Below are 72,089 nucleotides of genomic sequence, written 5' to 3' on the forward strand. Positions count from 1 at the left end.
ACTCGTGACTCAGAGTGTAATCACTATGGGATGCCAAATTTTCCCTAGCAACCAAATACAGTACCCTAGCAACAGAGTAAACAAAGCCTTATATCTCCGCATCAGAACATCGTAGAGACACGGGGGTTGGACCGTTTGACTCGTGACTGAGAGTGTAATCACTATGGGATGCCAATTGTTTCCCTAGCAACCAAATACAGTACCCTAGCAACAGAGTAAACAAAGCCTTATATCTCCGCATCAGAACATCGTAGAGACACGGGGGTTGGACCGTTTGACTCGTGACTCGGAGGGTAATCACTAGTGGATGCCATTTTTTTCCCTAGCAACCAAATACAGTACCCTAGCAACAGAGTAAACAAAGCCTTATATCTCAGCATCAGAAAATCGTTGAGACAGGGGGGTTGGACCCGTTGACTCGTGACTCAGTGTGTAATCACTATGGGATGCCAAATTTTTCCCTAGCAACCAAATACAGTACCCTAGCAACAGAGTAAACAAAGCCTTATATCTCCGCATCAGAACATCGTAGAGACACGGGGGTTGGACCGTTTGACTCGTGACTCGGAGTGTAATCATTATGGGATGCCAATTTTTTCCCTAGCAACCAAATACAGTACCCTAGCAACAGAGTAAACAAAGCCTTATATCTCCGCATCAGAACATCGTAGAGACACGGCGGTTGGACCATTTGACTTGTGACTCAGAGTGTAATCACTATGGGATGCCAATTTTTTCCCTAGCAACCAAATACAGTACCCTAGCAACAGAGTAAACAAAGCCTTATATCTCGGCATCAGAACATCGTAGAGACACGGGGGTTGGACCGTTTGACTTATGACTCGGCGTGTAATCACTATGGGATGCCAATTTTTTCCCTAGCAACCAAATACAGTACCCTAGCAACAGAGTAAACAAAGCCTTATATCTCCGCATCAGAACATCGTAGAGACACGGGGGTTGGACCATTTGACTCGTGACTCAGAGTGTAATCACTATGGGATGCAAATTTTTTCCCTAGCAACCAAATACAGTACCCTAGCAACAGAGTAAACAAAGCCTTATATCTCCGCATCAGAACATCGTAGAGACACGGGGGTTGGACCATTTGACTTGTGACTCAGAGTGTAATCACTATGGGATGCAATTTTTTTCCCTAGCAACCAAATACAGTACCCTAGCAACAGAGTAAACAAAGCCTTATATCTCCGCATCAGCACATCGTAGAAACACAGGTGTTGGACCATTTGACTCGTGACTCAGAGTGTAATCACTATGGGATGCCAATTTTTACCTAGCAACCAAATACAGTACCCTAGCAACAGAGTAAACAAAGCCTTATATCTCGGCATCAGAACATCGTAGAGACACGGGCGTTGGACCGTTTGACTCATGACTCGGCGTGTAATCACTATGGGATGCCAATTTTTTCCCTAGCAACCAAATACAGTACCCTAGCAACAGAGTAAACAAAGCCTTATATCTCCGCATCAGAACATCGTAGAGACACGGGGGTTGGACCATTTGACTCGTGACTCAGAGTGTAATCACTATGGGATGCAATTTTTTTCCCTAGCAACCAAATACAGTACCCTAGCAACAGAGTAAACAAAGCCTTATATCTCGGCATCAGAACATCGTACAGACACGGGAGTTGGATCGTTTTACTTTTGGCTTGGAGTATAATCATATATGGTCCCCAGAATTTTGCCACGGCAAGCACCACTCACATTTTCTTCAGGAAATGTACCTATCTAGTTATGTTGGCTTGAAAAAGCCAACATACTGTTATTGCTTTTAAACTTATTATGTTGGCTTTGAAAAAGCCAATATATTGTTATTGCTTTTAAACTTATTATTATTCTTTTTCTCCCCCCAAAATTTCTGACACTAACTCGTCCTAGGGCTTTCAAGCTACATGCACCAAATTTTCCACAGACCTTCAGACTGGTCTGACTTAGTGTGCTATATCTTTTCTAACTGATGGGACCTTCCGAATTCCTAAACGGGGGTCTCGAACACCCCAAAATTTCCATTGACTTAACATTGAGACAAACTTTGACGGGTCATAGCTGCGAGTGAGAAACTTGTAGAAACTTGTGGCTTACCACATTTAAGGAGGCTGACAGGCTCTGTAAGAACATACCTCACAATGGGGTATAAGCTGTACCCCTGGGGTGTAAGAGGCCCCCAAAATTTCCCATTGACTTATAATGGGGCAGGAAACATGCCCATATAAGGGAATAAAAGGGTCCCAGATGGAATATCTTTACTTTAGAGTGTCGTAGAGACATGGGGGTGGGCTCATTTTACTCAGTCATCCAATCAGTCTCTTAGGATTGCCCCAAAGCTAGTAAGCCACGCCCCTAGCAACAATTTTGGGTACCCTAGCAACATCTCCCATAGACTACCATTATAAAAAGCCCAGATGGATATCTTTACACCAGAGTGTCATAGAGACATACGGGTGGGCTCATTTTACTTAGGCATCCAATCAGTCTTAATAGGATTCTTATTGATGCATTAAGCCACGCCCCTAGCAACCAAATATGAGCACCCTAGCAACATAATAAACAAAGCCTTATATCTCTTGGTCTGAACATCATAGAGACATGGGGGTTGGGTCTTTGGGTCATGTTAGCTTCATGCTAGCTCCATGCTAAGTCATACTAGCTTCATGCTAGTTTCATGCTAGCTTTATGCTAATTTCATAATAAATCTTGCTAACTTCATGCTAAATCATGCTAACTTCATGCTTACTTCATGCTAATCATGCTAGCCTCATGCTAGCGTCATGCTAATCATGCTAGCTTCATGCTAATCATGCTAGAATCATGCTAGCTTCATGCTAATCATGTTAGAATCATGCTAGCTTCATGCTAATCATGTTAGAATCATGCTAGTTTCATGCTAGCTTCATGCTAATCATGCTAACATCATGCTAGCTTCATGCTAATCATGCTAGCATCATGCTAGCTTCATGCTAATCATGCTATCATCATGTTAGCTTCATGCTAATCATGCTATCATCATGCTAGCTTCATGCTAATCATGCTATCATCATGCTAGCTTCATGCTAATCATGCTAACATCATGCTAACTTCATGCTAATCATGCTAGCATCATGCTAGCTTCATGCTAACATCATGCTAGCTTCATGCTAATCATGCTAGCATCATGCTAGCTTCATGCTAATCATGCTAACATCATGCTAGCTTCATGCTAATCATGTTAGCATCATGCTAGCTTCATGCTAATCATGCTAGCATCATGCTAGCTTCATGTTAATCATGTTAGCATCATGCTAACTTCATGCTAGCTTCATGCTAATCATGCTAACATCATGCTAGCTTCATGCTAATCATGCTAACATCATGCTAGCTTCATGCTAATCATGCTAGCATCATGCTAGCTTCATGCTAATCATGTTAGCATCATGCTAGCTTCATGCTAATCATGTTAGCATCATGCTAGCTTCATGCTAATCATGCTAGCATCATGCTATCTTCAAGCTAATCATGCTAGCATCATGCTAGCTTCATGCTAATCATGCTAGCATCATGATAGCTTCATCCTAATCATGCTAGCATCATGCTAGCTTCATGCTAATCATGTTAGCATCATGCTAACTTCATGCTAATCATGCTAACATCATGCTAGCTTCATGCTAATCATGCTAACATCATGCTAGCTTCATGCTAATCATGCAAGCATCATGTTAGCTTCATGCTAATCATGCTAACATCATGCTAGCTTCATGCTAATCATGTTAGCATCATGCTAGCTTCATGCTAATCATGCTAGCATCATGCCTGCTTCATGTTAATCATGTTAGCATCATGCTAGCTTCATGCTAGCTTCATGCTAATCATGCTAACATCATGCTAGCTTCATGCTTATCATGCTAACATCATGCTAGCTTCATGCTAATCATGCTAGCATCATGCTAGCTTCATGCTAATCATGCTAACATCATGCTAGCTTCATGCTAATCATGTTAGCATCATGCTAGCTTCATGCTAATCATGCTAGCATCATGATAGCTTCATGTTAATCATGTTAGCATCATGTTAGCTTCATGCTAGCTTCATGCTAATCATGTTAGCATCATGTTAGCTTCATGCTAATCATGCTATCATCATAATGCTAGCTTCATGCTAATCATGCTAACATCATGCTAGCTTCATGCTAATCATGTTAGCATCATGCTAGCTTCATGCTAATCATGCTAGCATCATGCTAGCTTCATGTTAATCATGTTAGCATCATGCTAGCTTCATGCTAATCATGCTAGCATCATGCTAGCTTCATGTTAATCATGTTAGCATCATGCTAGCTTCATGCTAATCATGCTAGCATCATGCTAGCTTCATGCTAATCATGCTAGCATCATGATAGCTTCATCCTAATCATGCTAGCATCATGCTAGTTTCATGCTAATCATGTTAGCATCATGCTAGCTTCATGCTAATCATGCTAACATCATGCTATCTTCATGCTAATCATGCTAACATCATGCTAGCTTCATGCTAATCATGCAAGCATCATGCTAGCTTCATGCTAATCATGCTAACATCATGCTAGCTTCATGCTAATCATGTTAGCATCATGCTAGCTTCATGCTAATCATGCTAGCATCATGCTAGCTTCATGTTAATCATTTTAGCATCAAGCTAGCTTCATGCTAGCTTCATGCTAATCATGCTAACATCATGCTAGCTTCATGCTTATCATGCTAACATCATGCTAGCTTCATGCTAATCATGCTAGCATCATGCTAGCTTCATGCTAATCATGCTAACATCATGCTAGCTTCATGCTAATCATGTTAGCATCATGCTAGCTTCATGTTAATCATGTTAGCATCATGTTAGCTTCATGTTAGCTTCATGCTAATCATGCTAGCATCATGTTAGCTTCATGCTAATCATGCTATCATCATGCTAGCTTCATGCTAATCATGCTAGCATCATGCTAGCTTCATGCTAATCATGCTAGCATCATGCTAGCTTCATGCTAATCATGTTAGCATCATGCTAGCTTCATGCTAATCATGCTAGCATCATGCTAGCTTCATGTTAATCATGTTAGCATCATGCTAGCTTCATGTTAATCATGCTAGCATCATGCTAATCATGCTAGCATCATGCTAATCATGCTAACATCATGCTAGCTTCATGCTAATCATGCTAGCATCATGATAGCTTCATCCTAATCATGCTAGCATCATGCTAGCTTCATGCTAATCATGTTAGCATCATGCTAGCTTCATGCTAATCATGCTAACATCATGCTAGCTTCATGCTAATCATGCTAACATCATGCTAGCTTCATGCTAATCATGCAAGCATCATGCTAGCTTCATGCTAATCATGCTAACATCATGCTAGCTTCATGCTAATCATGTAAGCATCATGCTAGCTTCATGCTAATCATGCTAGCATCATGTTAGCTTCATGCTAATCATGCTATCATCATGCTAGCTTCATGCTAATCATGCTAGCATCATGCTAGCTTCATGCTAATCATGCTAGCATCATGCTAGCTTCATGCTAATCATGTTAGCATCATGCTAGCTTCATGCTAATCATGGTAGCATCATGCTAGCTTCATGCTAATCATGCTAGCATCATGCTAGCTTCATGCTAATCATGCTAGCATCATGTTAGCTTCATGCTAATCATGCTAACATCAGGCTAACTTCATGCTAATCATGCTACCTTCATACTTAAACATTCTAACAGCCAGATAGCCTACTAAACTAAACTTCTGTCAAACCGTTTTAAACGTTCAAGCTACGCTTTTTCAAGCCAACATAAAGTTTGTCTTCAAACTTTAATATCTAGTTATTATGTTGGCTTGAGAAAGCCAACATACTGTTGTTGCACTTAAACTTATTATTATTATTATTATTATTCTTTTTCTTCTGAGACTAAAATTTCTAACTCTAACTCGTCCTAGAGCTTTCAAGCTACAGCCATCAAACTTTGGACAGACTTTCGGTCTGATCTGACGAGGTGTGCTATATCTTTTCTAACTGATGGGACCTTCCGAATTCCTAAACGGGGCGCTGAAACACCCCAAAATTTCCATTGACTTAACATTGAGACAAACTTTGACGGGTCATAGCTGCGAGTGAGAAACTTGTAGAAACTTGTGGCTTACCACATTTAAGGAGGCTGACAGGCTGTGTAAGAACATACCTCACAATGGGGTGTAAGCTGTACCCCTGGGGTGTAAGAGGCCCCCAAAATTTCCCATTGACTTATAATGGGGCAGGAAACATGCCCATAAAAGGGAATAAAAGCGTCCCAGATGGAATATCTTCACTTTGGAGTGTCTTAGAGACATGGGGGTGGGCTCATTTTACTCAAGCATCCAATCAGTCTCTTAGGATCACCCCAGAGCTATTAAGCCACGCCCCTAGCAACAATTTTGGGTACCCTAGCAACATCTCCCATAGACTACCATTATAAAAAGCCCAGATGGATATCTTTGCACCAGAGTGTCATAGAGACATAGGGGTGGGCTCATTTTACTCAGGCATCCAATCAGTCTCTTAGGATTCTTATTGAGGTATTAAGCCACGCCCCTAGCAACAGAAAATGAAGACCCTAGCAACATAATAAACAAAGCCTTATATCTCCGCATCAGAACATTGTAGAGACACGGGGGTTGGACCGTTTTACTTGTGGCTTGAAGTGTGATCATTATGGGATGCCAATTTTCTCCCTAGCAACCAAACTTAGTACCCTAGCAACTCAATACATGTTAGCTTCATGCTAGCTTCCTGCTAATCATGCTAGCTTCATGCTAGCTTCATGCTAATCATGCTAGCTTCATGCTAATCATGCTAACTTCATGCTAGCTTCATGCTAATCATGCTAACTTCATGCTAGCTTCATGCTAATCATGTTAACATCATGCTAGCTTCATGCTAATCATGCTAGCATCATGCTAATCATGCTAGCATCATGCTAGCTTCATGCTAACTTCATGCTAATCATGCTAGCTTCATGCTAGCTTCATGCTAATCATGCTAGCATCATGCTAGCTTCATGCGTATCATGCTAGCATCATGCTAGCTTCATGCTAATCATGCTAGCATCATGTTAGCTTCATGCTAATCATGCTAACATCATGCTAGCTTCATGCTAATCATGCTAGCATCATGTTAGCTTCATGCTAATCATGTTAGCATCATGCTAGCTTCATGCTAATCATGCTAGCATCATGCTAGCTTCATGCTAGCTTCATGCTAATCATGCTAGCATCATGCTAGCTTCATGCTAATCATGCTAGCATCATGCTAGCTTCATGCTAATCATGCTAGCATCATGCTAGCTTCATGCTAATCATGCTAACATCATGCTAGCTTCATGCTAATCATGCTAGCATCATGCTAGCTTCATGCTAATCATGCTAGCATCATGCTAGCTTCATGCTAATCATGCTAACTTCATGCTAGCTTCATGCTAATCATGCTAGCATCATGCTAGCTTCATGCTAATCATGCTAGCATCATGCTAGCTTCATGCTAATCATGCTAGCATCATGCTAACTTCATGCTAATCATGCTAGCATCATGCTAGCTTCATGCTAATCATGCTAGCATCATGCTAGCTTCATGCTAATCATGCTAGCATCATGCTAGCTTCATGCTAATCATGCTAGCATCATGCTAGCTTCATGCTAGCTTCATGCTAATCATGCTAACTTCATGCTAATCATGCTAGCATCATGCTAGCTTCATGCTAATCATGCTAGCATCATGCTAGCTTCATGCTAATCATGCTAACATCATGCTAGCTTCATGGTAAATCATGCTACCTTCATACTTAAACATACTAACAGCCAGATAGCCTACTAAACTAAACTTACGTCAAACCGTTTTAAACGTTCAGGCTACGCTTTCTCAAGCCAACATAAAGTTTGTCTTCAAACTTTACTATCTAGTTATTATTCTTTCTTCTTTTCCCAAAATTTCTGACACTAACTCGTCCTAGCGCTTTCAAGCTACATGCACCAAATTTTCCACAGACCTTCAGACTGGTCTGACTTAGTGTGCTATATCTTTTCTAACTGATGGGACCTTCCGAATTCCTAAACGGGGGGCTCGAACACCCCAAAATTTCCATTGACTTAACATTGAGACAAACTTTGACGGGTCATAGCTGTGAGTGAGAAACTTGTAGAAACTTGTGGCTTACCACATTTAACGTGGCTGACAGGCTCTGTAAGAACATACATCACAATGGGGTGTAAGCTATACCCCTGGGGTGTAAGAGGCCCCCAAAATTTCCCATTGACTTATAATGGGGCAGGAAACATGCCCATATAAGGGAATAAAAGCGTCCCAGATGGAATATCTTTACTTTAGAGTGTCGTAGAGACATGGGGGTGGGCTCATTTTACTCAGTCATCCAATCAGTCTCTTAGGATCGCCCCAAAGCTATTTAGCCACGCCCCTAGCAACAATTTTGGGTACCCTAGCAACATCTCCCATAGAATACAATTATAAAAAGCCCAGATGGATATCTTTGCACCAGAGTGTCATAGAGACATAGGGGTGGGCTCATTTTACTCAGGCATCCAATCAGTCTTAATAGGATTCTTATTGAGGTGTTAAGCCACGCCCCTAGCAACCAAATATGAGCACCCTAGCAACATAATAAACAAAGCCTTATATCTTTGGATCTGAACATCATAGAGACATGGGGGTTGGGTCTTCGGGTCATGTTAGCTTCATGCTAGCTCCATGCTAAGTCATACTAGCTTCATGCTATTTTCATGCTAGCTTTATGCTAATTTCATAATATAGCTTGCTAACTTCATGCTAAATCATGCTAGCTTCATGTTAAATCTTGTTAGCTTCACGCTAAATAGTGCTAGCTTCATGCTAATCATGCTAGCATCATGCTAATCATGCTAGCTTCACGTTAAATCATGCTAACTTTATGCTTATCATGCTAACCTCATGTTTTCTTCATGCTAATCATGCTAGCCTCATGCTAGTTTCATGCTAATCATACTAGCATCATGCTAGCTTCATGCTATTCATGCTAACATCATGGTAGCTTCATGCTAATCATGCTAGAATCATGCTAGCTTCATGCTAATCATGCTAGCTTCATGCTAGCTTCATGCTAATCAATGCTAGCATAATGCAAGCTTCATGCTAATCAATGCTAGCATCATGCTAGCTTAATGCTAATCAATGCTAGCATCATGCTAGCTTCATGCTAATCATGCTAACATCATGCTAGCTTTATGCTAATCATGCTAGCATCATGCTAGCATCATGCTAACATCATGCTAGCTTTATGCTAACATCATGCTAGCTTCATGCTAATCATGCTAACTTCATGCTAGCTTAATGCTAATCTTGCTAGCATCATGCTAGCTTCATGCTAATCATGCTAACATCATGCTAGCTTCATGCTAATCATGCTAGCTTCATGCTAGCTTCATGCTAATCATGCTAGCTTCATGCTAATCAATGGTAGCATCATGCTAGCTTCATGCTAACCAATGTAAGCATCATGCTATCTTCATGCTAATCAATGCTAGCATCATGCTAGCTTCATGCTAATCAATGCTAGCATCATGCTAGCTTCATGCTAATCATGCTAGCTTCATGCTAATCAATGCTAGCATCATGCTAGCTTAATGCTAATCAATGCTAGCATCATGCTAGCTTCATGCTAATCATGCTAACATCATGCTAGATTTATGCTAATCATGCTAGCATCATGCTAACATCATGGTAACTTCATGCTAGCTTAATGCTAATCATGCTAGCATCATGTTAGCTTCATGCTAATCATGCTAACATCATGTTACCCTCATGCTAATCATGCTAACATCATGCTAGCTTCATGCTAGCTTCATGCTAGCTTCATGCTACCTTCATGCTAATCATGCTAGCTTCATGCTAATCATGCTAGCTTCATGCTAATCAATGGTAGCATCATGCTAGCTTCATGCTAATCAATGCTAGCATCATGCTAGCTTCTTGCTAATCAATGCTAGCATCATGCTAGCTTCATGCTAATCAATGCTAACATCATGCTAGCTTCATGCTAATCATGCTAGGATCATGCTAGCATCATGCCAATCATGCTAGCATCATGCTTGCTTCATGCTAATCATGCTAGCATCATGCTAGCTTCATGCTACGCTTTTTCAAGCCAACATAAAGTTTGTCTTCAAACTTTAATATCTAGTTATTATTATGTTGGCTTTGAAAAAGCCAATATATTGTTATTGCTATTAAACTTATTATTATGTTGGCTTGAGAATGCCAACATACTGTTGTTGCACTTAAACTTATTATTATTATTATTATTATTATTATTATGTTGGCTTGAGAAAGCCAACATACTGTTGTTGCACTTAAACTTATTATTATTATTATTCTTTTTCTTCTGAGACTAAAATTTCTAACTCTAACTCGTCCTAGAGCTTTCAAGCTACAGCCATCAAACTTTGGACAGACTTTCGGTCTGATCTGACGAGGTGTGCTATATCTTTTCTAACTGATGGGACCTTCCAAATTCCTAAACGGGGCGCTGAAACAACCCAAAATTTCCATTGACTTAACATTGAGACAAACTTTGACGGGTCAAAGCTGCGAGTGAGAAACTTGTAGAAACTTGTGGCTTACCACATTTAAGGAGGCTGACAGGCTGTGTAAGAACATACTTCACAATGGGGTGTAAGCTGTACCCCTGGGGTGTAAGAGGCCCCCAAATTTTCCCATTGACTTATAATGGGGCAGGAAACATGCCCATAAAAGGGAAAAAAAGCGTCCCAGATGGAATATCTTCACTTTAGAGTGTCTTAGAGACATGGGGGTGGGCTCGTTTTACTCAAGCATCCAATCAGTCTCTTAGGATCACCCCAGAGATATTAAGCCACGCCCCTAGCAACAATTTTGGGTACCCTAGCAACATCTCCCATAGACTACCATTATAAAAAGCCCAGATGGATATCTTTGCACCAGAGTGTCATAGAGACATAGGGGTGGGCTCATTTTACTCAGGCATCCAATCAGTCTCTTAGGATTCTTATTGAGGTATTAAGCCACGCCCCTAGCAACAAAATATGAAGACCCTAGCAACATAATAAACAAAGCCTTATATCTCTGGATCTGAACATCGTAGAGACACAGGGGTTGGACCGTTTTTCTTGTGGCTTGAAGTGTAATCATTATGGGATGCCAATTTTTTCCCTAGCAACCAAACTTAGTACCCTAGCAACGGAATAAACAAAGCCTTATATCTCCGCTTCAGAACATCATAGAGACACGGGGGTTGGACCGTTTTACTTGTGGCTTGAAGTGTGATCATTATGGGATGCCAATTTTCTCCCTAGCAACCAAACTTAGTACCCTAGCAACGGAATAAACAAAGCCTTATATCTCCGCATCAGAACATTGTAGAGACACGGGGGTTGGACCGTTTAACTTGTGGCTTGAAGGGTGATCATTATGGGATGCCAATTTTCTCCCTAGCAACCAAACTTAGTACCCTAGCAACGCAATAAATGTTAGCTTCATGCTAGCTTCTTGCTAATCATGCTAGCTTCATGCTAGCTTCATGCTAATCATGCTAACATCATGCTAGCTTCATGCTAATCATGCTAACTTCATGCTAGCTTCATGCTAATCATGCTAACTTCATGCTAGCTTCATGCTAATCATGCTAACTTCATGCTAGCTTCATGCTAATCATGCTAACATCATGCTAGCTTCATGCTAATCATGCTAGCATCATGCTAATCATACTAGCATCATGCTAGCTTCATGCTAACTTCATGCTAATCATGCTAGCTTCATGCTAGCTTCATGCTAATCATGCTAGCATCATGCTAGCTTCATGCTAATCATGCTAGCATCATGCTAGCTTCATGCTAATCATGCTAGCATCATGCTAGCTTCATGCTAATCATGCTAGCATCATGCTAGCTTCATGCAAATCATGCTAGCATCATGCTAGCTTCATGCTAATCATGCTATTATCATGCTAGCTTCATGCTAATCATGCTAGCATCATGCTAGCTTCATGCTAATCATGCTAACATCATGTTAGCATCATACTAGCTTCATGCTAATCATGCTAGCTTCATGCTAATCATGCTAGCATCATGCTAGCTTCATGCTAATCATGTTAGCATCATGCTAGCTTCATGTTTATCATGCTAGCTTCATGCTAATCATGCTAGCATCAAGCTAGCTTCATTCTAATCATGCTAACATCATGTTAGCTTCATGCTAATCATGCTAACATCATGCTAGCTTCATGGTAAATCATGCTACCTTCATACTTAAACATACTAACAGCCAGATAGCCTACTAAACTAAACTTATGTCAAACCGTTTTAAACGTTCAGGCTACGCTTTCTCAAGCCAACATAAAGTTTGTCTTCAAACTTTACTATCTAGTTATTCTTTTTCTTCTGAGACTAAAATTTCTAACTCTAACTCGTCCTAGAGCTTTCAAGCTACAGCCATCAAACTTTGGACAGACTTTCGGTCTGATCTGACGAGGTGTGCTATATCTTTTCTAACTGATGGGACCTTCCGAATTCCTAAACGGGGCACTGAAACACCCCAAAATTTCCATTGACTTAACATTGAGACAAACTTTGACGGGTCAAAGCTGCGAGTGAGAAACTTGTAGAAACTTGTGGCTTACCACATTTAAGGAGGCTGACAGGCTGTGTAAGAACATACCTCACAATGGGGTGTAAGCTGTACCCCTGGGGTGTAAGAGGCCCCCAAATTTTCCCATTGACTTATAATGGGGCAGGAAACATGCCCATAAAAGGGAAAAAAAGCGTCCCAGATGGAATATCTTCACTTTAGAGTGTCTTAGAGACATGGGGGTGGGCTCATTTTACTCAAGCATCCAATCAGTCTCTTAGGATCACCCCAGAGATATTAAGCCACGCCCCTAGCAACAATTTTGGGTACCCTAGCAACATCTCCCATAGACTACCATTATAAAAAGCCCAGATGGATATCTTTGCACCAGAGTGTCATAGAGACATAGGGGTGGGCTCATTTTACTCAGGCATCCAATCAGTCTCTTAGGATTCTTATTGAGGTATTAAGCCACGCCCCTAGCAACAAAATATAAAGACCCTAGCAACATAATAAACAAAGCCTTATATCTCTGGATCTGAACATCGTAGAGACACAGGGGTTGGACCGTTTTTCTTGTGGCTTGAAGTGTAATCATTATGGGATGCCAATTTTTTCCCTAGCAACCAAACTTAGTACCCTAGCAACATAATAAACAAAGCCTTATATCTCCGCTTCAGAACATCATAGAGACACGGGGGTTGGACCGTTTTACTTGTGGCTTGAAGTGTGATCATTATGGGATGCCAATTTTCTCCCTAGCAACCAAACTTAGTACCCTAGCAACGGAATAAACAAAGCCTTATATCTCCGCATCAGAACATTGTAGAGACACGGGGGTTGGACCGTTTAACTTGTGGCTTGAAGGGTGATCATTATGGGATGCCAATTTTCTCCCTAGCAACCAAACTTAGTACCCTAGCAACGCAATAAATGTTAGCTTCATGCTAGCTTCTTGCTAATCATGCTAGCTTCATGCTAGCTTTATGCTAATCATGCTAACATCATGCTAGCTTCATGCTAATCATGCTAACTTCATGCTAGCTTCATGCTAATCATGCTAACTTCATGCTAGCTTCATGCTAATCATGCTAACATCATGCTAGCTTCATGCTAATCATGCTAGCATCATGCTAGCTTCATGCTAATCATACTAGCATCATGCTAGCTTCATGCTAATCATGCTAGCATCATGCTAACTTCATACTAATCATGCTAACATCAAGCTAGCTTCATGCTAATCATGCTAGCATCATGCTAGCTTCATGCTAATCATGCTAGCATCATGCTAGCTTCATGCAAATCATGCTAGCATCATGCTAGCTTCATGCTAATCATGCTAGCATCATGCTAAATTCATGCTAATCATGCTAGCATCAAGCTAGCTTCATGCTAATCATGCTAGCATCATGCTAGCTTCATGCTAATCATGCTAGCATCATGCTAGCTTCATGCAAATCATGCTAGCATCATGCTAGCTTCATGCTAATCATGCTAGCATCATGCTAGCTTCATGCTAATCATGCTAGCATCATGCTAGCTTCATGCTAATCATGCTAGCATCATGCTAGCTTCATGCTAATCATGCTAGCATCATGCTAGCTTCATGCTAATCATGCTAGCATCATGCTAGCTTCATGCTTATCATGCTAGCTTCATGCTAATCATGCTAGCATCAAGCTAGCTTCATTCTAATCATGCTAGCATCATGCTAATCATGCTAACATCATGCTAGCTTCATGGTAAATCATGTTACCTTCATACTTAAACATACTAACAGCCAGATAGCCTACTAAACTAAACTTATGTCAAACCGTTTTAAACGTTCAGGCTACGCTTTCTCAAGCCAACATAAAGTTTGTCTTCAAACTTTACTATCTAGTTATTATTATTATTCTTTTTCTTCTGAGACTAAAATTTCTAACTCTAACTCGTCCTAGAGCTTTCAAGCTACAGCCATCAAACTTTGGACAGACTTTCGGTCTGATCTGACGAGGTGTGCTATATCTTTTCTAACTGATGGGACCTTCCGAATTCCTAAACGGGGCGCTGAAACACCCCAAAATTTCCATTGACTTAACATTGAGACAAACTTTGACGGGTCATAGCTGCGAGTGAGAAACTTGTAGAAACTTGTGGCTTACCACATTTAAGGAGGCTGACAGGCTGTGTAAGAACATACCTCACAATGGGGTGTAAGCTGTACCCCTGGGGTGTAAGAGGCCCCCAAAATTTCCCATTGACTTATAATGGGGCAGGAAACATGCCCATAAAAGGGAATAAAAGCGTCCCAGATGGAATATCTTCACTTTAGAGAGTCTTAGAGACATGGGGGTGGGCTCATTTTACTCAAGCATCCAATCAGTCTCTTAGGATCACCCCAGAGCTATTAAGCCACGCCCCTAGCAACAATTTTGGGTACCCTAGCAACATCTCCCATAGACTACCATTATAAAAAGCCCAGATGGATATCTTTGCACCAGAGTGTCATAGAGACATAGGGGTGGGCTCATTTTACTCAGGCATCCAATCAGTCTCTTAGGATTCTTATTGAGGTATTAAGCCACGCCCCTAGCAACAAAATATCAAGACCCTAGCAACATAATAAACAAAGCCTTATATCTCTGGATCTGAACATCGTAGAGACACAGGGGTTGGACCATTTTACTTGTGGCTTGAAGTGTAATCATTATGGGATGCCAATTTTCTCCCTAGCAACCAAACTTAGTACCCTAGCAACGGAATAAACAAAGCCTTATATCTCCGCTTCAGAACATCATAGAGACACAGGGGTTGGACCGTTTTACTTGTGGCTTGAAGTGTGATCATTATGGGATGCCAATTTTCTCCCTAGCAACCAAACTTAGTACCCTAGCAACGAAATAAACAAAGCCTTATATCTCTGCATCAGAACATTGTAGAGACACGGGGGTTGGACCGTTTTACTTGTGGCTTGAAGTGTGATCATTATGGGATGCCAATTTTCTCCCTAGCAACCAAACTTAGTACCCTAGTAACGGAATAAACAAAGCCTTATATCTCCGCATCAGAACATTGTAGAGACACGGGGGTTGGACCGTTTTACTTGTGGCTTGAAGGGTGATCATTATGGGATGCCAATTTTCTCCCTAGCAACCAAACTTAGTACCCTAGCAACGCAATAAATGTTAGCTTCATGCTAGCTTCCTGCTAATCATGCTAGCTTCATGCTAGCTTCATGCTAATCATGCTAACATCATTCTAGCTTCATGCTAATCATGCTAACTTCATGCTAGCTTCATGCTAATCATGCTAACTTCATGCTAGCTTCATGCTAATCATGCTAGCATCATGTTAGCTTCATGCTAGCATCGTGCTAGCTTCATGCTAATCATGCTAACTTCATGCTAGCTTCATGCTAATCATGCTAACTTCATGCTAGCTTCATGCTAATCATGCTAGCATCATGCTAGCTTCATGCTAACATCATGCTAGCTTCATGCTAATCATGCTAACATCGTGCTAGCTTCATACGAATCATGCTAGCATCGTGCTAGCTTCATGCTAATCATGCTAGCATCGTGCTAGCTTCATGCTAATCATGCTAGCATCATGTTAGCATCATGCTAATCATGCTAGCATCGTGCTAGCTTCATGCTAATCATGCTAGCATAGTGCTAGCTTCATGCTAATCATGCTAACATCATGCTAGCTTCATGCTAATCATGCTAGCATCATGCTAGCTTCATGCTAACATCATGCTAGCTTCATGCTAATCATGCTAACATCGTGCTAGCTTCATACGAATCATGCTAGCATCGTGCTAGCTTCATGCTAATCATGCTAGCATCGTGCTAGCTTCATGCTAATCATGCTAGCATCATGTTAGCATCATGCTAATCATGCTAGCATCGTGCTAGCTTCATGCTAATCATGCTAGCATAGTGCTAGCTTCATGCTAATCATGCTAACATCATGCTAGCTTCATGCTAATCATGCTAGCATCATGCTAGCTTCATGCTAATCATGCTAGCATCATGCTAGCTTCATGCTAATCATGCTAGCATCAAGCTAGCTTCATGCTAATCATGTTAGCATCATGCTAGCTTCATGCTAATCATGCTAACATCATGCTAGCTTCATGGTAAATCATGCTACCTTCATACTTAAACATACTAACAGCCAGATAGCCTACTAAACTAAACTTATGTCAAACCGTTTTAAACGTTCAGGCTACGCTTTCTCAAGCCAACATAAAGTTTGTCTTCAAACTTTACTATCTAGTTATTATTATTATTCTTTTTCTTCTGAGACTAAAATTTCTAACTCTAACTCGTCCTAGAGCTTTCAAGCTACAGCCATCAAACTTTGGACAGACTTTCGGTCTGATCTGACGAGGTGTGCTATATCTTTTCTAACTGATGGGACCTTCCGAATTCCTAAACGGGGCGCTGAAACACCCCAAAATTTCCATTGACTTAACATTGAGACAAACTTTGACGGGTCAAAGCTGCGAGTGAGAAACTTGTAGAAACTTGTGGCTTACCACATTTAAGGAGGCTGACAGGCTGTGTAAGAACAAACCTCACAATGGGGTGTAAGCTGTACCCCTGGGGTGTAAGAGGCCCCCAAAATGTCCCATTGACTTATAATGGGGCAGGAAACATGCCCATAAAAGGGAATAAAAGCGTACCAGATGGAATATCTTCACTTTAGAATGTCGTAGAGACATGGGGGTGGGCTCATTTTACTCAAGCATCCAATCAGTCTCTTAGGATCACCCCAGAGCTATTAAGCCACGCCCCTAGCAACAATTTTGGGTACCCTAGCAACATCTCCCATAGACTACCATTATAAAAAGCCCAGATGGATATCTTTGCACCAGAGTGTCATAGAGACATAGGGGTGGGCTCATTTTACTCAGGCATCCAATCAGTCTCTTAGGATTCTTATTGAGGTATTAAGCCACGCCCCTAGCAACAAAATATGAAGACCCTAGCAACATAATAAACAAAGCCTTATATCTCTGGATCTGAACATCGTAGAGACACAGGGGTTGGACCGTTTTACTTGTGGCTTGAAGTGTAATCATTATGGGATGCCAATTTTCTCCCTAGCAACCAAACTTAGTACCCTAGCAACGGAATAAACAAAGCCTTATATCTCCGCTTCAGAACATCATAGAGACACGGGGGTTGGACCGTTTTACTTGTGGCTTGAAGTGTGATCATTATGGGATGCCAATTTTCTCCCTAGCAACCAAACTTAGTACCCTAGCAACGGAATAAACAAAGCCTTATATCTCCGCATCAGAACATTGTAGAGACACGGGGGTTGGACCGTTTTACTTGTGGCTTGAAGTGTGATCATTATGGGATGCCAATTTTCTCCCTAGCAACCAAACTTAGTACCCTAGCAACGCAATAAATGTTAGCTTCATGCTAGCTTCCTGCTAATCATGCTAGCTTCATGCTAGCTTCATGCTAATCATGCTAACATCATGCTAGCTTCATGCTAATCATGCTAACTTCATTCTAGCTTCATGCTAATCATGCTAACTTCATGCTAACTTCATGCTAGCTTCATGCTAATCATGCTAACTTCATGCTAGCTTCATGCTAATCATGCTAGCATCATGCTAGCTTCATGCTAATCATGCTAGCTTCATGCTAACTTCATGCTAATCATGCTAGCATCATGCTAGGTTCATGCTAATCATGCTAACATCATGCTAGCTTCATGCTAATCATGCTAGCATCATGCTAGCTTCATGCTAATCATGCTAGCATCATGCTAGCTTCATGCTAATCATGCTAGCATCATGTTAGCTTCATGCTAATCATGCTAGCATCATGCTAGCATCATGCTAGCTTCATGCTAATCATGCTAACATCATGCTAGCTTCATGCTAATCATGCTAGCATCATGCTAGCTTCATGCTAATCATGCTAGCATCATGCTAGCTTCATGCTAATCATGCTAGCATCATGCTAGCTTCATGCTAATCATGCTAGCATCATGCTAGCTTCATGCTAATCATGCTAGCATCATGCTAGCTTCATGCTAATCATGCTAGCATCAAGCTAGCTTCATGCTAATCATGCTAGCATCAAGCTAGCTTCATGCTAATCATGCTAGCATCATGCTAGCTTCATGCTAATCATGCTAGCATCATGCTAGCTTCATGCTAATCATGCTAGCTTCATGCTAATCATGATAGCATCAAGCTAGCTTCATGCTAATCATGCTAGCATCATGCTAGCTTCATGCTAATCATGCTAACATCATGCTAGCTTCATGGTAAATCATGCTACCTTCATACTTAAACATACTAACAACCAGATAGCCTACTAAACTAAACTTATGTCAAACCGTTTTAAACGTTCAGGCTACGCTTTCTCAAGCCAACATAAAGTTTGTCTTCAAACTTTACTATCTAGTTATGTTGGCTTGACAAAGCCAACATACTGATATTGTATTTAAACTTATTATTAGTGGTGCTTGCATTTATGCAAGGCATCACTATTACTATTCCTCAGGGATATTATTATTATTATATTTTATTCTTATGTCTGCACACTTTTTCGGCGCGTAACTCGTCCCGCACGGTTTGTCGTAGACACATGAATGAGGGCTCAAATTGACCGGTTTATTGAGGAGAGGTGTGCTATGACTTTTATAAGCGATCGGGTGCAGGATTTCCGAAAGGGGGGCGAAAAATCACCCCAAAAATCCCATTGACTTAACATTGGACCGAACTTTGACGGGTCATAGCTCCGCTCGAGAATTTTGTAGAAACATGTGGGTTCTAACATTTGAAGAGGGTGGTAGGCTCTGTAAGAACATACATCACATTGGGGTGTTAGTTGTACCCCTGGGGTGTAAGAGGCACCCGAAATATCCCATTGACTTATAATGGGGCAGGAAACATGCCCATATAAGGGAATAAAAAAGTTCCAGATGGAATATCTTCGCTTTACAATGTCGTAGAGACATGGGGGTGGGCTCATTTTACTCAGACATCCAATCAATTTATCAGGATAGTCCCAGAGCTATTAAGCCACGCCCCTAGCAACCACTTTTAAGCACCCTAGCAACATAAAATTCAAACAGTTATATCTATGCATCAGAACATCGTAGAATAACGGGGGTTGGATCGTTTTACTCGTGACTCGGAGGGTAATCACTGGCCACATTATTGGCCACTCCCAAACCACGCCCCTAGCAACCAAATGTGAGCACCCTAGCAACAGAGTAAACAAAGCCTTATATCTTCGCATCAGAACATCGTACAAACACGGGGGTTGGACCGTTTTACTTGTGACTCGGAGTGTAGCAACTGGTCACATCATTGGCCACTCCCAAGCCCCGCCCATAGCAACCAAATACAGAACCCTAGCAACAGAGTAAACAAAGCCTTATATCTTCGCATCAGAACATCGTAGAAACACGGGGGTTGGACCGTTTTACTTGTGACTCGGAGTGTAGCAACTGGTCAAATCATTGGCCACTCCCAAGCCCCGCCCCTAGCAACCAAATACAGTATCCTAGCAACAAAGTAAACAAAGCCTTATATCTCCGCATCAGAACATCGTAGAGACACGGGGGTTGGACCGTTTGACTCGTGACTCGTAGGGTAATCACTAGTGGATGCCATTTTTTCCCTAGCAACCAAATACAGTACCCTAGCAACAGAGTAAACAAAGCCATATATCTCCGCATCAGATCATCGTAGAGACACGGGGGTTGGACCGTTTGACTCGTGACTCAGAGTGTAATCAGAATGAGATGCCAATTTTTTCCCTAGCAACCAAATACAGTACCCTAGCAACAGAGTAAACAAAGCCTTATATCTCTGCATCAGATCATCGTAGACACACGGGGGTTGGACCGTTTGACTCGTGACTCAGAGTGTAATCACTAGTGGATGCCAATTTTTTCCCTAGCAACCAAATACAGTACCCTAGCAACCGAATATACAAAGCCTTATATCTCCACATCAGAACATCGTAGAGACACGGGGGTTGGACCGTTTGACTCGTGACTTAGAGTACAATCATATATTGTTCCCCGAAATTTGCCACGGCAAGCACCACTCACATTTTCTTCAGGAAATGTACCTATCTAGTTATTCTTCTTCTTCTTCTTCTTCTTCTTCTTCTTCTTCTTCTTCTTCTTCTTCTTCTGAGACTAAAATTTCTGCGGCTAACTCGTCCGACAGCTTTCAAGCTACATCCACGAAATTTTCCACGGACATTCTGACTGGTCTAAAGAAGTGTGCTATATCTTTTTGACGGGATCCGACTTACAGAATTCCTAAAACGGGACATTAAACTTCGGAAAAGTCCCATTTACTTAACATTGCGACAAACTTTGACGGGTCATAGCTGCAAGCGAGAAATTTGTAGAAACTTGTGGGTTACCACTTTTCAAGAGGCTGGCAGGCACTGTGAGAACATACCTCACATTGGGGTGTAAGCTGTACCCCTTGGGTGTAAGAGGCCCCCAAAATTCCCCATTGACTTATAACGGGGCAGGAAACATGCCCATATAAGGGAATAAAAGCGTCCCAGATGGAATATCTTCGCTTTACAGTGTCATAGAGACATGGGGGTGGACTCATTTTACTCAGGCATCCAATCAGTCTCTCAGGATCGCCCCATAGCTATTAAGCCACGCCCCTAGCAACCATTTTTGGGCACCCTAGCAACATATCCCATAGACTGCCATTATAAAATGCCCAGATGGATATCTTTGCAGCACAGTGTCACAGAGACATGGGGGTGGGCTCATTTTACTCAGGCATCCAATCAGTCTCGGAGGATTCTTATTGAGGTATTAAGCCACGCCCCTAGCAACCAAATATGAGCACCCTAGCAACATAATAAACAAAGCCTTATATCTCTGGATCCGAACATCATAGAGACATGGGGGTTGGGTCTTTTGGTCATGTTAGCCTTATGCTAGCTCCATGCTAAGTCATACTAGCTTCATGCTAGTTTCGTGCTAGCTTTATGCTAATTTCATAATAAGTCTTGCTAACTTCATGCTCATCATGCTAGCTTCATACTAATTCATGTTAGCATCATGCTAACTTCATGTTAATTCATGTTAGCATCATGCTAGCTTCATGCTAATTCATGTTAGCTTCATGCTAGCTTCATGCTAATTCATGTTAGCTTCATGCTAGCTTCATGCTAATTCATGTTAGCATCGTGCTAGCTTCATGCTAATTCATGTTAGCATCATGCTAGCTTCATGCTAATTCATGTTAGCATCGTGCTAGCTTCATGCTAATTCATGTTAGCATCGTGCTAGCTTCATGCTAATTCATGTTAGCATCGTGCTAGCTTCCTGCTAATCATGCAAGCATCGTGCTAGCTTCATGCTAATCATGGTAGCATCATGCTAGCTTCATGCTAATTCATGTTAGCATCGTGCTAGCTTCATGCTAATTCATGTTAGCATCGTGCTAGCTTCATGCTAATTCATGTTAGCATCGTGCTAACTTCATGCTAATTCATGTTAGCATCGTGCTAGCTTCATGCTAATTCATGTTAGCATCATGCTAGCTTCATGCTAATTCATGTTAGCATCGTGCTAGCTTCATGCTAATTCATGTTAGCATCGTGCTAGCTTCATGCTAATTCATGTTAGCATCGTGCTAGCTTCATGCTAATTCATGTTAGCATCGTGCTAGCTTCATGCTAATTCATGTTAGCATCGTGCTAGCTTCATGCTAAGTCATGTTAGCATCGTGCTAGCTTCATGCTAATTCATGTTAGCGTCGTGCTAGCTTCATGCTAATTCATGTTAGCATCATGCTAGCTTCATGCTAATTCATGTTATCGTCGTGCTAGCTTCATGCTAATTCATGTTAACATCGTGCTAGCTTCATGCTAATTCATGTAAGCGTCGTGCTAGCTTCATGCTAATTCATGTTAACGTCGTGCTAGCTTCATGCTAATTCATGTTAGCGTCGTGCTAGCTTCATGCTAATTCATGTTAGCGTCGTGCTAGCTTCATGCTAATTCATGTTAGCGTCGTGCTAGCTTCATGCTAATTCATGTTAGCGTCGTGCTAGCTTCATGCTAATCATGCTAGCATCGTGCTAGCTTCCTGCTAATCATGCTAGCATCATGTTAGCTTCATGCTAGCATCATGCTAGCTTCATGCTAATTCATGTTAGCATCATGCTAGCTTCATGTTAATTCATGTTAGCATCATGCTAGCTTCATGCTAATTCATGTTAGCATCATGCTAGCTTTATACTAATTCATGTTAGCATCATGCTAGCTTCATGTTAATTCATGTTAGCACAATGCTAATTCATGTTAGCATCATGCTAGCTTCATGCTAATTCATGCTAATTCATGCTAATTCATGTTAACATCATGCTAGCTTCATGTTCATTCATGTTAGCATCATGCTAGCTTCATGCTAATTCATGTTAGCACAATGCTAATTCATGTTAGCATCATGCTAGCTTCATGCTAATTCATGTTAGCATCATGTTAGCTTCATGCTAATTCATGTTAGCATCATGCTAGCTTCATGCTAATTCATGTTAGCATCATGCTAGCTTCATGCTAATTCATGTTAGCATCATGCTAGCTTCATGCTAATTCATGTTAGCATCATGCTAGCTTCATGCTAATTCATGTTAGCATCATGCTAGCTTCATGCTAATTCATGTTAGCATCATGCTAGCTTCATGCTAATTCATGTTAGCATCATGCTAGCTTCATGCTAATTCATGTTAGCATCATGCTAGCTTCATGCTAATTCATGTTAGCATCATGCTAGCTTCATGCTAATTCATGTTAGCATCATGCTAGCTTCATGCTAATTCATGTTAACATCATGCTAGCTTCATGCTAATTTATGTTAGCATCATGTTAGCTTAATGCTAATTCATGTTAGCATCATGCTAGCTTCATGCTAATTCATGTTAGCATCATGTTAGCTTCATGCTAATTCATGTTAGCATCATGCTAACTTAGTGCTAAACATGCTAACATGGTAACTTTTGGTATCATGTTTACGGAAAGTTATAATCCTAAACTAAACTTGTTTTAAATTTCTCTCAATCTGTTTCAAACGTTCAGGCTAGGCTTTGTCAAGCCAACATAAAGTTTGTCTTCAAACTTTTCTATCTAGTTATTATTCTTTTTCTCCCCCCAAAATTTCTGACACTAACTCGTCCTAGGGCTTTCAAGCTACATGCACCAAACTTTCCACAGACCTTCAGACTGGTCTGACTTAGTGTGCTATATCTTTTCTAATTGATGGGACCTTCCGAATTCCTAAACGGGGGGCTCGAACACCCCAAAATTCCCATTGACTTAACATGGAGACAAACTTTGACGGGTCATAGCTGTGAGTGAGAAACTTTTAGAAACTTGTGGCTAACCACATTTAAGGAGGCTGACAGGCTCTGTAAGAACATACATCACAATGGGGTGTAAGCTGTACCCCTGGGGTGTAAGAGGCCCCCAAAATTTCCCATTGACTTATAATGGGGCAGGAAACATGTCCATATAAAGGAATAAAAGCGTCCCAGATGGAATATCTTCACTTTAGAGTGTCGTAGAGACACGGGGGTTGGACCGTTTTGCTTGTGGCTTGAAGGTTGATCATTATGGGATGCCAATTTTCTCCCTAGCAACCAAACTTAGTACCCTAGCAACGGAATAAACAAAGCCTTATATCTCCGCTTCAGAACATCATAGAGACACGGGGGTTGGACCGTTTTACTTGTGGCTTGAAGGTTGATCATTATGGGATGCCAATTTTCTCCCTAGCAACCAAACTTAGTACCCTAGCAACGGAATAAACAAAGCCTTATATCTCCGCTTCAGAACATCATAGAGACACGGGGGTTGGACCGTTTTACTTGTGGCTTGAAGGTTGATCATTATTGGATGCCAATTTTCTCCCTAGCAACCAAACTTAGTACCCTAGCAACAGAATAAACAAAGCCTTATATCTCCGCTTCAGAACATCATAGAGACACGGGGGTTGGACCGTTTTACTTGTGGCTTGAAGGTTGATCATTATGGGATGCCAATTTTCTCCCTAGCAACCAAACTTAGTACCCTAGCAACGGAATAAACAAAGCCTTATATCTCCGCTTCAGAACATCATAGAGACACGGGGGTTGGACCGTTTTACTTGTGTCTTGAAGGTTGATCATTATGGGATGCCAATTTTCTCCCTAGCAACCAAACTTAGTACCCTAGCAACGGAATAAACAAAGCCTTATATCTCCGCTTCAGAACATCATAGAGACACGGGGATTGGACCGTTTTACTTGTGGCTTGAAGGTTGATCATTATGGGATGCCAATTTTCTCCCTAGCAACCAAACTTAGTACCCTAGCAACGGAATAAACAAAGCCTTATATCTCCGCTTCAGAACATCATAGAGACACGGGGGTTGGACCGTTTTACTTGTGGCTTGAAGGTTGATCATTATGGGATGCCAATTTTCTCCCTAGCAACCAAACTTAGTACCCTAGCAACGGAATAACAAAGCCTTATATCTCCGCTTCAGAACATCATAGAGACACGGGGGTTGGACCGTTTTACTTGTGGCTTGAAGGTTGATCATTATGGGATGCCAATTTTCTCCCTAGCAACCAAACTTAGTACCCTAGCAACGGAATAACAAAGCCTTATATCTCCGCTTCAGAACATCATAGAGACACGGGGTTGGACCGTTTTACTTGTGGCTTGAAGGTTGATCATTATGGGATGCCAATTTTCTCCCTAGCAACCAAACTTAGTACCCTAGCAACAGAATAAACAAAGCCTTATTTCTCCGCTTCAGAACATCTCAGAGACACGGGGGTTGGACCGTTTTACTTGTGGCTTGAAGGTTGATTATTATGGGATGCCAATTTCCTCCCTAGCAACCAAACTTAGTACCCTAGCAACGGAATAAACAAAGCCTTATATCTCAGCATCAGAACATTGTAGAGACACGGGGGTTGGACCGTTTTACTTGTGGCTTTAAGTGTGATCATTATGGGATGCCAATTTTCTCCCTAGCAACCAAACTTAGTACCCTAGCAACGGAATAAACAAAGCCTTATATCTCCGCTTCAGAACATCATAGAGACATGGGGGTTGGACCGTTTTACTTGTGGCTTGAAGGTTGATCATTATGGGATGCCAATTTTCTCCCTAGCAACCAAACTTAGTACCCTAGCAACGGAATAAACAAAGCCTTTTATCTCCGCTTCAGAACATCGTAGAGACACGGGGGTTGGACCGTTTTACTTGTGTCTCGGACTGTAATCACTGGGCACATAATTGGCCACTCCCAAGCCACGCCCCTAGCAACCAAATACAGTACCCTAGCAACAGAGTAAACAAAGCCTTATATCTCCGCATCAGAACATCGTAGAGACACGGGAGTTGGATCGTTTTACTTTTGGCTTGGAGTATAATCATATATGATCTCCAGAATTTTGCCACGGCAAGCACCACTCACATTTTCTTCAGGAAATGTACCTATCTAGTTAGTGGTGCTTGCATTTATGCAAAGCATCACTATTACTATTGCTCAGGGATATTATTATTATTAGTGGTGCTTGCATTTATGCAAGGCATCACTATTATTATTGCTCATACTTATTAGTGGTGCTTGCATTTATGCAAGGCATCACTATTATTATTGCTCATACTTATTATTATTATTATATCTTATTCTTATGTCTGCACACTTTTTCGGCGCGTAACTCGTCCCGCACGGTTTGCCACAGTCCCATGAAAGAGGGCTCAAATCGACCGGATTATTAAGGAGAGGTGTGCTATGACTTTTATAAGCGATCGGGTGCAGGATTTTCGAAAGGGGGGCGAAAAACCAACCGAAAAATCCCATTGACTTAACATTGGGCCGAACTTTGACGGGTCATAGCTCCGTTTGAGGATTTTGTAGAAACATGTAGGTTACAACATTTGAAGAGGGTGATAGACTCTGTAAGAACATACATCACATTGGGGTGTAAGCTGCACCCCTGGGGTGTAAGAGGCACCCGAAAATTCCCATTGACTTATAATGGGGCAGGAAACATGCCCATATAAGGGAATAAAAAAGTTCCAGATGGGATATCTTCGCTTTACAATGTCGTAGAGACATGGGGGTGGGCTCATTTTACTCAGCCATCCAATCAATTTATCAGGATAGTCCCAGAGCTATTAAGCCACGCCCCTAGCAACCACTTTTAAGCACCCTAGCAACATAAAATTCAAACAGTTATATCTCGACATCAGAACATCGTGGAATCATGGGGGTTGGACCGTTTTACTCATGACTCGGAGGGTAATCACTGGCCGCATCAATGGCCACTCCCAAGCCACGCCCCTAGCAACCAAATTGGAGCACCCTAGCAACCGAATAAACAAATCCTTATTTCTCCGCATCAGAACATCGTAGAGACAGTGGGGTTGGACCATTTTACTTGTGACTCAGAGCGTAATAACTTGCGACATCATTGGCCACTCCCAAGCCACGCCCCTAGCAACCAAATATGAGCACCCTAGCAACCGAATAAACAAAGCCTTATATCTCTGCATCAGAACATCATAGAATCACGGGGGTTGGACCGTTTTACTCGTGACTCGGAGGGTAATCACTGGCCGCATCATTGGCCACTCCCAAGCCACGCCCCTAGCAACCAAATTGGAGCACCCTAGCAACCGAATAAACAAATCCTTATTTCTCCGCATCAGAACATCGTAGAAACACGGGGGTTGGACCGTTTTACTTGTGACTCGGAGTGTAATCACTGGGCACATCATTGGCCACTCCCAAGCCACGCCCCTAACAACCAAATACAGTACCCTAGCAACAGAGTAAACAAAGCCTTATATCTCCGCATCAGAACATCGTAGAGACACGGGGGTTGGACCGTTTTACTTGTGACTCGGAGTGTAATCACTGGGCACATAATTGGCCACTCCCAAGCCACGCCCCTAGCAACCAAATACAGTACCCTAGCAACAGAGTTAACAAAGCCTTATATCTCCGCATCAGAACATCGTAGAGACACGGGGGTTGGACCGTATTACTTGTGCCTTGGAGTGTAATCACTGGGCACATCATTGGCCACTCCCAAGCCACGCCCCTAGCAACCAAATACAGTACCCTAGCAACAGAGTAAACAAAGCCTTATATCTCCACATTAGAACATCGTAGAGACATGGGGGTTGGACCGTTTGACTCATGACTCGGAGGGTAATCACTAGTGCATGCCATTTTTTTCCCTAGCAACCAAATACAGTACCCTAGCAACAGAGTAAACAAAGCCTTATATCTCCGCATCAGAACATCGTAGAGACATGGGGTTTGGACCGTTTGACTCGTGACTCGGAGGGTAATCACTAGTGGATGCCATTTTTTTCCCTAGCAACCAAATACAGTACCCTAGCAACAGAGTAAACAAACCCTTATATCTCCGCATCAGAACATCGTAGAGACACGGGGTTTGGACCGTTTGACTCGTGACTCGGAGTGTAATCACTAGTGGATGCCAATTTTCTCCCTAGCAACCAAATACATTACCCTAGCAACAGAGTAAACAAAGCCTTTTATCTCCACATCAGAACATCGCAGAGACACGGGGGTTGGACCGTTTGACTCGTATCTCGGAGTGTAATCACTAGTGGATGCCAATTTTTTCCCTAGCAACCAAATACAGTAACCTAGCAACAGAGTAAACAAAGACTTATATCTCCGCATCAGAACATCGTAGAGACACGGGGGTTTGACCGTTTGACTCGTGACTCGGAGTGTAATCACTAGTGGATGCCAATTTTCTCCCTAGCAACCAAATACAGTACCCTAGCAACCGAATAAACAAAGCCTTATATCTTCGCATCAGAATATCGTAGAGACATGTGGGTTGAATTGTTTTACTTTTGGCTTGGAGTATAATCTTATATTGTCCCCCGAAATTTGCCACGGCAAGCACCACTTCACATTTTCTTCAGGAAATGTACCTATCTTTCTTATTATTCTTATTCTGGACACTTTTTTCGGCGCGTAACTCGTCCCGCACGGTTTGTCATAGACCCATGAAAGATGGCTCAAAATGACCGGTTTATTGAGGAGAGGTGTGCTATGACTTTTATAAGGGATCCGGTGCAGGATTTTCGAAAGGGGGACGAAAAACCACCCGAAAAAATCCCATTGACTTAACATTGCGCCCAACTTTGACGGGTCATAGCTCAGCTCGAGGATTTGGTAGAAACCTTGTGGGTTACAACATTTGAAGAGGGTGGTAGACTCTGTAAGAACATACATCACAATGGGGTGAAAGTTGTACCCCTGGGGTGTAGGAGGCGCCCAAAAGTGCCCCATTGACTTATAATTGGTCAGGGAACATGCCCATATAAGGGAATAAGAATTTTCCTGATGGGATATCTTCGAATTACAGTGTCGTAGAATCAAGGGGGTGGGCTTATTTTACTCAGGCATCCAATCAGTCTCTCAGGAGAGTCCCAGAGCTATTAAGCCACGCCCCTAGCAACCATTTTGGGCACCCTAGCAACATCTCCCATAGACTGCCATTATAAAATGCCCAGATGGATATCTTTGCAGCACAGTGTCATAGAGACATGGGGGTGGGCTCATTTTACTCAGGCATCCAATCAGTCTCTCGGGATCCTTAAAGACTTACTAAGCCACGCCCCTAGCAACCACTTTTGAGCACCCTAGCAACATAAAATTCAAACAGTTATATCTCGGCATCAGAACATCGTAGAGACAAGGGGGTTGGACCGTTTTACTTGTGACTAGGGGTGTAACAATTGGGCACATCATTGGCCACTCCCAAGCCACGCCCCTAGCAACCAAATACAGTACCCTAGCAACAGAGTAAACAAAGCCTTATATCTCCGCATCAGAACATCGTAGAGACACGGGGGTTGGACCGTTTGACTCGTGACTCAGAGTGTAATCATTATGGGATGCCAATTTTTTCCCTAGCAACCAAATACAGTACCCTAGCAACAGAGTAAAAAAGCCTTATATCTCCGCATCAGAACATCGTAGAGACACGGGGGTTGGACCGTTTGACTAGTGACTCAGAGTGTAATCATTATGGGATGCCAATTTTTTCCCTAGCAACCAAATACAGTACCCTAGCAACAGAGTAAACAAAGCCTTATATCTCCGCATCAGAACATCGTAGAGACACGGGGGTTGGACCGTTTGACTCGTGACTCGGAGTGTAATCATTATGGGATGCCAATTTTTTCCCTAGCAACCAAATACAGTACCCTAGCAACAGAGTAAACAAAGCCTTATATCTCCGCATCAGAACATCGTAGAGACACGGGGTTTGGACCGTTTGACTCGTGACTCGGAGTGTAATCATTATGGGATGCCAATTTTTTCCCTAGCAACCAAATACATTACCCTAGCAACAGAGTAAACAAAGCCTTTTATCTCCACATCAGAACATCGCAGAGACACGGGGGTTGGACCGTTTGACTCGTATCTCGGAGTGTAATCACTAGTGGATGCCAATTTTTTCCCTAGCAACCAAATACAGTACCCTAGCAACAGAGTAAACAAAGCCTTATATCTCCGCATCAGAACATCGTAAAGACACGGGGGTTTGACCGTTTGACTCGTGACTCGGAGTGTAATCACTAGTGGATGCCAATTTTTTCCCTAGCAACCAAATACAGTACCCTAGCAACCGAATAAACAAAGCCTTATATCTTCGCATCAGAATATCGTAGAGACATGTGGGTTGAATTGTTTTACTTTTGGCTTGGAGTATAATCATATATTGTCCCCCGAAATTTGCCACGGCAAGCACCACTTCACATTTTCTTCAGGAAATGTTCCTATCTAGTTATTATTATTATTATTATTCTTTTTCTGGACACTTTTTCGGCGCGTAACTCGTCCCGCACGCTTTGTCGTAGACCCATAAATTAGGGCTCAAATCGACCGGCTTATTGAGGAGAGGTGTGCTATGACCTTTATAAGCGATCGGGTGCAGGATTTCCGAAAGAGGGGCGAAAAACCACCCAAAAAATCCCATTGACTTAACATTGCGCCCAACTTTGACGAGTCATAGCTCCGCTCGAGGATTTTGTAGAAACATGTGGGTTACAACATTTGAAGAGGGTGGTAGGCTCTGTAAGAACATGGATCACAATGGGGTGTAAGTTGTACCCCTGGGGTGTAAGAGGTGCCCAAAAGTGCCCCAATGAAAAGTCAATGGGGCAAAATCCCATAGACTTACCATTGCAAAAATTTTGACGGGTCATAGGTCCGAGCCAGGATTTCATAGAAACATGTGGGTTACTAAGTTTGAAGAGGGTGCTAGACTCTGTCAGGACGTCCCCCACAATGGGGTGTAAGGTTACCATAGCAACCATTTTGGGCACCCTAGCAACCTATACCATAGACTGCCATTATAAAATGCCCGGATGGATATCTTTGCACCACAGTGTCATAGAGACATGGGGGTGGGCTCATTTTACTCAGGCATCCAATCAGTATCTCAGGATCCTTACAGACTTACTAAGCCACGCCCCTAGCAACCACTTTTGAGCACCCTAGCAACATAAAATACAAACAGTTATATCTCGGCATCAGAACATCGTAGAGACACGGGAGTTGGACCGTTTTACTTGTGACTAGGGGTGTAACAATTGGGCACATCATTGGCCACTCCCAAGCCACGCCCCTAGCAACCAAATTTGAGCACCCTAGCAACCGAATAAACAAAGCCTTATATCTCCGCATCAGAACATCGTAGAGACACGGGGTTTGGACCGTTTTACTTGTGACTCGGAGTGTAATCACTGGGCACATCATTGGCCACTCCCAAGCCACGCCCCTAGCAACCAAATACAGTACCCTAGCAACAGAGTAAACAAAGCCTTATATCTCCGCATCAGAACATCGTAGAGACACGGGGGTTGGACCGTTTTACTTGTGACTCGGAGTGTAATCACTGGGCACATAATTGGCCACTCCCAAGCCACGCCCCTAGCAACCAAATTCAGTACCCTAGCAAGAGAGTAAACAAACCTTATATCTCCGCATCAGAACATCGTAGAGACACGGGGTTTGGACCGTTTTACTTGTGACTCGGAGTGTAATCACTGGGCACATCATTGGCCACTCCCAAGCCACGCCCCTAGCAACCAAATACAGTACCCTAGCAACAGAGTAAACAACGCCTTATATCTCCGCATCAGAACATCGTAGAGACACGGGGGTTGGACCGTTTGACTCGTGACTCGGAGGGTAATCACTAGCGGATGCCATTTTTTTCCCTAGCAACCAAATACAGTACCCTAGCAACATAGTAAACAAAGCCTTATATCTCCGCATCAGAACATCGTAGAGACACGGGGTTTGGACCGTTTGACTCGTGACTCGGAGGGTAATCACTAGTGGATGCCATTTTTTTCCCTAGCAACCAAATACAGTATCCTAGCAACAGAGTAAACAAAGCCTTATATCTCCGCATCAGAACATCGTAGAGACACGGGAGTTGGATCGTTTTACTTTTGGCTTGGAGTATAATCATATATGATCTCCAGAATTTTGCCACGGCAAGCACCACTCACATTTTCTTCAGGAAATGTACCTATCTAGTTATTATTATTATTATTATATCTTATTATTCTTATGTCTGCACACTTTTTCGGCGCGTAACTCGTCCCACACGGTTTGTCGTAGACCCATAAATTAGGGCTCAAATCGACCGGCTTATTGAGGAGAGGTGTGCTATGACTTTTATAAGCGATCGGGTGCAGGATTTCCGAAAGGGGGGCGAAAAACCACCCAAAAAATCCCATTGACTTAACATTGCGCCCAACTTTGACGAGTCATAGCTCCGCTCGAGGATTTTGTAGAAACATGTGGGTTACAACATTTGAAGAGGGTGGTAGGCTCTGTAAGAACATGGATCACAATGGGGTGTAAGTTGTACCCCTGGGGTGTAAGAGGTGCCCAAAAGTGCCCCAATGAAAAGTCAATGGGGCAAAATCCCATAGACTTAACATTGCAAAAACTTTGACGGGTCATAGGTACGAGCGAGGATTTCATAGAAACATGTGGGTTACTAAATTTGAAGAGGGTGCTAGACTCTGTCAGGACGTCCCCCACAATGGGGTGTAAGGTTACCATAGCAACCATTTTGATCACCCTAGCAACCTATACCATAGACTGCCATTATAAAATGCCCGGATGGATATCTTTGCACCACAGTGTCATAGAGACATGGGGGTGGGCTCATTTTACCCAGGCATCCAATCAGTCTCTCAGGATCCTTACAGACTTACTAAGCCACGCCCCTAGCAACCACTTTTGAGCACCCTAGCAACATAAAATACAAACAGTTATATCTCGGCATCAGAACATCGTAGAGACACGGGGGTTGGACCGTTTTACTTGTGACTAGGGGTGTAACAATTGGGCACATCATTGGCCACTCCCAAGCCACGCCCCTAGCAACCAAATTTGAGCACCCTAGCAACCGAATAAACAAAGCCTTATATCTCCGCATCAGAACATCGTAGAGACACGGGGGTTGGACAGTTTTACTTGTGACTCGGAGTGTAATCACTGGGCACATAATTGGCCACTCCCAAGCCACGCCCCTAGCAACCAAATACAGTACCCTAGCAACAGAGTAAACAAAGCCTTATATCTCCGCATCAGAACATCGTAGAGACACGGGGGTTGGACCGTTTTACTTGTGACTCGGAGTGTAATCACTGGGCACATCATTGGCCACTCCCAAGCCACGCCCCTAGCAACCAAATACAGTACCCTAGCAACAGAGTAAACAAAGCCTTATATCTCCACATCAGAACATCGTAGAGACATGGGGGTTGGACCGTTTGACTCATGACTCGGAGGGTAATCACAAGTGGATGCCATTTTTTCCCTAGCAACCAAATACAGTACCCTAGCAACAGTGTAAACAAAGCCTTATATCTCCGCATCAGAACATCGTAGAGACACGGGGGTTGGACCGTTTGACTCGTGAATGAGAGTGTAATCACTAGTGGATGCCAATTTTTTCCCTAGCAACCAAATACAGTACCCTAGCAACAGTGTAAACAAAGCCTTATATCTCCGCATCAGAACATCGTAGAGACACGGGGGTTGGACCGTTTGACTCGTGAATCAGAGTGTAATCACTAGTGGATGCCAATTTTTTCCCTAGCAACCAAATACAGTACCCTAGCAACAGTGTAAACAAAGCCTTATATCTCCGCATCAGAACATCGTAGAGACACAGGGGTTGGAACGTTTTACTTTTGGGTTGGAGTATAATCATATATTGTCCCGAGAATTTTGCCACGGCAAGCACCACTTCACATTTTCTTCAGGAAATGTACCTATCTAGTTATTAGTGGTGCTTGCATTTATGCAAAGCATCACTATTACTATCTTGCATACTTATTATTAGTGGTGCTTGCATTTATGCAAAGCATCACTATTACTATTCCTCAAAGATATTATTATTATTCTTCTTTTTCTGGACACTTTTTCGGCGCGTAACTCGTCCCGCACGCTTTGTCGTAGACCCATAAATTAGGGCTCAAATCGACCGGATTATTGAGGAGAGGTGTGCTATGACTTTTATAAGCGATCGGGTGCATGATTTCCGAAAGGGGCGCGAAAAACCTCCCGAAAACGTCCCATTGACTTTACATTGCGCCCAACTTTGACGAGTCATAGCTCCGCTCGAGGATTTTGTAGAAACATGTGGGTTACAACATTTGAAGAGGGTGGTAGGCTCTGTAAGAACATGGATCACAATGGGGTGTAAGTTGTACCCCTGGGGTGTAAGAGGTGCCCAAAAGTGCCCCAATGAAAAGTCAATGGGGCAAAATCCCATAGACTTACCATTGCAAAAATTTTGACGGGTCATAGGTCCGAGCCAGGATTTCATAGAAACATGTGGGTTACTAAATTTGAAGAGGGTGCTAGACTCTGTCAGGACGTCCCCCACAATGGGGTGTAAGGTTACCATAGCAACCATTTTGGGCACCCTAGCAACCTATACCATAGACTGCCATTATAAAATGCCCGGATGGATATCTTTGCACCACAGTGTCATAGAGACATGGGGGTGGGCTCATTTTACTCAGGCATCCAATCAGTCTCTCAGGATCCTTACAGACTTACTAAGCCACGCCCCTAGCAACCAAATTTGAGCACCCTAGCAACCGAATAAACAAAGCCTTATATCTCCGCATCAGAACATCGTAGAGACACGGGGTTTGGACCGTTTTACTTGTGACTCGGAGTGTAATCACCGGGCACATCATTGGCCACTCCCAAGCCACGCCCCTAGCAACCAAATACAGTACCCTAGCAACAGAGTAAACAAAGCCTTATATCTCCGCATCAGAACATCGTAGAGACACGGGGGTTGGACCGTTTTACTTGTGACTCGGAGTGTAATCACTGGGCACATAATTGGCCACTCCCAAGCCACGCCCCTAGCAACCAAATACAGTACCCTAGCAACAGAGTAAACAAAGCCTTATATCTCCGCATCAGAACATCGTAGAGACACGGGGGTTGGACCATTTTACTTGTGACTCGGAGTGTAATCACTGGGCACATCATTGGCCACTCCCAAGCCACGCCCCTAGCAACCAAATACAGTACCCTAGCAACAGAGTAAACAAAGCCTTATATCTCCACATCAGAACATCGTAGAGACATGGGGGTTGGACCGTTTGACTCATGACTCGGAGGGTAATCACTAGTGGATGCCATTTTTTTCCCTAGCAACCAAATACAGTACCCTAGCAACAGAGTAAACAAAGCCTTATATCTCCGCATCAGAACATCGTAGAGACATGGGGTTTGGACCGTTTGACTCGTGACTCGGAGGGTAATCACTAGTGGATGCCATTTTTTTTTCCTAGCAACCAAATACAGTACCCTAGCAACAGAGTAAACAAAGCCTTATATCTCCGCATCAGAACATCGTAGAGACACGGGGGTTGGACCGTTTGACTCATGACTCGGAGGGTAATCACTAGTGGATGCAATTTTTTTCCCTAGCAACCAAATACAGTACCCTAGCAACAGAGTAAACAAAGCCTTATATCTCCGCATCAGAACATCGTAGAGACATGTGGGTTGAATTGTTTTACTTTTGGCTTGGAGTATAATCATATATTGTCCCCCGAAATTTGCCACGGCAAGCACCACTTCACATTTTCTTCAGGAAATGTACCTATCTAGTTATTATTATTCTTTTTCTGGACACTTTTTCGGCGCGTAACTCGTCCCGCACGCTTTGTCGTAGACCCATAAATTAGGGCTCAAATCGACCGGCTTATTGAGGAGAGGTGTGCTATGACTTTTATAAGCGATCGGGTGCAGGATTTCCGAAAGGGGGGCGAAAAACCACCCAAAAAATCCCATTGACTTAACATTGCGCCCAACTTTGACGAGTCATAGCTCCGCTTGAGGATTTTGTAGAAACATGTGGGTTACAACATTTGAAGAGGGTGGTAGGCTCTGTAAGAACATGGATCACAATGGGGTGTAAGTTGTACCCCTGGGGTGTAAGAGGTGCCCAAAAGTGCCCCAATGAAAAGTCAATGGGGCAAAATCCCATAGACTTACCATTGCAAAAATTTTGACGGGTCATAGGTCCGAGCCAGGATTTCATAGAAACATGTGGGTTACTAAATTTGAAGAGGGTGCTAGACTCTGTCAGGACGTCCCCCACAATGGGGTGTAAGGTTACCATAGCAACCATTTTGGGCACCCTAGCAACCTATACCATAGACTGCCATTATAAAATGCCCGGATGGATATCTTTGCACCACAGTGTCATAGAGACATGGGGGTGGGCTCATTTTACTCAGGCATCCAATCAGTCTCTCAGGATCCTTACAGAATTACTAAGCCACGCCCCTAGCAACCACTTTTGAGCACCCTAGCAACATAAAATACAAACAGTTATATCTCGGCATCAGAACATCGTAGAGACACGGGGGTTGGACCGTTTTACTTGTGACTAGGGGTGTAACAATTGGGCACATCATTGGCCACTCCCAAGCCACGCCCCTAGCAACCAAATTTGAGCACCCTAGCAACCGAATAAACAAAGCCTTATATCTCCGTATCAGAACATCGTAGAGACACGGGGTTTGGACCGTTTTACTTGTGACTCGGAGTGTAATCACTGGGCACATCATTGGCCACTCCCAAGCCACGCCCCTAGCAACCAAATACAGTACCCTAGCAACAGAGTAAACAAAGCCTTATATCTCCGCATCAGAACATCGTAGAGACACGGGGGTTGGACCGTTTTACTTGTGACTCGGAGTGTAATCACTGGGCACATAATTGGCCACTCCCAAGCCACGCCCCTAGCAACCAAATACAGTACCCTAGCAACAGAGTAAACAAAGCCTTATATCTCCGCATCAGAACATCGTAGAGACACGGGGGTTGGACCGTTTTACTTGTGACTCGGAGTGTAATCACTGGGCACATCATTGGCCACTCCCAAGCCACGCCCCTAGCAACCAAATATAGTACCCTAGCAACAGAGTAAACAAAGCCTTATATTTCCACATCAGAACATCGTAGAGACATGGGGGTTGGACCGTTTGACTCGTGACTCGGAGGGTAATCACTAGTGGATGACATTTTTTTCCCTAGCAACCAAATACAGTACCCTAGCAACAGAGTAAACAAAGCCTTATATCTCCGCATCAGAACATCGTAGAGACATGGGGTTTGGACCGTTTGACTCGTGACTCGGAGGGTAATCACTAGTGGATGCAATTTTTTTCCCTAGCAACCAAATACAGTACACTAGCAACAGAGTAAACAAAGCCTTATATCTCCGCATCAGAACATCGTAGAGACACGGGGTTTGGACCGTTTGACTCGTGACTCGGAGTGTAATCACTAGTGGATGCCAATTTTCTCCCTAGCAACCAAATACATTACCCTAGCAACAGAGTAAACAAAGCCTTTTATCTCCACATCAGAACAACGCAGAGACACGGGGGTTGGACCGTTTGACTCGTATCTCGGAGTGTAATCACTAGTGGATGCCAATTTTTTCCCTAGCAACCAAATACAGTACCCTAGCAACAGAGTAAACAAAGCCTTATATCTCCGCATCAGAACATCGTAGAGACACGGGGGTTGGACCGTTTGACTCGTGACTCGGAGTGTAATCACTAGTGGATGCCAATTTTCTCCCTAGCAACCAAATACAGTACCCTAGCAACCGAATAAACAAAGCCTTATATCTTCGCATCAGAATATCGTAGAGACATGTGGGTTGAATTGTTTTACTTTTGGCTTTGAGTATAATCATATGTTGTCCCCCGAAATTTGCCACGGCAAGCACCACTCACATTTTCTTCAGGAAATGTACCTATCTAGTTATTATTATTATATTTTATTCTTACATCCGGACACTTTTTTCGGCGATTAACTCGTCCCGCACGCTTTGTTGTAGACCCATGAAAGAGGGCTCAAATCGACCGGATTATTGAGGAGAGGTGTGCTATGACTTTTATAAGGGATCGGGTGCAGGATTTCCGAAAGGGGGGCGTAAAACCACCCCAAAAATCCCATTGACTTAACATTGGGCCCAACTTTGATGGGTCATAGCTCCGCTCGTGGATTTTGTAGAAACATGTGGGTTACAACATTTGAAGAGGGTGGTAGGCTCTGTAAAAACATAGATCACAATGGGGTGTAAGTTGTACCCCTGGGGTGTAAGAGGTGCCCAAAAGTGTCCCAATGAAAAGTCAATGGGGCAAAATCCCATAGACTTACCATTGCAAAAATTTTGACGGGTCATAGGTCCGAGCCAGGATTTCATAGAAACATGTGGGTTACTAAATTTGAAAAGGGTGCTAGACTCTGTCAGGACATACCCCACAATGGGGTGTAAGGTTACCATAGCAACCATTTTGGGCATCCTAGCAACCTATACCATTGACTGCCATTATAAAATGCCTAGATGGATATCTTCGCACCACAGTGTCATAGAGACATGGGGGTGGGCTCATTTTACTCAGGCATCCAATCAGTCTCTCAGGATCCTTACAGACTTACTAAGCCACGCCCCTAGCAACCACTTTTGAGCACCCTAGCAACATAAAATACAAACAGTTATATCTCGGCATCAGAACATCTTAGAGACACGGGGGTTGGACCGTTTTACTTGTGACTAGGGGTGTAACAATTGGGCACATCATTGGCCACTCCCAAGCCACGCCCCTAGCAACCAAATTTGAGCACCCTAGCAACCGAATAAACAAAGCCTTATATCTCAGCATCAGAACATCGTAGAGACACGGGGTTTGGACCGTTTTACTTGTGACTCGGAGTGTAATCACTGGGCACATCATTGGCCACTCCCAAGCCACGCCCCTAGCAACCAAATACAGTACCCTAGCAACAGAGTAAACAAAGCCTTATATCTCCACATCAGAACATCGTAGAGACACGGGGTATGGACCGTTTTACTTGTGACTCGGAGTGTAATCACTGGGCACATCATTGGCCACTCCCAAGCCACGCCCCTAGCAACCAAATACAGTACCCTAGCAACAGAGTAAACAAAGCCTTATATCTCTGCATCAGAACATCGTAGAGACACGGGGGTTGGACCGTTTTACTTGTGACTCGGAGTGTAATCACTGGGCTCATCATTGGCCACTCCCAAGCCACGCCCCTAGCAACCAAATACAGTACCCTAGCAACAGAGTAAACAAAGCCTTATATCTCCACATCAGAACATCGTAGAGACACGGGGGTTGGACCGTTTTACTTGTGACTCGGAGTGTAATCACTGGGCACATCATTGGCCACTCCCAAGCCACGCCCCTAGCAACCAAATACAGTACCCTAGCAACAGAGTAAACAAAGCCTTATATCTCCACATCAGAACATCGTAGAGACACGGGGGTTGGACCGTTTTACTTGTGACTCGGAGTGTAATCACTGGGCACATCATTGGCCACTCCCAAGCCACGCCCCTAGCAACCAAATACAGTACCCTAGCAACAGAGTAAACAAAGCCTTATATCTCCGCATCAGAACATCGTAGAGACACGGGGGTTGGACCGTTTTACTTGTGACTCGGAGTGTAATCACTGGGCTCATCATTGGCCACTCCCAAGCCACGCCCCTAGCAACCAAATACAGCACCCTAGCAACAGAGTAAACAAAGCCTTATATCTCCGCATCAGAACATCGTAGAGACATGGGGTTTGGACCGTTTGACTCATAACTCGGAGGGTAATCACTAGTGGATGCCATTTTTTCCCCTAGCAACCAAATACAGTACCCTAGCAACAGAGTAAACAAAGCCTTATATCTCCACATCAGAACATCGTAGAGACATGGGGTTTGGACCGTTTGACTCGTGACTCGGAGGGTAATCACTAGTGGATCCCATTTTTTTCCCTAGCAACCAAATACAGTACCCTAGCAACAGAGTAAACAAAGCCTTATATCTCCGCATCAGAACATCGTAGAGACATGGGGGTTGGACCGTTTGACTCATAACTCGGAGGGTAATCACTAGTGGATGCCATTTTTTTCCCTAGCAACCAAATACAGTACCCTAGCAACAGAGTAAACAAAGCCTTATATCTCCACATCAGAACATCGTAGAGACATGGGGTTTAGACCGTTTGACTCGTGACTCGGAGGGTAATCACTAGTGGATCCCATTTTTTTCCCTAGCAACCAAATACAGTACCCTAGCAACAGAGTAAACAAAGCCTTATATCTCCGCATCAGAACATCGTAGAGACACGGGTGTTGGACCGTTTGACTCATGACTCGGAGGGTAATCACTAGTGGATGCAATTTGTTTCCTTAGCAACCAAATACAGTACCCTAGCAACAGAGTAAACAAAGCCTTATATCTCCGCATCAGAACATAGTAGAGACACGTAGAGACACAGGGGTTGGACCGTTTGACTCGTGACTCGGAGGGTAATCACTAGTGGATGCCATTTTTTTCCCTAGCAACCAAATACAGTACACTAGCAACAGAGTAAACAAAGCCTTATATCTCCGCATCAGAACATCGTAGAGACACGGGGGTTGGATCGTTTGACTTTTGGCTTGGAGTATAATCATAAATTGTCCCACGAAACTTGCCACGGCAAGCACCACTCACATTTTCTTCAGGAAATGTACCTATCTAGTTATTATTAGTGGTGCTTGCATTTATGCAAGGCATCACTATTATTATTGCTCATACTTATTATTATTATTAGTGGTGCTTGCATTTATGCAAAGCATCACTATTATTATTGCTCAGGGATATTATTATTATTATTATTATTATTATTCTTATGTCTGCACACTTTTTCGGCGCGTAACTCGTCCCGCACGGTTTGCCGTAGTCCCATGAAAGAGGGCTCAAATCGACCGGTTTTTTGAGGAGATGGTGGCTATGACTTTTATAAGCGGTCGGGTGCAGAATTTCCGAAAGGGGGGCAAAAAACCACCCGAAAAATCCCATTGACTTAACATTACGCCAAACTTTGACAAGTCATAGCTCCGCTCGAGGATTTTGTAGAAACATGTGGGTTACAACATTTGAAGAGGGTGGTAGACTCTGTAAGAACATACATCACAATGGGGTGTAAGTTGTACCCCTGGGGTGTAAGAGGTGCCCAAAAATGCCCAATGAAAAGTCAATGGGGGAAAATCCCATAGACTTAACATTGCAAAAACTTTGACGGGTCACAGGTCCGAGCGAGGATTTCGTAGAAGCATGTGGGTTACTAAATTTGAAGAGGGTGCTAGACTCTGTCAGGACGTCCCCCGCAATGGGGTTGTAATGTTACCCTAGCAACCATTTTGGGCACCCTAGCAACCTATCCCATAGACTGCCATTACAAAATGCCCAGAGGGATATCTTTGCACCACAGTGTCACAGAGACATGGGGGTGGGCTCATTTTACTCAGGCATCCAATCAGCCTCTCAGGACCCTTGCAGAGTTACTAAGCCACGCCCCTAGCAACCACTTTTGAGCACCCTAGCAACATAAAATTCAAACAGTTATATCTCGGCATCAGAACATCGTAGCCACACGGGGGTTGGACCGTTTTACTTGTGACTCGGAGTGTAATCACTTGCCACATCATTGGCCACTCCCAAGCCACGCCCCTAGCAACCAAATATGAGCACCCCAGCAACGGAATAAACAAATCGTTATATCTCCGCATCAGAAAATCGTAGAGACACGAGGGTTGGACCGTTTTACTCGTGACTCGAAGGGTAATCACTAGTGGATGCCAAGAGGTGTTAAGCCACGCCCCTAGCAACCAAATATGAACACCCTAGCAACGGAATAAACAAAGCCTTATATCTTCGCATCAGAACATCGTAGAGACACGAGGGTTGGACCGTTTTACTCGTGACTCGAAGGGTAATCACTAGTGGATGCCAAGAGGTGTTAAGCCACGCCCCTAGCAACCAAATATGAACACCTAGCAACGGAATAAACAAAGTCTTATATCTCCACATCAGAACATCGTAGAGACACGGGGGTTGGACCGTTTGACTCGTGACTCGAAGTGTAATCACTAGTGGATGCCAAGAGGTGTTAAGCCACGCCCCTAGCAACCAAATATGAACACCCTAGCAACGGAATAAACAAAGCCTTATATCTCTGCATCAGAACATCGTAGAGACACGGGGGTTGGACCTTTTGACTTGTGACTCGAAGTGTAATCACTAGTGGATGCCAATTTTTTCCCTAGCAACCAAATACAGTACCCTAGCAACCAAATAAACAAAGCCTTATATCTCTGCATCAGAACATCGTAGAGACACGGGGGTTGGACCATTTTACTTTTGGCTTGGAGTATAATCAGAAATTGTCCCCGAAACTTGCCACGGCAAGCACCACTCACATTTTCTTCAGGAAATGTACCTATCTAGTTATTATTATTATTATTATTATTCTTTTTCTGGACACTTTTTCGGCGCGTAACTCGTCCCGCACGGTTTGTCGTAGACCCATAAATTAGGGCTCAAATCGACCGGCTTATTGAGGAGAGGTGTGCTATGACTTTTATAAGCGATCGGGTGCAGGATTTCCGAAAGGGGGGCGAAAAACCACCCAAAAAATCCCATTGAATTAACATTGCGCCAAACTTTGACGAGTCATAGCTCCGCTCGAGGATTTTGTAGAAACATGTGGGTTACAACATTTGAAGAGGGTGGTAGGCTCTGTAAAAACATGGATCACAATGGGGTGTAAGTTGTACCCCTGGGGTGTAAGAGGTGCCCAAAAGTGCCCCAATGAAAAGTCAATGGGGCAAAATCCCATAGACTTACCATTGCAAAAATTTTGACGGGTCATAGGTCCGAGCCAGGATTTCATAGAAACATGTGGGTTACTAAATTTGAAGAGGGTGCTAGACTCTGTCAGGACGTCCCCCACAATGGGGTGTAAGGTTACCATAGCAACCATTTTGGGCACCCTAGCAACCTATACCATAGACTGCCATTATAAAATGCCCGGATGGATATCTTTGCACCACAGTGTCATAGAGACATGGGGGTGGGCTCATTTTACTCAGGCATCCAATCAGTCTCTCAGGATCCTTACAGACTTACTAAGCCACGCCCCTAGCAACCACTTTTGAGCACCCTAGCAACATAAAATACAAACAGTTATATCTCGGCATCAGAACATCGTAGAGACACGGGGGTTGGACCGTTTTACTTGTGACTAGGGGTGTAACAATTGGGCACATCATTGGCCACTCCCAAGCCACGCCCCTAGCAACCAAATTTGAGCACCCTAGCAACCGAATAAACAAAGCCTTATATCTCCGCATCAGAACATCGTAGAGACACGGGGTTTGGACCGTTTTACTTGTGACTCGGAGTGTAATCACTGGGCACATCATTGGCCACTCCCAAGCCACGCCCCTAGCAACCAAATACAGTACCCTAGCAACAGAGTAAACAAAGCCTTATATCTCCGCATCAGAACATCGTAGAGACACCGGGTTTGGACCGTTTTACTTGAGACTCGGAGTGTAATCACTGGGCACATAATTGGCCACTCCCAAGCCACGCCCCTAGCAACCAAATACAGTACCCTAGCAACAGAGTAAACAAAGCCTTATATCTCCGCATCAGAACATCGTAGAGACACGGGGGTTGGACCGTTTTACTTGTGACTCGGAGTGTAATCACTGGGCACATCATTGGCCACTCCCAAGCCACGCCCCTAGCAACCAAATACAGTACCCTAGCAACAGAGTAAACAAAGCCTTATATCTCCACATCAGAACATCGTAGAGACATGGGGGTTGGACCGTTTGACTCATGACTCGGAGGGTAATCACTAGTGGATGCCATTTTTTTCCCTAGCAACCAAATACAGTACCCTAGCAACAGAGTAAACAAAGCCTTATATCTCCGCATCAGAACATCGTAGAGACACGGGGGTTGGACCGTTTGACTCATGACTCGGAGGGTAATCACTAGTGGATGCAATTTTTTCCCTAGCAACCAAATACAGTACCCTAGCAACAGAGTAAACAAAGCCTTATATCTCCGCATCAGAACATCGTAGAGACACGGGGGTTGGACCGTTTGACTCGTGACTCGGAGGGTAATCACTAGTGGATGCCATTTTTTTCCCTAGCAACCAAATACAGTACCCTAGCAACAGAGTAAACAAAGCCTTATATCTCCGCATCAGAACATCGTAGAGACACGGGGTTTGGACCGTTTGACTCGTGACTCGGAGTGTAATCACTAGTGGATGCCAATTTTCTCCCTAGCAACCAAATACATTACCCTAGCAACAGAGTAAACAAAGCCTTTTATCTCCACATCAGAACATTGCAGAGACACGGGGGTTGGACCGTTTGACTCGTATCTCGGAGTGTAATCACTAGTGGATGCCAATTTTTCCCCTAGCAACCAAATACAGTACCCTAGCAACAGAGTAAACAAAGCCTTATATCTCTGCACCAGAACATCGTAGAGACACGGGGGTTGGACCGTTTTACTTTTGGCTTGGAGTATAATCATAAATTGTCCCCTGAAATTTGCCACGGCAAGCACCACTCACATTTTCTTCAGGAAATGTACCTATCTAGTTATTATTATTATTATTATTCTTTTTCTGGACACTTTTTCGGCGCGTAACTCGTCCCGCACGCTTTGTCGTAGACCCATAAATTAGGGCTCAAATCGACCGGCTTATTGAGGAGAGGTGTGCTATGACTTTTATAAGCGATCGGGTGCAGGATTTCCGAAAGGGGGGCGAAAAACCACCCAAAAAATCCCATTGACTTAACATTGCGCCCAACTTTGACGAGTCATAGCTCCGCTCGAGGATTTTGTAGAAACATGTGGGTTACAACATTTGAAGAGGGTGGTAGGCTCTGTAAGAACATGGATCACAATGGGGTGTAAGTTGTACCCCTGGGGTGTAAGAGGTGCCCAAAAGTGCCCCAATGAAAAGTCAATGGGGCAAAATCCCATAGACTTACCATTGCAAAAATTTTGACGGGTCATAGGTCCGAGCCAGGATTTCATAGAAACATGTGGGTTACTAATTTTGAAGAGGGTGCTAGACTCTGTCAGGACGTCCCCCACAATGGGGTGTAAGGTTACCATAGCAACCATTTTGGGCACCCTAGCAACCTATACCATAGACTGCCATTATAAAATGCCCGGATGGATATCTTTGCACCACAGTGTCATAGAGACATGGGGGTGGGCTCATTTTACTCAGGCATCCAATCAGTCTCTCAGGATCCTTACAGACTTACTAAGCCACGCCCCTAGCAACCACTTTTGAGCACCCTAGCAACATAAAATACAAACAGTTATATCTCGGCATCAGAACATCGTAGAGACACGGGGGTTGGACCGTTTTACTTGTGACTAGGGGTGTAACAATTGGGCACATCATTGGCCACTCCCAAGCCACGCCCCTAGCAACCAAATTTGAGCACCCTAGCAACCGAATAAACAAAGCCTTATATCTCCGCATCAGAACATCGTAGAGACACGGGGTTTGGACCGTTTTACTTGTGACTCGGAGTGTAATCACTGGGCACATCATTGGCCACTCCCAAGCCACGCCCCTAGCAACCAAATACAGTACCCTAGCAACAGAGTAAACAAAGCCTTATATCTCCGCATCAGAACATCGTAGAGACACGGGGGTTGGACCGTTTTACTTGTGACTCGGAGTGTAATCACTGGGCACATAATTGGCCACTCCCAAGCCACGCCCCTAGCAACCAAATACAGTACCCTAGCAACAGAGTAAACAAAGCCTTATATCTCCACATCAGAACATCGTAGAGACACGGGGGTTGGACCGTTTTACTTGTGACTCGGAGTGTAATCACTGGGCACATAATTGGCCACTCCCAAGCCACGCCCCTAGCAACCAAATACAGTACCCTAGCAACAGAGTAAACAAAGCCTTATATCTCCGCATCAGAACATCGTAGAGACACGGGGGTTGGACCGTTTTACTTGTGACTCGGAGTGTAATCACTGGGCACATAATTGGCCACTCCCAAGCCACGCCCCTAGCAACCAAATACAGTACCCTAGCAACAGAGTAAACAAAGCCTTATATCTCGGCATCAGAACATCGTAGAGACACGGGGGTTGGACCGTTTTACTTGTGACTCGGAGTGTAATCACTGGGCACATCATTGGCCACTCCCAAGCCACGCCCCTAGCAACCAAATACAGTACCCTAGCAACAGAGTAAACAAAGCCTTATATCTCCACATCAGAACATCGTAGAGACACGGGGGTTGGACCGTTTGACTCATGACTCGGAGGGTAATCACTAGTGGATGCCATTTTTTTCCCTAGCAACCAAATACAGTACCCTAGCAACAGAGTAAACAAAGCCTTATATCTCCACATTAGAACATCGTAGAGACATGGGGTTTGGACCGTTTGACTCGTGACTCGAAGGGTAATCACTAGTGGATGCCATTTTTTACCCTAGCAACCAAATACAGTACCCTAGCAACAGAGTAAACAAAGCCTTATATCTCCGCATCAGAACATCGTAGAGACACAGGAGTTGGATCGTTTTACTTTTGGCTTGGAGTATAATCATATATGTTCCCCAGAATTTTGCCACGGCAAGCACCACTCACATTTTCTTCAGGAAATGTACCTATCTAGTTATTATTATTATTATTCTTTTGCTGGACACTTTTTCGGCGCGTAACTCGTCCCGCACGCTTTGTCGTAGACCCATAAATTAGGGCTCAAATCGACCGGCTTATTGAGGAGAGGTGTGCTATGACTTTTATAAGCGATCGGGTGCAGGATTTCCGAAAGGGGGGCGAAAAACCACCCAAAAAATCCCATTGACTTAACATTGCGCCCAACTTTGACGAGTCATAGCTCCGCTCGAGGATTTTGTAGAAACTTGTGGGTTACAACATTTGAAGAGGGTGGTGAGCTCTGTAAGAACATAGATCACAATGGGGTGTAAGTTGTACCCCTGGGGTGTAAGAGGTGCCCAAAAGTGCCCCAATGAAAAGTCAATGGGGCAAAATCCCATAGACTTACCATTGCAAAAATTTTGACGGGTCATAGGTCCGAGCCAGGATTTCATAGAAACATGTGGGTTACTAAATTTGAAGAGGGTGCTAGACTCTGTCAGGACGTCCCCCACAATGGGGTGTAAGGTTACCATAGCAACCATTTTGGGCACCCTAGCAACCTATACCATAGACTGCCATTATAAAATGCCCTGATGGATATCTTTGCACCACAGTGTCATAGAGACATGGGGGTGGGCTCATTTTACTCAGGCATCCAATCAGTCTCTCAGGATCCTTACAGACTTACTAAGCCACGCCCCTAGCAACCACTTTTGAGCACCCTAGCAACATAAAATACAAACAGTTATATCTCGGCATCAGAACATCGTAGAGACACGGGGGTTGGACCGTTTTACTTGTGACTAGGGATGTAACAATTGGGCACATCATTGGCCACTCCCAAGCCACGCCCCTAGCAACCAAATTTGAGCACCCTAGCAACCGAATAAACAAAGCCTTATATCTCCGCATCAGAACCTCGTAGAGACACGGGGTTTGGACCGTTTTACTTGTGACTCGGAGTGTAATCACTGGGCACATCATTGGCCACTCCCAAGCCACGCCCCTAGCAACCAAATACAGTACCCTAGCAACAGAGTAAACAAAGCCTTATATCTCCGCATCAGAACATCGTAGAGACACGGGGGTTGGACCGTTTTACTTGTGACTCGGAGTGTAATCACTGGGCACATAATTGGCCACTCCCAAGCCACGCCCCTAGCAACCAAATACAGTACCCTAGCAACAGAGTAAACAAAGCCTTATATCTCCGCATCAGAACATCGTAGAGACACGGGGGTTGGACCGTTTTACTTGTGACTCGGAGTGTAATCACTGGGCACATCATTGGCCACTCCCAAGCCACGCCCCTAGCAACCAAATACAGTACCCTAGCAACAGAGTAAACAAAGCCTTATATCTCCACATCAGAACATCGTAGAGACATGGGGGTTGGACCGTTTGACTCGTGACTCAGAGGGTAATCACTAGTGGATGCCATTTTTTCCCCTAGCAACCAAATACAGTACCCTAGCAACAGAGTAAACAAAGCCTTATATCTCTGCTTCAGAACATCGTAGAGACACGGGGGTTGGACCATTTTACTTTTGGCTTGGAGCATAATCATAAATTGTCCCCTGAAATTTGCCACGGCAAGCACCACTCACATTTTCTTCAGGAAATGTACCTATCTAGTTATGTTGGCTTTGAAAAAGCCAATATATTGTTATTGCTTTTAAACTTATTATTATTCTTTTTCTCCCCCCAAAATTTCTGACACTAACTCGTCCTAGAGCTTTCAAGCTACATGCACCAAATTTTCCACAGACCTTCAGACTGGTCTGACTTAGTGTGCTCTATCTTTTCTAACTGATGGGACCTTCCGAATTCCTAAACGGGGGTCTCGAACACCCCAAAATTTCCATTGACTTAACATTGAGACAAACTTTGACGGGTCATAGCTGTGAGTGAGAAACTTGTAGAAACTTTTGGCTTACCACATTTAAGGTGGCTGACAGGCTCTGTAAGAACATACATCACAATGGGGTGTAAGCTATACCCCTGGGGTGTAAGAGGCCCCCAAAATTTCCCATTGACTTATAATGGGGCAGGAAACATGCCCATATAAGGGAATAAAAGCATCCCAGATGGAATATCTTTACTTTAGAGTGTCATAGAGACATGGGGGTTGGACCGTTTTACTTGTGGCTTGAAGGTTGATCATTATGGGATGCCATTTTTCTCCCTAGCAACCAAACTTAGTACCCTAGCAACGGAATAAACAAAGCCTTATATCTCCGCTTCAGAACATCATAGAGACACGGGGTTGGACCGTTTTACTTGTGGCTTGAAGGTTGATCATTATGGGATGCCATTTTTCTCCCTAGCAACCAAACTTAGTACCCTAGCAACGGAATAAACAAAGCTTTATATCTCCGCTTCAGAACATCATAGAGACACGGGGGTTGGACCGTTTTTCTTGTGGCTTGAAGGTTGATCATTATGGGATGCCAATTTTCTCCCTAGCAACCAAACTTAGTACCCTAGCAACGGAATAAACAAAGCCTTATATCTCCGCTTCAGAACATCATAGAGACACGGGGGTTGGACCGTTTTACTTGTGGCTTGAAGGTTGATCATTATGGGATGCCAATTTTCTCCCTAGCAACCAAACTTAGTACCCTAGCAACGGAATAAACAAAGCTTTATATCTCCGCTTCAGAACATCATAGAGACACGGGGGTTGGACCGTTTTACTTGTGGCTTGAAGGTTGATCATTATGGGATGCCAATTTTCTCCCTAGCAACCAAACTTAGTACCCTAGCAACGGAATAAACAAAGCTTTATATCTCCGCTTCAGAACATCATAGAGACACGGGGGTTGGACCGTTTTACTTGTGGCTTAAAGGTTGATCATTATGGGATGCCAATTTTCTCCCTAGCAACCAAACTTAGTACCCTAGCAACGGAATAAACAAAGCTTTATATCTCCGCTTCAGAACATCATAGAGACACGGGGGTTGGACCGTTTTACTTGTGGCTTGAAGGTTGATCATTATGGGATGCCAATTTTCTCCCTAGCAACCAAACTTAGTACCCTAGCAACGGAATAAACAAAGCCTTATATCTCCGCTTCAGAACATCATAGAGACACGGGGGTTGGACCGTTTTACTTGTGGCTTGAAGGTTGATCATTATGGGATGCCAATTTTCTCCCTAGCAACCAAACTTAGTACCCTAGCAACGGAATAAACAAAGCCTTATATCTCCGCTTCAGAACATCATAGAGACACGGGGGTTGGACCGTTTTACTTGTGGCTTGAAGGTTGATCATTATGGGATGCCAATTTTCTCCCTAGCAACCAAACTTAGTACCCTAGCAACGGAATAAACAAAGCTTTATATCTCCGCTTCAGAACATCATAGAGACACGGGGGTTGGACCGTTTTACTTGTGGCTTGAAGGTTGATCATTATGGGATGCCAATTTTCTCCCTAGCAACCAAACTTAGTACCCTAGCAACGGAATAAACAAAGCTTTATATCTCCGCTTCAGAACATCATAGAGACACGGGGGTTGGACCGTTTTACTTGTGGCTTGAAGGTTGATCATTATGGGATGCCAATTTTCTCCCTAGCAACCAAACTTAGTACCCTAGCAACGGAATAAACAAAGCCTTATATCTCCGCTTCAGAACATCATAGAGACACAGGGGTTGGACCGTTTTACTTGTGGCTTGAAGGTTGATCATTATGGGATGCCAATTTTCTCCCTAGCAACCAAACTTAGTACCCTAGCAACGGAATAAACAAAGCCTTATATCTCCGCTTCAGAACATCATAGAGACACGGGGGTTGGACCGTTTTACTTGTGGCTTGAAGGTTGATCATTATGGGATGCCAATTTTCTCCCTAGCAACCAAACTTAGTACCCTAGCAACGGAATAAACAAAGCCTTATATCTCCGCTTCAGAACATCATAGAGACACGGGGGTTGGACCGTTTTACTTGTGGCTTGAAGGTTGATCATTATGGGATGCCAATTTTCTCCCTAGCAACCAAACTTAGTACCCTAGCAACGGAATAAACAAAGCCTTATATCTCCGCTTCAGAACATCATAGAGACACGGGGGTTGGACCGTTTTACTTGTGGCTTGAAGGTTGATCATTATGGGATGCCAATTTTCTCCCTAGCAACCAAACTTAGTACCCTAGCAACGGAATAAACAAAGCTTTATATCTCCGCTTCAGAACATCATAGAGACACGGGGGTTGGACCGTTTTACTTGTGGCTTGAAGGTTGATCATTATGGGATGCCAATTTTCTCCCTAGCAACCAAACTTAGTACCCTAGCAACGGAATAAACAAAGCCTTATATCTCCGCTTCAGAACATCATAGAGACACGGGGGTTGGACCGTTTTACTTGTGGCTTGAAGGTTGATCATTATGGGATGCCAATTTTCTCCCTAGCAACCAAACTTAGTACCCTAGCAACGGAATAAACAAAGCCTTATATCTCCGCTTCAGAACATCATAGAGACACGGGGGTTGGACCGTTTTACTTGTGGCTTGAAGGTTGATCATTATGGGATGCCAATTTTCTCCCTAGCAACCAAACTTAGTACCCTAGCAACGGAATAAACAAAGCTTTATATCTCCGCTTCAGAACATCATAGAGACACGGGGGTTGGACCGTTTTACTTGTGGCTTGAAGGTTGATCATTATGGGATGCCAATTTTCTCCCTAGCAACCAAACTTAGTACCCTAGCAACGGAATAAACAAAGCTTTATATCTCCGCTTCAGAACATCATAGAGACACGGGGGTTGGACCGTTTTACTTGTGGCTTGAAGGTTGATCATTATGGGATGCCAATTTTCTCCCTAGCAACCAAACTTAGTACCCTAGCAACGGAATAAACAAAGCCTTATATCTCCGCTTCAGAACATCATAGAGACACGGGGGTTGGACCGTTTTACTTGTGGCTTGAAGGTTGATCATTATGGGATGCCAATTTTCTCCCTAGCAACCAAACTTAGTACCCTAGCAACGGAATAAACAAAGCCTTATATCTCCGCTTCAGAACATCATAGAGACACGGGGGTTGGACCGTTTTACTTGTGGCTTGAAGGTTGATCATTATGGGATGCCAATTTTCTCCCTAGCAACCAAACTTAGTACCCTAGCAACGGAATAAACAAAGCCTTATATCTCCGCTTCAGAACATCATAGAGACACGGGGGTTGGACCGTTTTACTTGTGGCTTGAAGGTTGATCATTATGGGATGCCAATTTTCTCCCTAGCAACCAAACTTAGTACCCTAGCAACGGAATAAACAAAGCCTTATATCTCCGCTTCAGAACATCATAGAGACACGGGGGTTGGACTGTTTTACTTGTGGCTTGAAGGTTGATCATTATGGGATGCCAATTTTCTCCCTAGCAACCAAACTTAGTACCCTAGCAACGGAATAAACAAAGCCTTATATCTCCGCTTCAGAACATCATAGAGACACGGGGGTTGGACCGTTTTACTTGTGGCTTGAAGGTTGATCATTATGGGATGCCAATTTTCTCCCTAGCAACCAAACTTAGTACCCTAGCAACGGAATAAACAAAGCCTTATATCTCCGCTTCAGAACATCATAGAGACACGGGGGTTGGACCGTTTTACTTGTGGCTTGAAGGTTGATCATTATGGGATGCCAATTTTCTCCCTAGCAACCAAACTTAATACCCTAGCAACGGAATAAGCAAAGCCTTATATCTCCGCTTCAGAACATCATAGAGACACGGGGGTTGGACCGTTTTACTTGTGGCTTGAAGGTTGATCATTATGGGATGCCAATTTTCTCCCTAGCAACCAAACTTAGTACCCTAGCAACGGAATAAGCAAAGCCTTATATCTCCGCTTCAGAACATCATAGAGACACGGGGGTTTGACTGTTTTACTTGTGGCTTGAAGGTTGATCATTATGGGATGCCAATTTTCTGCCTAGCAACCAAACTTAGTACCCTAGCAACGGAATAAACAAAGCCTTATATCTCCGCTTCAGAACATCATAGAGACACGGGGGTTGGACCGTTTTACTTGTGGCTTGAAGGTTGATCATTATGGGATGCCATTTTTCTCCCTAGCAACCAAACTTAGTACCCTAGCAACGGAATAAACAAAGCCTTATTTCTCCGCTTCAGAACATCTTAGAGACACGGGGGTTGGACCGTTTTACTTGTGGCTTGAAGGTTGATCATTATAGGATGCCAATTTTCTCCCTAGCAACCAAACTTAGTACCCTAGCAACGGAATAAACAAAGCCTTATATCTCCGCTTCAGAACATCATAGAGACACGGGGGTTGGACTGTTTTACTTGTGGCTTGAAGGTTGATCATTATGGGATGCCAATTTTCTCCCTAGCAACCAAACTTAGTACCCTAGCAACGGAATAAATGTTAGCTTCATGCTAGCTTCTTGCTAATCATGCTAGCTTCATGCTAGCTTTATGCTAATCATGCTAACATCATGCTAGCTTCATGCTAATCATGCTAACTTCATGCTAGCTTCATGCTAATCATGCTAACTTCATGCTAGCTTCATGCTAATCATGCTAACATCATGCTAGCTTCATGCTAATCATGCTAGCATCATGCTAGCTTCATGCTAATCATACTAGCATCATGCTAGCTTCATGCTAATCATGCTAGCATCATGCTAACTTCATGCTAATCATGCTAGCATCAAGCTAGCTTCATGCTAATCATGCTAGCATCATGCTAGCTTCATGCTAATCATGCTAGCATCATGCTAGCTTCATGCAAATCATGCTAGCATCATGCTAGCTTCATGCTAATCATGCTAGCATCATGCTAACTTCATGCTAATCATGCTAGCATCAAGCTAGCTTCATGCTAATCATGCTAGCATCATGCTAGCTTCATGCTAATCATGCTAGCATCATGCTAGCTTCATGCAAATCATGCTAACATCATGCTAGCTTCATGCTAATCATGCTAGCATCATGCTAGCTTCATGCTAATCATGCTAGCATCATGCTAGCTTCATGCTAATCATGCTAGCATCATGCTAGCTTCATGCTAATCATGCTAGCATCATGCTAGCTTCATGCTTATCATGCTAGCTTCATGCTAATCATGCTAGCATCAAGCTAGCTTCATTCTAATCATGCTAGCATCATGCTAATCATGCTAACATCATGCTAGCTTCATGGTAAATCATGTTACCTTCATACTTAAACATACTAACAGCCAGATAGCCTACTAAACTAAACTTATGTCAAACCGTTTTAAACGTTCAGGCTACGCTTTCTCAAGCCAACATAAAGTTTGTCTTCAAACTTTACTATCTAGTTATTATTATTATTATTATTCTTAGCACCCCAAAATTTCGGACACTAACTCGTCCTAGAGCTTTCAAGCTACATGCACCAAATTTTCCGCGGACCTTAAGACTGGTCTGACTTAGTGTGCTATATCTTTTCTAACTGATGGGACCTTCCGAATTCCTAAACGGGGCGCTCAAACACCCCAAAACTCCCATTTACTTAACATGGAGACAAACTTTGACGGGTCATAGCTGCGAGTGAGAAACTTGTAGAAACTTGTGGCTTACCACATTTAAGGAGGCTGACAGGCTCTGTAAGAACATACATCACATTAAGGTGTAAGCTGTACCCCTGGGGTGTAAGAGGCCCCCAAAATTTCCCATTGACTTATAATGGGGCAGGAAACATGCCCATATAAGGGAGTAAAAGCGTCCCAGATGGAATATCTTCACTTTAGAGTGTCGTATAGACATGGGGGTGGGCTCATTTTACTCAGTCATCCAATCAGTCTCTTAGGGTCGCCCCAGAGCTATTAAGCCACGCCCCTAGCAACAATTTTGGGTACCCTAGCAACATCTCCCATAGACTACCATTATAAAAAGCCCAGATGGATATCTTTACACCAGAGTGTCATAGAGACATAGGGGTGGGCTCATTTTACTCAGGCATCCAATCAGTCTCTTAGGATTCCTACTGAGGTATTAAACCACGCCCCTAGCAACCAATTTGAGCACCCTAGCAACATAATAAACAAAGCCTTATATCTCTGGATCTGAACATCATAGAGACATGGGGGTTGGGTCTTTGGGTCATGTTAGCTTCATGCTAGCTCCATGCTAAGTCATACTAGCTTCATGCTAGTTTCATGCTAGCTTTATGCTAATTTCATAATAAATCTTGCTAACTTCATGCTAAATCATGCTAACTTCATGTTAAATCTTGTTAGCTGCACGCTAAATAGTGCTAGCTTAATGCTAATCATGCTAGCATCATGCTAATCATGCTAGCTTCACGTTAAATCATGCTAGCTTCATGCTAATCATGCTATTCTCATGCTAACTTCATGTTAATCATGCAAGCCTCGTGCTAGCTTCATGCTAGCTTCATGCTAATCTTGCTAGTTTCATGCTAGCTTCATGCTAATCATGCTAGCATCATGCTAGCTTCATGCTAATCATGCTAGCATCATGCTAGCTTCATGCTAATCATGCTAGAATCATGCTAACTTCATGCTAATCATGCTAGCATCATGCTAGCTTCATGCTAGCTACATGATAATCATGCTAGCATCATGCTAGCTTCATGCTAATCATGATAGCATCATGTTAGCTTCATGCTAATCATGCTAGCTTCATGCTAGCTACATGCTAATCATGCTAGCATCATGCTAGCTTCATGCTCATCATGCTAGCATCATGCTAATCATGCTAGCATCATGCTAGCTTCATGCTAATCATGCTAGCATCATGCTAATCATGCTAACATCATGCTAGCTTCATGCTAATCATGCTAGCATCATGCTAGCTTCATGCTAATCATGCTAGCATCATGCTATCTTCATGCTAATCATGCTAGCATCATGCTAGCTTCATGCTAGCTTCATGCTAGCTACATGCTAATCATGCTAGCATCATGCTAGCTTCATGCTAATCATGCTAGCTTCATGCTAATCATGCTAGCATCATGTTAGCTTCATGCTAATCATGCTAGCATCATGCTAGCTTCATGCTAATCATGCTAGCATCATGCTAGTTTAATGCTAGCTTCATGCTAGCTACATGCTAATCATGCTAACATCATGCTAGCTACATGCTAATCATGCTAGCTTCATGCTAATCATGCTAACATCATGCTAGCTTCATGCTAATCATGCTAGCATCATGCTAGCTTCATGCTAATCATGCTAGCATCATGCTAGTTTAATGCTAGCTTCATGCTAGCTACATGCTAATCATGCTAACATCATGCTAGCTTCATGCTAATCATGTTAGCATCATGCTAGCTTCATGCTAATCATGCTAGCATCATGCTAACTTCATGCTAATCATGCTAGCATCATGCTAGCTTCATGCTAATCATACTAGCATCATGCTAGCTTCATGCTAATCATGTTAGCTTCATGCTAGCTTCATGCTAATCATGTTAGCTTCATACTTAAACATACTAACTGCCAGATAGCCTACTAAACTAAACTTCTGTCAATCCGTTTTAAACGTTCAGGCTACGCTTTTTCAAGCCAACATAAAGTTTGTCTTCAAACTTTAATATCTAGTTATTAGTGGTGCTTGCATTTATGCAAAGCATCACTATTACTATCTTGCATACTTATTATTATGTTGGCTTTGAAAAAGCCAACATACTGTTATTGCTTTTAAACTTATTATTATGTTGGCTTTGAAAAAGCCAACATACTGTTATTGCTTTTAAACTTATTATTATTATTATTATTCTTAGCACCCCAAAATTTCTGACACTAACTCGTCCTAGAGCTTTCAAGCTACATGCACCAAATTTTCCACGGACCTTCAGACTGGTCTGACTTAGTGTGCTATATCTTTTCTAACTGATGGGACCTTCCGAATTCCTAAACGGGGCGCTCAAACACCCCAAATTTCCCATTTACTTAACATGGAGACAAACTTTGACGGGCCATAGCTGCGAGTGAGAAACTTGTAGAAACTTGTGGCTTACCACATTTAAGGAGGCTGACAGGCTCTGTAAGAACATACATCACATTAAGGTGTAAGCTGTACCCCTGGGGTGTAAGAGGCCCCCAAAATTTCCCATTGACTTATAATGGGGCAGGAAACATGCCCATATAAGGGAGTAAAAGCGTCCCAGATGGAATATCTTTACTTTAGAGTGTCGTATAGACATGGGGGTGGGCTCATTTTACTCAGTCATCCAATCAGTCTCTTAGGATCGCCCCAGAGCTATTAAGCCACGCCCCTAGCAACAATTTTGGGTACCCTAGCAACATCTCCCATAGACTACCATTATAAAAAGCCCAGATGGATATCTTTACACCAGAGTGTCATAGAGACATAGGGGTGGGCTCATTTTACTCAGGCATCCAATCAGTCTCTTAGGATTCCTACTGAGGTATTAAACCACGCCCCTAGCAACCAATTTGAGCACCCTAGCAACATAATAAACAAAGCCTTATATCTCTGGATCTGAACATCATAGAGACATGGGGGTTGGGTCTTTGGGTCATGTTAGCTTCATGCTAGCTCCATGCTAAGTCATACTAGCTTCATGCTAGTTTCATGCTAGCTTTATGCTAATTTCATAATAAATCTTGCTAACTTCATGCTAAATCATGCTAACTTCATGTTAAATCTTGTTAGCTGCACGCTAAATAGTGCTAGCTTAATGCTAATCATGCTAGCATCATGCTAATCATGCTAGCTTCACGTTAAATCATGCTAGCTTCATGCTAATCATGCTATTCTCATGCTAACTTCATGTTAATCATGCAAGCCTCGTGCTAGCTTCATGCTAGCTTCATGCTAATCTTGCTAGTTTCATGCTAGCTTCATGCTAATCATGCTAGCATCATGCTAGCTTCATGCTAATCATGCTAGCATCATGCTAGCTTCATGCTAATCATGCTAGAATCATGCTAGTTTCATGCTAATCATGCTAGCTTTATGCTAGCTTCATGCTAATCGTGCTAGCATCATGCTAGCTTCATGCTAATCGTGCTAGCTTCATGCTAGCTACATGCTAATCATGCTAGCATCATGCTAGCTTCATGCTAATCATGCTAGCTTCATGCTAATCATGCTAGCATCATACTAGCTTCATGCTAATCATGCTAGCATCATGCTAGCTTCATGCTAGCTTCATGCTAATCATGCTAACATCATGCTAGCTACATGCTAATCATGCTAGCATCATGCTAGCTTCATGCTAATCATGCTAGCTTCATGCTAATCATGCTAGCATCATGCTAGCTTCATGCTAATCATGCTAGCATCATGTTAGCATCATGCTAGCTTCATGCTAATCATGCTAGCATCATGCTAGCTTCATGCTAATCATGCTAGCATCATGCTAGCTTCATGCTAATCATGCTAGCATCATGCTAGCTTCATGCTAATCATGCTAGCATCATGCTAGCTTCATGCTAGCTTCATGCTAATCATGCTAGCATCATGCTAGCTTCATGCTAATCATGCTAGCATCATGCTAGCTACATGCTAATCATGCTAGCATCATGCTAGCTTCATGCTAATCATGCTAGCTTCATGCTAATCATGCTAGCATCATGCTAATCATGCTAGCATCATGCTAGCTTCATGCTAATCATGCTAGCATCATGCTAGCATCATGCTAGCTTCATGCTAGCTACATGCTAATCATGCTAACATCATGCTAGCTTCATGCTAATCATGCTAGCTTCATGCTAATCATGCTAACATCATGCTAGCTTCATGCTAGCTTCATGCTAATCATGCTAGCATCATGCTAGCTTCATGCTAATCATGCTAGCATCATGCTAGCTTCATGCTAGCTACATGCTAATCATGCTAACATCATGCTAGCTACATGCTAATCATGCTAGCTTCATGTTCGCTTCATGCTAATCATGCTAACATCATGCTAGCTTCATGCTAATCATGCTAGCATCATGCTAGCTTCATGCTAATCATGGTAACATCATGCTAGCTTCATGCTAATCATGGTAACATCATGCTACCTTCATGCTAATCATGCTAGCTTCATGCTAGCATCATGGTAGCTTCATGCTAATCATGCTAGCATCATGCTAGCTTCATGCTAATCATGCTAGCATCATGATAGCTTCATGCTAATCATGGTAGCTTCATGCTAGCTTCATGCTAATCATGTTAGCTTTATACTTAAACATACTAACTGCCAGATAGCCTACTAAACTAAACTTCTGTCAATCCGTTTTAAACGTTCAGGCTACGCTTTTTCAAGCCAACATAAAGTTTGTCTTCAAACTTTAATATCTAGTTATGTTGGCTTTGAAAAAGCCAATATATTGTTATTGCTATTAAACTTATTATTATTATTATTATTATTCTTTTTCTCCCCCCAAAATTATAAACACTAACTCGTCCTAGGGCTTTCAAGCTACATGCACCAAATTTTCCACAGACCTTCAGACTGGTCTGACTTAGTGTGCTATATCTTTTCTAACTGATGGGACCTTCCGAATTCCTAAACGGGGGTCTCGAACACCCCAAAATTTCCATTGACTTAACATTGAGACAAACTTTGACGGGTCATAGCTGTGAGTGAGAAACTTGTAGAAACTTGTGGCTTACCACATTTAAGGTGGCTGACAGGCTCTGTAAGAACATACATCACAATGGGGTGTAAGCTATACCCCTGGGGTGTAAGAGGCCCCCAAAATTTCCCATTGACTTATAATGGGGCAGGGAACATGCCCATATAAGGGAATAAAAGCGTCCCAGATGGAATATCTTTACTTTAGAGTGTCGTAGAGACATGGGGGTGGGCTCATTTTACTCAGTCATCCAATCAGTCTCTTAGGATCGCCCCAAAGCTATTTAGCCACGCCCCTAGCAACAATTTTGGGTACCCTAGCAACATCTCCCATAGACTACCATTATAAAAAGCCCAGATGGATATCTTTACACCAGAGTGTCATAGAGACATAGGGGTGGGCTCATTTTACTCAGGCATCCAATCAGTCTTAATAGGATTCTTATTGAGGCATTAAGCCACGCCCCTAGCAACCAAATTTGAGCACCCTAGCAACATAATAAACAAAGCCTTATATCTCTTGGTCTGAACATCATAGAGACATGGGGGTTGGGTCTTTGGGTCATGTTAGCTTCATGCTAGCTCCATGCTAAGTCATACTAGCTTCATGCTAGTTTCATGCTAGCTTTATGCTAATTTCATAATAAATCTTGCTAACTTCATGATAAATCATGCTAACTTCATGTTAAATCTTGTTAGCTGCACGCTAAATAGTGCTAGCTTAATGCTAATCATGCTAGCATCATGCTAATCATGCTAGCTTCACGTTAAATCATGCTAGCTTCATGCTAATCATGCTATTCTCATGCTAACTTCATGTTAATCATGCAAGCCTCGTGCTAGCTTCATGCTAGCTTCATGCTAATCTTGCTAGTTTCATGCTAGCTTCATGCTAATCATGCTAACATCATGCTAGCTTCATGCTAATCATGCTAGCATCATGCTAGCTTCATGCTAATCATGCTAGAATCATGCTAGTTTCATGCTAATCATGCTAGCTTTATGCTAGCTTCATGCTAATCATGTTAGCATCATGCTAGCTTCATGCTAATCATGCTAGCATCATGCTAGTTTCATGCTAGCTTCATGTTAATCATGCTAACATCATGCTAGCTTCATGCTAATCATGCTAGCATCATGCTAGCTTCATGCTAATCATGCTAGAATCATGCTAGTTTCATGCTAATCATGCTAGCTTTATGTTAGCTTCATGCTAATCATGCTAGCATCATGCTAGCTTCATGCTAATCATGCTAGCATCATGCTAGCTTCATGCTAGCTTCATGCTAGCTACATGCTAATCATGCTAGCATCATGCTAGCTTCATGCTAATCATGCTAGCATCATGCTAGCTTCATGCTAATCATGCTAGCATCATGCTAGCTTCATGCTAATCATGCTAGCATCATGCTAGCTTCCTGCTAGCTTCATGCTAATCATGCTAGCATCATGCTAGCTTCATGTTAATCATGCTAGCATCATGCTAGCTTCATGGTAATCATGCTAGCATCATGCTAGCTTCATGCTAGCTACATGCTAATCATGCTAGCATCATGCTAGCTACATGTTAATCATGCTAGCTTCATGCTAATCATGCTAGCATCATGCTAACTTCATGCTAATTATGCTAGCATCATGCTAGCTTCATGCTAATCATGCTAGCATCATGCTAGCTACATGCTAATCATGTTAGCTTCATGCTAGCTTCATGCTAATCATGTTAGCTTCATACTTAAACATACTAACTGCCAGATAGCCTACTAAACTAAACTTCTGTCAATCCGTTTTAAACGTTCAGGCTACGCTTTTTCAAGCCAACATAAAGTTTGTCTTCAAACTTTAATATCTAGTTATTATTATTATTCTTTCTTATCCCCCAAAAATTTCTGACACTAACTCGTCGTAGAGCTTTCAAGCTACATGCACCAAATTTTCCACGGACCTTCAGACTGGTCTGACTTAGTGTGCTATATCTTTTCTAACTGATGGGACCTTCCGAATTCCTAAACGGGGGGCTCGAACACCCCAAAATTTCCATTGACTTAACATTGAGACAAACTTTGATGGGTCATAGCTGCGAGTGAGAAACTTGTAGAAACTTGTGGCTTACCACATTTAAGGACGCTGACAGGCTGTGTAAGAACATACCTCACAATGGGGTGTAAGCTGTACCCCTGGGGTGTAAGAGGCCCCCAAAATTTCCCATTGACTTATAATTGGGCAGGAAACATGCCCATAAAAGGGAATAAAAGCGTCCCAGATGGAATATCTTCACTTTAGAATGTCGTAGAGACATGGGGGTGGGCTCATTATACTCAGGCATCCAATCAGTCTCTTAGGATCACCCCAAAGCTATTAAGCCACGCCCCTAGCAACAATTTTGGGTACCCTAGCAACATCTTCCATAGACTACCATTATAAAAAGCCCAGATGGATATCTTTGCACCAGAGTGTCATAGAGACATAGGGGTGGGCTCATTTTACTCAGGAATCCAATCAGTCTCTTAGGATTCTTATTGAGGTATTAAGCCACGCCCCTAGCAACCAAATATGAGCACCCTAGCAACATAATAAACGAAGCCTTATATCTCTGGATCTGAACATCATAGAGACATGGGGGTTGGGTCTTTGGGTCATGTTAGCTTCATGCTAGCTCCATGCCAAGTCAGACTAGCTTCATGCTAGTTTCATGCTAGCTTTATGCTAATTTCATAATAAATCTTTCTAACTTCATGCTAAATCATGCTAACATCATGCTAAATCATGCTAGCTTCATGCTAATCATGCTAGCATCATGCTAGCTTCATGCTAATCATGCTAGCCTCATGTTAGCTTCATGTTAATCATGTTAGCTTCATGCTAATCATGCACGCATCATGCTAGCTTCATGCTAATCATGCTAACATCATGGTAGCTTCATGCTAATCATGCTAGAATCATGTTAGCTTCATGCTAATCATGCTAGAATCATGCTAGCTTCATGCTAATCATGCTAGCTTCATGCTGGCTTCATGCTAATCATGGTAGCATCATGCTAGCTTCATGCTAATCATGTTAGCTTTATGCTAACTTCATGCTAATCATGCTAACATCATGCTAGCTTCATGCTAATCATGCTAGCTTCATGCTAATCATGCTAGCTTCATGCTAGCGTCATGTTAATCATGCTAGCTTCATGCTAATCATGTTAGCTTTATGCTAACTTCATGCTAATCATGCTAGCATCATGATAGCTTCATGCTAATCATGCTAACTTCATGCTAGCTTCATGCTAATCATGTTAGCATCATGCTAGCTTCATGCTAATCATGCTAGCTTCATGCTAATCATGCTAACATCATGCTAACTTCATGCTAATCATGTTAGCTTCATGTTAACTTAATGCTAATCATGTTAGCATCATGCTAGCTTCATGCTAATCATGCTAGCATCATGCTAACTTCATGCTAACTTCATGCTAATCATGTTAGCATCATGTTAGCTTCATGCTAGCTTCATTCTAATCATGCTAGCTTCATGTTAGCTTCATGCTAATCATGTTAGCTTCATACTAATCATGCTAGCTTCATGCTAGCTCAATGCTAATCATGCTAGCTTCATGGTAGCTTCATGCTAATCATGCTAGCTTCATGGTAACTTCATGCTAATCATGCTAGCTTCATGCTAACTTCATGCTAATCATGCTAGCTTCATGCTAATCATGCTAGCTTCATGCTAGCTTCATGCTAATCATGCTAGCATAATGCTAGCTTCATGCTAATCATGCTAGCATCATGCTAGCTTCATGTTAATCATGCTAGCTTCATGCTAACATCATGCTAACATCATGCTAACCATGCTAACTTCATGCTAGCTTCATGCTAATCATGCTAACATCATGCTAGCTTCATGCTAATCATGTTAGCTTCATGCTAGCTTCATGCTTATCATGTTAGCTTCATGCAAAATCATGCTATCTTCATACTTAAACATACTAACGGCCAAATAGCCTAGTAATCTAAACTTCTGTCAAACCGTTTTAAACGTTCAGGCTACGCTTTTTCAAGCCAACATAAAGTTTGTCTTCAAACTTTAATATCTAGTTATTATTATTCTACCCCCTCAAAATTTCTGACACTAACTCGTCCTAGGGCTTTCAAGCTACATGCACCAAATTTTCCACAGACCTTCAGACTGGTCTGACTTAGTGTGCTATATCTTTTCTAACTGATGGGACCTTCCGAATTCCTAAACGGGGGGCTCGAACACCCCAAAATTTCCATTGACTTAACATTGAGACAAACTTTGATGGGTCATAGCTGCGAGTGAGAAACTTGTAGAAACTTGTGACTTACCACATTTAAGGAGGCTGACAGGCTGTGTAAGAACATACCTAACAATGGGGTGTAAGCTGTACCCCTGGGGTGTAAGAGGCCCCCAAAATTTCCCATTGACTTATAATGGGGCAGGAAACATGCCCATAAAAGGGGAAAAAAGCGTCCCAGATGGAATATCTTCACTTTAGAATGTCGTAGAGACATGGGGGTGGGATCATTATACTCAGGCATCCAATCAGTCTCTTAGGATCACCCCAAAGCTATTAAGCCACGCCCCTAGCAACAATTTTGGGTACCCTAGCAACATCTCCCATAGACTACCATTATAAAAAGCCCAGATGGATATCTTTGCACCAGAGTGTCATAGAGACATAGGGGTGGGCTCATTTTACTCAGGAATCCAATCAGTCTCTTAGGATTCTTATTGAGGTATAAAGCCACGCCCCTAGCAACCAAATATGAGCACCCTAGCAACATAATAAACGAAGCCTTATATCTCTGGATCTGAACATCATAGAGACATGGGGGTTGGGTCTTTGGGTCATGTTAGCTTCATGCTAGCTCCATGCTAAGTCATACTAGCTTCATGCTAGTTTCATGCTAGCTTCATGCTAATTTCATAATAAATCTTCCTAGCTTCATGCTTATCATGCTAGCATCATGCTACCATCATGCTAGCTTCATGCTAATCATGCTAGCATCATGCTAGCTTCATGCTAATCATGCTAACATCATGCTAGCTTCATGCTAATCATGCTAGCATCATGCTAGCTTCATGCTAATCATGCTAACATCATGCTAGCTTCATGCTAATCATGTTAGCATCATGTTAGCTTCATGCCAATCATGCTAGCATCATGCTAGCTTCCTGCTAATCAATGCTAGCATTATGCTAACTTCATGCTAATTATGCTACCATCATGCTATTTTCATGCTAATCATGCTAACATCATGCTAGCTTCATGCTAATAATGTTAGCATCATGGTAGCTTCATGCTAATCATGCTAACATCATGCTAGCTTCATGCTAATCATGCTAACATCATGCTAGCTAGCTTCATGCTAGCTTCATGCTAATCATGCTAACATCATGCTAATCATGCTAGCTTCATGCTAATCATGTTAACATTATGCTAGCTTCATGCTAATCATGCTAACATCATGCTAATCATGCTAACATCATGCTAATCATGCTAGCATCATGCTAGCTTCATGCTAATCATGCTAGCTTCATGCTAATCATCCTAGCATCATGCTAGCTTCATGCTAATCAATGCTAGCATCATGCTAGCTTCATGCTAGTCAATGCTAGCATCATGTTAGCTTCATGCTAATCATGCTAACATCATGATAGCTTCATGCTAATCATGCCACCATCATGCTAGCTTCATGCTAATAATGCTAGCATCATGCTAGCTTCATGATAATCATGCTAACATCATGCTAGCTTTATGCTACTCATGCTAACATCATGCTACCTTCATGCTAATCATGCTAACATCATGCTAGCTTCATGTTAATCACGCTAACATCATGCTAATCATGCTAGCTTCATGTTAATCATGTTAACATCATGTTAGCTTCATGCTAATCATGCTAGCATCATGTTAGCTTCATGCTAATCATGTTAGCATCATGTTAGCTTCAAGCTAGCTTCATGCTAATCATGTTAACATCATGCTAGCTTCATGCTAATCATGATAACATCATGCTAAATCATGCTACTTTCATACTTAAACATACTAACTGCCAGACAGCCTACTAAACTAAACTTCTGTCAAACCGTTTTAAATGTTCAGGCTACGCTTTTTCAAGCCAACATAAAGTTTGTATTCAAACTTTAATATCTAGTTATGTTGGCTTGAGAAAGCCAACATACTGTTGTTGCACTTAAACTTATTATTATGTTGGCTTGAGAAAGCCAACATACTGTTGTTGCACTTAAACTTATTATTATTATTATTATGTTGGCTTGAGAAAGCCAACATACTGTTGTTGCACTTAAACTTATTATTATTATTATGTTGGCTTGACAAAGCCAACATACTGTTCTTCAATCTAAGCTTATTATTATGTTGGCTTGAGAAAGCCAACATACTGTTGTTGCACTTAAACTAATTATTATTATTATTATTATGTTGGCTTGAGAAAGCCAACATACTGTTGTTGCACTTAAACTTATTATTATTATTATTATTAGTGGTGCTTGCATTTATGCAAAGCATCACTATTACTATCTTGCATACTTATTAGTGGTGCTTGCATTTATGCAAAGCATCACTATTACTATCTTGCATACTTATTATTATTATTATTATTATTATTATTATTCTTTTTCTGGACACTTTTTCGGCGCGTAACTCGTCCCGCACGCTTTGTCGTAGACCCATAAATTAGGGCTCAAATCGACCGGCTTATTGAGGAGAGGTGTGCTATGACTTTTATAAGCGATCGGGTGCAGGATTTCCGAAAGGGGGGCGAAAAACCACCCAAAAAATCCCATTGACTTAACATTGCGCCCAACTTTGACGAGTCATAGCTCCGCTCGAGGATTTTGTAGAAACATGTGGGTTACAACATTTGAAGAGGGTGGTAGGCTCTGTAAGAACATGGATCACAATGGGGTGTAAGTTGTACCCCTGGGGTGTAAGAGGTGCCCAAAAGTGCCCCAATGAAAAGTCAATGGGGCAAAATCCCATAGACTTACCATTGCAAAAATTTTGACGGGTCATAGGTCCGAGCCAGGATTTCATAGAAACATGTGGGTTACTAATTTTGAAGAGGGTGCTAGACTCTGTCAGGACGTCCCCCACAATGGGGTGTAAGGTTACCATAGCAACCATTTTGGGCACCCTAGCAACCTATACCATAGACTGCCATTATAAAATGCCCGGATGGATATCTTTGCACCACAGTGTCATAGAGACATGGGGGTGGGCTCATTTTACTCAGGCATCCAATCAGTCTCTCAGGATCCTTACAGACTTACTAAGCCACGCCCCTAGCAACCACTTTTGAGCACCCTAGCAACATAAAATACAAACAGTTATATCTCGGCATCAGAACATCGTAGAGACACGGGGGTTGGACCGTTTTACTTGTGACTAGGGGTGTAACAATTGGGCACATCATTGGCCACTCCCAAGCCACGCCCCTAGCAACCAAATTTGAGCACCCTAGCAACCGAATAAACAAAGCCTTATATCTCCGCATCAGAACATCGTAGAGACACGGGGTTTGGACCGTTTTACTTGTGACTCGGAGTGTAATCACTGGGCACATCATTGGCCACTCCCAAGCCACGCCCCTAGCAACCAAATACAGTACCCTAGCAACAGAGTAAACAAAGCCTTATATCTCCGCATCAGAACATCGTAGAGACACGGGGGTTGGACCGTTTTACTTGTGACTCGGAGTGTAATCACTGGGCACATAATTGGCCACTCCCAAGCCACGCCCCTAGCAACCAAATACAGTACCCTAGCAACAGAGTAAACAAAGCCTTATATCTCCACATCAGAACATCGTAGAGACACGGGGGTTGGACCGTTTTACTTGTGACTCGGAGTGTAATCACTGGGCACATAATTGGCCACTCCCAAGCCACGCCCCTAGCAACCAAATACAGTACCCTAGCAACAGAGTAAACAAAGCCTTATATCTCCGCATCAGAACATCGTAGAGACACGGGGGTTGGACCGTTTTACTTGTGACTCGGAGTGTAATCACTGGGCACATAATTGGCCACTCCCAAGCCACGCCCCTAGCAACCAAATACAGTACCCTAGCAACAGAGTAAACAAAGCCTTATATCTCGGCATCAGAACATCGTAGAGACACGGGGGTTGGACCGTTTTACTTGTGACTCGGAGTGTAATCACTGGGCACATCATTGGCCACTCCCAAGCCACGCCCCTAGCAACCAAATACAGTACCCTAGCAACAGAGTAAACAAAGCCTTATATCTCCACATCAGAACATCGTAGAGACACGGGGGTTGGACCGTTTGACTCATGACTCGGAGGGTAATCACTAGTGGATGCCATTTTTTTCCCTAGCAACCAAATACAGTACCCTAGCAACAGAGTAAACAAAGCCTTATATCTCCACATTAGAACATCGTAGAGACATGGGGTTTGGACCGTTTGACTCGTGACTCGAAGGGTAATCACTAGTGGATGCCATTTTTTACCCTAGCAACCAAATACAGTACCCTAGCAACAGAGTAAACAAAGCCTTATATCTCCGCATCAGAACATCGTAGAGACACAGGAGTTGGATCGTTTTACTTTTGGCTTGGAGTATAATCATATATGTTCCCCAGAATTTTGCCACGGCAAGCACCACTCACATTTTCTTCAGGAAATGTACCTATCTAGTTATTATTATTATTATTCTTTTGCTGGACACTTTTTCGGCGCGTAACTCGTCCCGCACGCTTTGTCGTAGACCCATAAATTAGGGCTCAAATCGACCGGCTTATTGAGGAGAGGTGTGCTATGACTTTTATAAGCGATCGGGTGCAGGATTTCCGAAAGGGGGGCGAAAAACCACCCAAAAAATCCCATTGACTTAACATTGCGCCCAACTTTGACGAGTCATAGCTCCGCTCGAGGATTTTGTAGAAACTTGTGGGTTACAACATTTGAAGAGGGTGGTGAGCTCTGTAAGAACATAGATCACAATGGGGTGTAAGTTGTACCCCTGGGGTGTAAGAGGTGCCCAAAAGTGCCCCAATGAAAAGTCAATGGGGCAAAATCCCATAGACTTACCATTGCAAAAATTTTGACGGGTCATAGGTCCGAGCCAGGATTTCATAGAAACATGTGGGTTACTAAATTTGAAGAGGGTGCTAGACTCTGTCAGGACGTCCCCCACAATGGGGTGTAAGGTTACCATAGCAACCATTTTGGGCACCCTAGCAACCTATACCATAGACTGCCATTATAAAATGCCCTGATGGATATCTTTGCACCACAGTGTCATAGAGACATGGGGGTGGGCTCATTTTACTCAGGCATCCAATCAGTCTCTCAGGATCCTTACAGACTTACTAAGCCACGCCCCTAGCAACCACTTTTGAGCACCCTAGCAACATAAAATACAAACAGTTATATCTCGGCATCAGAACATCGTAGAGACACGGGGGTTGGACCGTTTTACTTGTGACTAGGGATGTAACAATTGGGCACATCATTGGCCACTCCCAAGCCACGCCCCTAGCAACCAAATTTGAGCACCCTAGCAACCGAATAAACAAAGCCTTATATCTCCGCATCAGAACCTCGTAGAGACACGGGGTTTGGACCGTTTTACTTGTGACTCGGAGTGTAATCACTGGGCACATCATTGGCCACTCCCAAGCCACGCCCCTAGCAACCAAATACAGTACCCTAGCAACAGAGTAAACAAAGCCTTATATCTCCGCATCAGAACATCGTAGAGACACGGGGGTTGGACCGTTTTACTTGTGACTCGGAGTGTAATCACTGGGCACATAATTGGCCACTCCCAAGCCACGCCCCTAGCAACCAAATACAGTACCCTAGCAACAGAGTAAACAAAGCCTTATATCTCCGCATCAGAACATCGTAGAGACACGGGGGTTGGACCGTTTTACTTGTGACTCGGAGTGTAATCACTGGGCACATCATTGGCCACTCCCAAGCCACGCCCCTAGCAACCAAATACAGTACCCTAGCAACAGAGTAAACAAAGCCTTATATCTCCACATCAGAACATCGTAGAGACATGGGGGTTGGACCGTTTGACTCGTGACTCAGAGGGTAATCACTAGTGGATGCCATTTTTTCCCCTAGCAACCAAATACAGTACCCTAGCAACAGAGTAAACAAAGCCTTATATCTCTGCTTCAGAACATCGTAGAGACACGGGGGTTGGACCATTTTACTTTTGGCTTGGAGCATAATCATAAATTGTCCCCTGAAATTTGCCACGGCAAGCACCACTCACATTTTCTTCAGGAAATGTACCTATCTAGTTATGTTGGCTTTGAAAAAGCCAATATATTGTTATTGCTTTTAAACTTATTATTATTCTTTTTCTCCCCCCAAAATTTCTGACACTAACTCGTCCTAGAGCTTTCAAGCTACATGCACCAAATTTTCCACAGACCTTCAGACTGGTCTGACTTAGTGTGCTCTATCTTTTCTAACTGATGGGACCTTCCGAATTCCTAAACGGGGGTCTCGAACACCCCAAAATTTCCATTGACTTAACATTGAGACAAACTTTGACGGGTCATAGCTGTGAGTGAGAAACTTGTAGAAACTTTTGGCTTACCACATTTAAGGTGGCTGACAGGCTCTGTAAGAACATACATCACAATGGGGTGTAAGCTATACCCCTGGGGTGTAAGAGGCCCCCAAAATTTCCCATTGACTTATAATGGGGCAGGAAACATGCCCATATAAGGGAATAAAAGCATCCCAGATGGAATATCTTTACTTTAGAGTGTCATAGAGACATGGGGGTTGGACCGTTTTACTTGTGGCTTGAAGGTTGATCATTATGGGATGCCATTTTTCTCCCTAGCAACCAAACTTAGTACCCTAGCAACGGAATAAACAAAGCCTTATATCTCCGCTTCAGAACATCATAGAGACACGGGGTTGGACCGTTTTACTTGTGGCTTGAAGGTTGATCATTATGGGATGCCATTTTTCTCCCTAGCAACCAAACTTAGTACCCTAGCAACGGAATAAACAAAGCTTTATATCTCCGCTTCAGAACATCATAGAGACACGGGGGTTGGACCGTTTTACTTGTGGCTTGAAGGTTGATCATTATGGGATGCCAATTTTCTCCCTAGCAACCAAACTTAGTACCCTAGCAACGGAATAAACAAAGCCTTATATCTCCGCTTCAGAACATCATAGAGACACGGGGGTTGGACCGTTTTACTTGTGGCTTGAAGGTTGATCATTATGGGATGCCAATTTTCTCCCTAGCAACCAAACTTAGTACCCTAGCAACGGAATAAACAAAGCTTTATATCTCCGCTTCAGAACATCATAGAGACACGGGGGTTGGACCGTTTTACTTGTGGCTTAAAGGTTGATCATTATGGGATGCCAATTTTCTCCCTAGCAACCAAACTTAGTACCCTAGCAACGGAATAAACAAAGCTTTATATCTCCGCTTCAGAACATCATAGAGACACGGGGGTTGGACCGTTTTACTTGTGGCTTGAAGGTTGATCATTATGGGATGCCAATTTTCTCCCTAGCAACCAAACTTAGTACCCTAGCAACGGAATAAACAAAGCCTTATATCTCCGCTTCAGAACATCATAGAGACACGGGGGTTGGACCGTTTTACTTGTGGCTTGAAGGTTGATCATTATGGGATGCCAATTTTCTCCCTAGCAACCAAACTTAGTACCCTAGCAACGGAATAAACAAAGCCTTATATCTCCGCTTCAGAACATCATAGAGACACGGGGGTTGGACCGTTTTACTTGTGGCTTGAAGGTTGATCATTATGGGATGCCAATTTTCTCCCTAGCAACCAAACTTAGTACCCTAGCAACGGAATAAACAAAGCTTTATATCTCCGCTTCAGAACATCATAGAGACACGGGGGTTGGACCGTTTTACTTGTGGCTTGAAGGTTGATCATTATGGGATGCCAATTTTCTCCCTAGCAACCAAACTTAGTACCCTAGCAACGGAATAAACAAAGCTTTATATCTCCGCTTCAGAACATCATAGAGACACGGGGGTTGGACCGTTTTACTTGTGGCTTGAAGGTTGATCATTATGGGATGCCAATTTTCTCCCTAGCAACCAAACTTAGTACCCTAGCAACGGAATAAACAAAGCCTTATATCTCCGCTTCAGAACATCATAGAGACACAGGGGTTGGACCGTTTTACTTGTGGCTTGAAGGTTGATCATTATGGGATGCCAATTTTCTCCCTAGCAACCAAACTTAGTACCCTAGCAACGGAATAAACAAAGCCTTATATCTCCGCTTCAGAACATCATAGAGACACGGGGGTTGGACCGTTTTACTTGTGGCTTGAAGGTTGATCATTATGGGATGCCAATTTTCTCCCTAGCAACCAAACTTAGTACCCTAGCAACGGAATAAACAAAGCCTTATATCTCCGCTTCAGAACATCATAGAGACACGGGGGTTGGACCGTTTTACTTGTGGCTTGAAGGTTGATCATTATGGGATGCCAATTTTCTCCCTAGCAACCAAACTTAGTACCCTAGCAACGGAATAAACAAAGCCTTATATCTCCGCTTCAGAACATCATAGAGACACGGGGGTTGGACCGTTTTACTTGTGGCTTGAAGGTTGATCATTATGGGATGCCAATTTTCTCCCTAGCAACCAAACTTAGTACCCTAGCAACGGAATAAACAAAGC

Source organism: Paramisgurnus dabryanus, chromosome 7, assembly GCF_030506205.2.
Source record: "Paramisgurnus dabryanus chromosome 7, PD_genome_1.1, whole genome shotgun sequence".
NCBI classification, from domain to species: domain Eukaryota; kingdom Metazoa; phylum Chordata; class Actinopteri; order Cypriniformes; family Cobitidae; genus Paramisgurnus; species Paramisgurnus dabryanus.